The sequence below is a fragment of the Gouania willdenowi genome, unplaced genomic scaffold (genome assembly GCF_900634775.1).
Source record: "Gouania willdenowi unplaced genomic scaffold, fGouWil2.1 scaffold_196_arrow_ctg1, whole genome shotgun sequence".
In the NCBI taxonomy this organism is placed as follows: domain Eukaryota; kingdom Metazoa; phylum Chordata; class Actinopteri; order Blenniiformes; family Gobiesocidae; genus Gouania; species Gouania willdenowi.
In genome coordinates, this window is record NW_021144947.1 from 357,146 (window position 1) to 426,570 (window position 69,425).

At 38.7% G+C, this 69,425-nt stretch overlaps 1 protein-coding gene and 2 long non-coding RNA genes across 3 annotated transcripts; 1 reads left to right on the plus strand and 2 right to left on the minus strand.

Moving 5' to 3' along the window:
• Nucleotides 1-31,524: 31,524 nt before the first annotated feature.
• prdm8b (PR domain containing 8b) lies at nt 31,525-47,050 on the plus strand. The gene is made up of 5 exons (XM_028441222.1): nt 31,525-31,571; nt 42,632-42,913; nt 44,954-45,177; nt 45,354-45,582; nt 45,706-47,050. The coding sequence occupies exons 3-5, from the start codon at nt 44,959-44,961 to the stop codon at nt 46,926-46,928; spliced, it is 1,671 nt and encodes a 556-aa protein (XP_028297023.1). The 5' UTR covers nt 31,525-31,571; nt 42,632-42,913; nt 44,954-44,958; the 3' UTR covers nt 46,929-47,050.
• A 9,519-nt stretch (nt 47,051-56,569) lies between these two features.
• Nucleotides 56,570-59,797, minus strand: LOC114458845 (uncharacterized). Its single transcript, XR_003673166.1, has 6 exons — nt 59,712-59,797; nt 58,791-58,906; nt 58,666-58,708; nt 58,519-58,584; nt 56,692-56,867; nt 56,570-56,610 (listed from the first exon to the last, which is right to left on the minus strand). It is a non-coding gene; the product is annotated as an uncharacterized LOC114458845 (long non-coding RNA).
• A 2,719-nt stretch (nt 59,798-62,516) lies between these two features.
• LOC114458844 (uncharacterized) lies at nt 62,517-64,030 on the minus strand. The gene is made up of 2 exons (XR_003673165.1): nt 63,314-64,030; nt 62,517-63,166 (listed from the first exon to the last, which is right to left on the minus strand). It is a non-coding gene; the product is annotated as an uncharacterized LOC114458844 (long non-coding RNA).
• Between the last annotated feature and the right edge of the window lie 5,395 nt (nt 64,031-69,425).

Genomic DNA, 69,425 nt, shown 5'->3' on the forward strand with positions numbered 1-69,425 from the left:
TTTATTTTATCAGTTTAAAGTTTAGTTTTAAGTTTACATGTTAAAACATTTGATACTGTTATTTGAAGCATGGACTGCGTTCTTTATGACTTCAACTAGCATATTAAACAAATAAAATAGTAAAAACCTGTTTTCACAGAAAATTATTGGTTTGTTTTTGTTTCTGTCATGTGTGTTCCTGGGTTTGCCAACGGTGTATATTCATATATACATAAAGTAGAATATTGTTATATTGAATGGTTTGAGTGTAAACAGTTTTTATACTTAATGTTGAAAAAAGCTGATTAAAGCCACGAGTGAGTCTGAGCCTCAACAGAAACATGTTCTTAGCGGTTGGAGAAGAAAGAGTTACATGGGGTAGAGAGTGTCTACCATACTGTCAATAACGTTATAAACACGACTCAAAACAACTGGTTACCGTCACACTGCACGTTAATTATATCAGGGGAAGATCAAACACTGCTTCTGTGTCATTTCAGATGGGACGGTAACAGAAAAGTAACATAAAGCTCTGTCCATGCGCTCAGTACGTATCAGGAAGTAGACAGTGAACTCTGACCTTACTGTCATGTTCTGTTGGTTAGTTTAGTTATTCTGTGTCTTTTTTTAGTTTGAGTCTAGTCGTGTATTTAACTATTGTCTATGTTTCAGGTGTTCCTGCTTGTGGCTCCACCCCCCAGTGATGTCTGTGTGCTTGGTTGGTGATTGATTAGCTCCCTCGTGTCTCCACCCAGGTGTGGCCCATCCCCAATCAGGCCTCCTCCACTATTTAACTGAGTGCTTGGTCACAGTATGACTGCGGGATCATTGTGTGATGTTGCCAGGTTCGTTGTCTCCTTCCTCGTGTCTCTTCTCACTCCCTGTTCCTACTCCCCTGTTTTGGATTTAACTTTTGACTTTGGATTTTGGAATAAAAACATGGATTGGTTCCAGGAACGATATGCTACGATCCTGCCTCCTTCTCTCTCTGCATTTGGGTCCACACCAACGCCGAATCATAACAGAAAACATTAATATATATTGAGTATTGCCATTCTGGTTCGATTGTATGCATCATCTCAAGGCAAGGGCAAAATATTGAGATATATATCGTATATCGTGATATAGCTTGAAAATATCGAGGTATTAAAAAAGGCCATATCGCCCAGCCTTAGGCTTCATTTATATATTGGTATGTGCCAATGATTCGGTCCCACCAACCGTTGTAATATTTGACTGAGAAATCAACTTTCTTTTTTTTCTCTTTTGGGCGTCGATGTGTACACATCTATAGATTATACCTACCAAATTTCAACCCAATCTGTTCACAAATAACAGAGGATTAGAGATTTTAACTCGCGTACATAACATGAAGAACACAGTGAGTAGCGTTTTCAGTCCAGTAGTCCGGTGTCACGGTCTGAGTTTACCTTGTGCTGAGATTGATTATGAGCATGCGTACTACCGGAAAATTAATTCATGCTACTTACACTTAGCTTTTTTTTACTTCTGCCATACTGAGATTAAAAATTGAATTTCAAAGCTAATGTTATTTGACGAGTGCTGAATGTACGAGGCAGGATAACTATGTTTTATAATGTATTCTATGCAGTTTTTTTATTATTACATGTACTGAGTTTGTATTAAAAAAACATAAATGTTTTATAATTTATTGAATGCAGTTTTTGTTATTATTGCTTGTATTCTGTTTGGATAAATATAAAGCACATGTTAGAAAAAACATGATTATAATAAAACTCCATACGAAAAGAAATAATTTATTTTCCAAAAAAACATTGCAATAAATAGCAGTTAACCTAATGTAACTTTATATTTTTAAATCAGTATAATCCAGCACGGGTACATCTCAGTCACGTACTGAGATTTTAAGAGAATTTCAGCACAGAGGGAAACTCAGACCATGACATGTTCAGTTTGTGGCTGTAAAAGGTTTAAGAAATGCAGATGAAGATGAAGATGAAGATAGCTGAGAGGTTAGTAAGTCAAGTTGACAACACTCAATCTTTCATGTGGAAATGACTTGATCCAATTATGGCTGGATGTCCAAGGTCTCGTTGTGTCAGGCATCCGTCAACTGATGACAGTCAGACTGTCAGCGTTACTGGAGAACTTAAAAAACTACAAGCAGCACAAGAAACACTGGATGTCAGCAGGTTTGTCAGACTGTGCTGACTCGTAACTTTATAGATGTCAGAAGCTTCATGCCTTTGATTCCACATCCAAGCCATGAGTTTATGTAAACGTATAAACGCATAGAATAATTGTAACTTTATTTTCTTAGGTGTTAATGGTTCATCATAGATTAGTTCATACAGTTCCAGGCTTAATGTCACTTTAAATGATGATCCAATAACAGGTCTGTCTTACTTTTGGGAAGAATTTATTAATCCCCAGAAAGAGATTCACAAAATGTAGTTGATGTTGTTGTTCCTCGTTCTCTCGGTTCTATTACATATTACAAAAGACGCCAGGAGGTCAAAGGTGATGAAGGAGAGAGACTAACTAGGGGCCGTCACATGCTGATTATTATATTGATTTACTTATTTTTGTCAACTGTCCACGTTGGTAATTTAACCACTTAATGTTTGTGATATTAATGTGGATCAGACACAGCTGTCAGTGATTACTGTGATTGTTGGAGCTCTTTTAAAAAGATAAATAAAAGAGTTAAGTAAGAAATAAAAGTAGAATTATATACACATTATATCCAGATTATAGATGCTGATATACAGTAGATGCTTATATTGTGGGTTAGGGTTAGGGCTAACCGTAACCCTAACCCTAACCACTGCTATGCTGATGACACCCAGCTCTACCTTTCTACCAAACCATCTTCTTCTCTTCCTCCTTCCTCCCTTACCCTCTGTTTACAAGACATTCATTCTTGGTTCTCTTCCAACTTCCTTAAACTCAATAGTTCCAAAACAGAAGTCCTCCTTGTAGGCACCTCATCCACTCTCTCAAAATCCAACAGTTTCCATATTTCCTTTAACAACTCTTCTCTCCTTCCTTCCCCTCAGGTTAAGAGTCTGGGTGTCATCCTGGACAGTTCACTTTCCTTCCACTCACACATTAACAACATCACCCAGTCCGCCTATTTTCACCTACGGAACATTTCTGGTCTCCGCCCCTCTCTCACCCCCCACACCACCACCATCCTCGTCCACAGCCTCGCCACCTCCCGCATTGATTATTGTAATTCACTTCTCTTCGACCTCCCCAACAAATCCCTCCAGAAACTGCAGCTCCTCCAGAACTCTGCAGCACGAATCATCACACGGACCCCCTCCACTCACCACATCACCCCCGTCCTACAACAACTTCACTGGCTTCCCATAAAACAAAGGATCAACTTCAAAATACTCCTCATCACCTTCAAAGCACTTCATAACCTGGCCCTCCGTACATATCTGACCTCCTCCACATCACCACCCCTGCCCACACACTCCACTCTCCAACTCTCTGTACCTCCGGTCAAACTCATCACCATGGGACACAGAGCATTCAGCTACTGTGGCCCCCAGCTCTGGAACTCTCTCCCCCCTGACCTCCGTACCATAGACTCCTCCCACTCTTCAAATCAAAACTCAAAACTCACCTCTTCAGACAATCCTACTCCATCTAGACACACATTCACACCAACACTGTTTCATTCTGCTGCACTTGTTTTTATTGTTTATTTTAATGACTGCCCTGTACAGTGTCCTTGGGTGTTTTGAAAGGCACTTTAAAATAAAATGTATTATTATTATTATTATTATTATTACTGATCCAATCCAACTTTAACAAGGACATTTTGAACATTTGGTAAAAATAAAATGGAGATGAAGATACATTAGCATTTTCATGTAATGTATAGTTTATTAACTTTCCTGTTTGATCTCAGAGGAGAAGGACTTTATTTTCCCCTCATTTTCCTGGTTTGCTGCTCTTTGTCTTGTTTTAATCTAACAGGAGCTTCTATCAGCATCACAATCCTGAATCTAATCATGGAATTGATTATTTGGTCTTTCTTGGTTTTTGGTCAAATTTCTCTAAAAGAAGGACGGACAATAGGAGAGTTTTCAAGTCCTGAGGACATGGAAGACGTCCACCACCAGATTGGAATTTATAATATCGCGTCTTTTGCTCTGGCATTTAGTAGCTACACTATTGGATTACTGATCAAACTGGCCAGAAACAGTAGGACTGGCAGTCATGTTATGGCTAACCCGTCTCAAAACATCATGAGAATAGAGAAGGTGTGAACAGTGAATGAACAGCCAGTCTGTTTTTCTTCTCTCCAAACTCTTCAAGGATGGAATGTTGATATACGCTCTGACCTCTCTATACCTGGCTCTGCCAACAAACTATTGAGGTCATCTCTATGGCAACTCTAACCCTAAACAGGCTTATCTCAACGAACACTTTAATTCCTCCTACATCACTACATATCCTGTCTTTATCACCGTCTCCTCTGGCTCCACCCCCTCCTCCCTAACCCTAGTGGTCAGCAGTAGGAGGCACACCATAAGGGCAGCGCCACACTGTGGGTGACCTGTGAACTACCTATCTTGAATATCCATCCCCTGTGCAAACATGCTGTTGTATTAAATTTGAATGTTGCGTTTGTTGGTTTTTGTCACAATGTTGCTGAAGAGTTTTTTTTATGATCTCAAACTCCGCCCCTTTCTATAAGGGCCTAGTTTGGTTTTTGCCTTTTTTACCTCTTTATTTCATATTTCTCATCTAAGAAACGGAGCGCTGCTCCTGTACCTGTCCCCCATGTGACATGTTACTGTCTTTTATGTTTCTTGGTCAGGATGGAACTGAAACTGAATTTTGCTCCTCGGCGACAAATAAACTTTTCTGAATCTGAATCTGAACAGTCGGTAATACAACGAGGACTGGTCAGAAGTTAATGTACATGTTTTAACATCTTCCACAGCCTTCACTAGTAGAGAAAAGAATCATTTTTAAATAGTATCGTACTGTAATGTCAATGCACCACTGACGACCACACATGCAAAACAAGGACAAGCTGAAAATCATTGAGATATTACTGCACATTTAGCAGCTGATTAATAGGATGAGGTTCAGTGCTTACAAGCTAATAACTAATCATTCATTCCTAAGGAGTTAATTAGCTTCAATGACACATAGACATTGGCTCTGCTTTAAGGCGTCGACAGGGAAGATATTACGTTTTTAAATGAAAATTTAATAAAACACACTCTCGCTCAAGCTACTGTAGAGACTCTTTTTACCTCTCCTCTTAAAAATAATAATAGTACACAGAATAAATACTTTAACAACACTAAAATCACAATGATTTATTGGTGTGTGTGTGTGTGTGTGTGTGTGTGTGTGTGTGTGTGTGTGTGTGTGTGTGTGTCTTTAGAAACTTGAGACACTTAACTTTCTTAATTAAGTGTCATTAAGAAATGACTCTTAATTTTCCCACAAGAACCACAGAAAACAATGTTTAATGAGTCAGTGGTGGTGAGTGTGATCATCTACTCTGTTGTTTGTTGGAGGAACAGACTGAGAGTCACAGACTCTACAGACTCATAGTCACATGACCCACAAGGTCAGTGATTAAACTGGACTCTCTGAGAGGAGGAGCCTGTTCAAGGTGAAGGACATCTTGGTCAATGAGTCCCACCCACTCCGTGATGTCCTGGTTAGACACAGGAGCACCTTCAGAACCTTCAGCACCTTTAGAACCTTTAGAACCTTCAGCACCTTTAGAACCTTCAGCACCTTTAGAACCTTTAGAACCTTCAGCACCTTTAGAACCTTCAGAACCTTCAGCACCTTTAGAACCTTTAGAACCTTCAGCACCTTTAGAACCTTTAGAACCTTTAGAACCTTCAGCACCTTTAGAACCTTTAGAACCTTCAGCACCAGGCTGATCCAACCACGGTGCTCCATAGAACGTCACAGGAAATCATTCCTGTCTGTGGAGATCAAACTGTATAATTCATCACTGTAACCTCACAGCTTGATTGTTGTAAATATCTGTAGTAACAATAGTATTATATATATTATTATCACTGTTGTATATATCTGTGGTAGTAATCTGTTACCATGGTAACGTGTGCACTAATAATTCAGTCCTTATTATAGGTCTTACTTTATTCTGTACGTTTTGTCTGGTGTCTGTTCTTTATTTGAAGTAATTCTTGATTATTATTACAATTATCTTATTTTACTTTTTACTACGTAATGTGTGCTGTGGTATTTGGTCCTTATTTGGTTAAAAGTTAAAGGTCTTTTACTAAACTATGTATGTTTTCTTTCTTCTTCTCTTATTTCTTCTCATCTGGTGTTTGTTCTTTTATTTGAAGTATTCCTTGAGCGACTGTAACGTAAGTAATTTCTCGCTGGGATAAAGTATTTCTGATTCTGATTATTTTTATTTTTTAATTATCACCGACATACATTTATGCATATGTTACAGGTACTCACATCACCTACACAAACTCAAGAGTGACACTGAGCCAGTAATGAGAAAGTAACCACAAAAACAATTATGTGTAATTAATAACAACATATTATTTAAAGTTAAATGTTTCATTCATTTAGCCTGGTGGCATAAACATTATAACTGTAGAATAATAATAGGCCTTTGCTTTGAGTTGTGCTGAAGGCAGTGCCTCAGGCGTCTGATTCTCCCGTGGTACTGAACAGATGAGCATCGTCCATTTACAACATCAAGTATAAACTTAAAATACTAAACACAGTAAATGCAACAATCAATGTTTATTGTTTTACTTCTAGATTGCTAAAATGTGCGTACTAATATTTAGTTTCACTAGGATTGTGTTTTATATTCAGATGATATAGAGGTTATTATAGACTAGTACAGTGCTCGTCAGAAGTATGTATTCATATAGTGGGAGGAGCTTAAGCAGAGTTGTCAATTATGGCCAAATGAGTATGTGTTTGAGGGTTGTATGTACATAGAGGTGTACATACTGTACTCTGTAGTGTTATAAAGGGTGTATTTGTGGGTGTAAAATAAAATAGTGTGTGTGATTTATCTGGTTTAATTATATGAGACATGAATATGATAAATTGATCAATAAAGTTCACTGGACTTAAGCAGATGGTTAATGGATGCCATATTATGTCCTTAGACCCTCTTTCAGCAAAGGAAAAACAACAAAAAAAACCCAGTGGGAAAATGAACAAACATGTCATGTACATCAAGGTTCACATTAGGTTATAAACACAGCGTTTATAATGGCGTGTTTGCCATTATTATATTTTTCACTGCTCGCTTTGAGCACAGACACTTCACCCACCTCTCCTGTAGCTTGGGAGGAGGATGGAGGCCCAACGAAGACGTTGAAATATAATACCTTTGCTTCATTTCTGAAACAGTCAGATGACGTGTGAAAACCTTAAGTAGATCTGGTTTGGGAAAAGGGGAGGTGGGGTTATGGAGCATCTTTCTGCACAACATCCTGGTGGTATATGAGACAACCTTGATGGCTGGCTTTGGGAGCCACAGATGATAAGAGAATTGTTTTTGTCTCAGAATAGCTCAATTTTAATAGCCTTGAGTCCCGGTCGACCAACAGTGGTCTGATAAGGTGGCATTTTAACTAGCGAGCTGATTGCTTTTGAGATCATTCATCACATGAGTCTGAGTGTTGAGAGCCCTCCTCCATCCTTTAGAAATAACTAGATGCCTTCCCAAAACAGCTGCCAACGTAATACGGACTTTGTGATTGGTCAGAAAGCTGCCAGCTCCAATCAGCAGCAGAATGCCTGCTACCATAATTCCAATCATGTATAGATGTCCTCCACGTCTTTTAGGGAAAGAATCAACAGACACACAACTCGCCACTTGTTCCAAGGGTTGAGCGTTTATCCAGTAGCAAACATAATTCTCGGACAGGCGGGCTCACCACTGCCCGTTCTTTTTGACGAACAAAATTTGGTCGATTGCATTAAGAGACCAACTAATCAATTCCATTTCATAAGACCAGACAAAACAAATGCAGCAGCAAGGACAGATACAGGTGGGAGAGAGGGAGCAGATTAAATGCGACCGCCCTCATCACGAAGCAGAAGACTCCGACGCCGACCATCCGCACGCTTCTGCTGTGACCTCGAACGTGGTGAGAAATGCCTGAAGATCCTCCTGGGGGGCGGGGCTGTACAGGAAGAGCAGCCATGACGACCGTAGCCTGTGGAAGAAGCAGCTGTTGTAATAAGTGGGTCTGCTCCTCCACCCATCCAATATTGAGCGCCATCATTTAACCCATAAACTGCTCCATCGTGTCTCTTTCCATGTTTGTTGAATCTTTAAATCAAAGTTAAAGGAGAAACTCCTCCCACAGCCATTTGTCCATAAACAATAGAAACAATTCTGCCTCTTTAATTCGCCTGGATTCCAAATTTTCTAGTTTGTCCAACATCACTTTTTGCTCATTCAATATTTCCCATAGCTCATAGTTAGCATCATAGCTTCACTCTCTTTGAATTCTGTTAGTTTGTTTGTTATTGTGATTTCATCTTTGAATGATTCTAGAACTGTTTTCAGCTCACGTTTCAAGGCTTCCATTTTTTTTTTTTTTTTTTGCTAATGTCATGCTAACTTCAGGTGCTAGCTTGTTTTTTTGTCCTCGCCATGGATGTCCTGGTCTTTTTAACATTAGCTTTTGTCATACCTCCACTCATCCTTACACTTGTCTCTCTTTAGCGTTTATAAGGTCATTATTATGTGTCGAACCAGAAGTTCCAGAAAATTATTCCTTGTTCCAGGCTACTGTGAATATTTTTCAAAAAGCCTTAGATTTATAAGAGCAGTGAATATATTAGGAAAAGTACGTTTTCATATAAATGTTTCTGTCTCTATAGGAAAACATATTTTTGAGATATATGTGGACAAATGCAATGGATACTTTTTAGCATTTTTAGCATTTTGGGCACTAGCCCACAGAATTAGAAAGTGATAAAAATTCAATAAAGTCACTCAACACACACAGTGTGTGTGTGTGTGTGTGTGTGTGTGTGTGTGTGTGTGTGTGTGTGTGTGTGTGTGTGCTGAAGGAGTTACCCAAACCAAAAAGTTATATTATGAAACTTGTTATTTTTTGGAATCAAAGCTTGATTTGCTGAAATAATTTTCCTATTATCATAATTATTTGAACAATAATTTTTATTTTTTTTTAATTTAGCTGAAGTTTTAAAACAAATCAATAATGTTTATCTTAAGAGAGTCTAACACCAACCTTTAAAAAATAATTTAAGCTCTGAACTCACTACAATATCAGGATATTTATTCTGCAATAGTAATAAAACATAAACTAGATGCAGCAAAGCATGATAAAGATAAAGGGACTGTTTACAAATGTCAACAACAGATTATTCAAACTAAATTGTTTTGTATCTCATACTAACAGTGACGTGCTATGACCACTAGGGTTGGGTAGGCAGGGCGTTGCAAATCGAGACCACCAATGTCAACACTAATGACAATTTCATATGTTTCTGCTGGCAAGTGTTAATTCAATTCAATTCAACTTTATTTGTATAGCACAATTTCCAAAAAGTCAATCCTTCCTTTTGTTCCATTCACTGTAGAAAGTACCAACAATGTTCTGACCTTACCTTTGTTGAAGGTCTGGTAACTCAGGTGTTGGTCTCCATCTTTTAAAAGATGTTGTTTTTCCTCTAAATAAAGTTTCTCTATCATCTCTAGCGCTGTCATCCTGACTGTAGTGTTATCCCGCCCACTAGCTAGAGAACGTAGCAGCAGTGGTCACGTGGCATATATTCACTAATGCACTGTGAACGTACATATAGCATTTAGCATAGCACGGTTACGTCCACAGGCAGCGTAGAGAGCTGACTTTTTGCGTAAATGGTTTTCATCTTGGGGAACTGACTGAGCATGTGCAAACACATAAAAACACGCTATGGGGCCAGAGGCAGAGCAGCAATGTGCTTTTGGGAGAGGGTGTGGCCTCCTCCTGGCTCCTCCTCCTGCCTTACGGCACAGGAGTGAGACTGTGCAGCGTCTCTCCCGTACCAGGAAATAGCGATGTTATTTGGGCTATGAAACACACAACATGCTGACACTTTCAAAGGGTTATTGTTACATAACCCTAACTTATAGCTACTGTATCAGAAGTAGAAAAAAAGAAATTATAATTCTATTATAATTAAAACAAATAATCAAAATATCAATTCACCCAATTCACTGCACGTCACTGTATAATAACAATAGTAATGTTCCACAGCTAAAGTTTAGGGGCAGGTGAGGAGATGCTTTGCCAATAAAGCTTTTCATTGGCAGTCACTAGAGAGCACAAGGCAAACTAATGGGACATGGGGGGGGGGGGGGGGGCATACTTATGAGCAGATGCCAATGCTTCAAGCCTGGTGCACAGCTGTCATCCCAGATGATGCCTCAATTGAAGATTCTGCTACGCTAGCCGAGGACCTGCGTTTCCTTGACGCTGAGCTTTGATGTGGATTAGTGAGCATTGGGCCACAAAAGTACAGCTGAGCATTGGATAAATGATGGTGTATTAAAGTCTGTCTGTGTCTGTGGGTTTAAAACATCGATTAAATCAAAGCAATGGCTCACATTTCTCTCACAACATTGTTAGAAGAGCAAAACAAGGAGAGGAAATGAGCTACAAAATGTCCGTCATGCTCCACTGAGTTAAAGGAGCAAAATGTGGTTAAAGCAAAAGGAGGCAGATGGTCTAAGACAGAAGTTTACATTGTTGCAGGTGGTCTGGGAAACAGGGACATCCAGTGAATGGTGAATTATTTAAAGGAGAAATGTGGAAATAGGAATGGTTGCATCTGTGGAACATCTAGCAGCTGTGTTTCCTCATAGCACCTCATTTATTGATAAGATGCTCTGAGTAGCCAATCACTGACAGAACATGTTTATATTACACTGCTCAACAGAACTATGGTTCATTTTATTTTATTACTATTATTAAATATGGTGCGCTAAGGAAGCCTGTCAGAGATTATTGTTGTTTTTTGTTTTAATTAATAAACAACGTTCAGAATAACTCATCAGACATATAATCAAATCTAAAACTCAAAGTAGGATAATCAGGGTTTGTCATCTTTTCTCTGCATAAAAACTCAAATGTTTTGCTGTTTAATAGAAAATCAAGGTGGATTACCTATGGTACAGTTAATCTCTTTATGGAATAAGTAAAAAGCCTTTCCCTCTGGGATAAATACAGTCTAATCATAATCATGCACCTTTGATTGGATTGTTTTCTGCAATACCTTCAAATCTGTTTAGATTTCGATTGCCTGAGCCAGGGTTTGGGATTAAAGATGACACAACTACACAACATTAAATGAAACTGTAACATGGAAATCATTTGAATTTACACAGTTTTCCCTTTGAAATATCTTGTAGTGTTTATGTGACTATCTGATTAACTTTAACTTTAAGGCAGTTTTTTTCTTGTTTTACTTTTTGAATTTAGATTATGTTTAGGACCTTTAACAATATCTCAAAACAAGGAAAATACACAATGAACTAATGAAAATCATCTGTCATATGCTTTGAAACCTGGAAATGCTAAAATTCAACGTTGTTTTAATCCTGTGGAGGAGATGAATGTTGCCCTCAACCCTGTTTTTATAAGAATAAACTTTGAACACAGTGAGATCTTACACCATGTGGCAGATTCACTTACATTTTGAAGGAGATCTAAATCAACACTGATTCTGGATCAGTTTAAAAAATCAACTAGTCTGGAGTCCTGATCACATGACGGATTTAAGACAACACAGTGGCCAGATGCAGAATTACAGAGTGTCTATTTAAACTACTGTTAAAAGTGAAGACTCAAAACTGTAAACAGTACCATTTTTTTAAATGATCTTGATAGACCAAGTAGATCAATAGTTATGATAGATTAAAGCTTTTAGTTACTGGTTTTTATTTATCCTTTAATGTTGCTGTTCTTATGATGTTTATGAACTCTTGTTTTATTATTCTATTGTGTTGCACTTGTACCACAACTCTGTACAGCACTCTGTGATTTTATCTGCAAAAAGCACTTTATAAATAAAACTTACTTACTTAAAAACGCTGCACTTTTCCTCATTATTTTTGTCGCGTTTGGTGCAGAAACTAACAGTGAGGACGTAACATTCTTCCTTCTCTCACAAAGTGAAAGTGTTTGCAAGCAAATAATACACCTCTCTCTTATTCCAACATCAACCAATCAAAATTCAATCGCAACTCATGAAGCGCTGCTGCGCTTCAGACGAGACAAACAGAGACGATGAGGAACACGTTGAGTGTCACTACGAGTGTGAGGACGACGAAGTCAGTGAATCCTCTTGTTTAGAAAATAATTGTCCTACTCTTACAAACAGCGCTACGCCGTATCTGTTTTAGGGTTTTGGATTTGAAAATAAGGGAAATTTTCTGGTGCCCAATATGAGCTGTAATAACCTGCTCAACCAAGCTCCAGTATCACTTATATTTTAATATAGATGTACAATAAATGTATAATATCCACTTATCAACCACTTATTAAATATAATAATGTGATTATAATCTGGTAGGTCGACCTTTATTAACATTTAAATACTGTGAACATTCCTACTAGGGCTGGTGATATGAACCAAAAATCATATCTCAATATATTTTCTCAAAATGGTGAAATATGATATAAATCTAGATAATTTTTTGACCAGAAAAACAATTCTGGGTTAAATTTGCTGATGCTAAATGCTACACAGACACATTTATTAACAAACAGCTGATCAATATGTGACACTTATTAATCATCTAACTGAGCTTTACATGTTGTTCTGAGAAGTAAAATCAGCGACTCCTAAAACTAGTATTTTGATACATAATAAGCTATAATGTATACACATATAATTATATATTGATATATGAAATATTATATTTTCTATATCACCAAAATAGAAAACTCGATACATCTTGTCGATATATCACCCAGCCCTAATTCCTAAATTATAAAACAGTCTAAATAAAAACATAAATGTGTTTATGAAGCATATGTGTTTATTTAATATACTTATAGTTTATATACAAATCAACATGTTGCATATTTACTGTTAATTTCATGTTGTTTGTCTTTAAGTTAGACATTAATATTTTATTTTATTACATATTTTCTTATAATTTCTCATGCTCACTCATGTGGTTCTCTGGTATTCACTAATGACTTATTAGACACATTTATTACAGACTTTACATTATTTAACACTTTTTGAAAGGAGTGTATTTTTGTGACATTTGCTAATTTTTCACAGTGACTTACGTCATTCCTTCCTCCAGTGGGAGTTATTCTCAGTTATTAATCTAACAGAACGTGTAACTGTGTCACATCCTGATGGTCTTTATGAAGATAAACTCTATGTCACATTTTACAACATATTTACACCAGTTCTTAGTTTTTATCACCAGAACGTCTTCATTCATCATCTCTGTTCTGACTTCCAGGTTTGTTGCCGCTGTCGGCACTAATCTCGCGATAACTGCCACCCAGTCCATTTCAGGTGGAAGTTCTCGAGAGGCTAGTGACGGCGTTCAGTTTAGTAAGGCATCTTTTAATTATTATTACATTAAAATACGGGATATTTACGGGAAAATACTAATACGGGAAGATAGTGGGAAAGAGGGGTGAAATACGGGAGTTTCCTGGCCAAAACGGGATACTTGACAGGAATGCGCTACACAGAGGAGAGGGAACATGTGACAGACATGTGACAGCCTCCTCAGAGGCTCCGCCCCCAGAGGAGGCTGTGACTCTGAGGAAGGAGAACAGCAAGAGTCCAGATGAACACACTGCAAACATGGCCAAGGGGTAAAACCAGGAAACTCAGACGCTTTAGTGATTGACAGCCTACAACATGAAAAACGTGAACGCTATTAGTTATTTTCATAATAAATATTCGATTTTAGTCAGTGTACTGTATTTACATCAGATATTTGTTTGGATCAACAGAGGGCGCTGGTAACCCAGTGGTCGGTTGGCATGAAGCTGTTCTAGCAGTGAAGAAGAGATGCTATGCTAGCAGACAGAGCTAATAGAAAAACGTGACTTTTACAGATATTCACGTAATATTACAGATATTCTTTTGGTGCTAAAGGGGCAATGATTCATTTATGAACATGTTTAAGAGTAAAAGGTGATTCCAATTTTGATGTGCGCAATGCACAGCAGTACCAGTAACATACACGGGGGGTTGCCAGGTTGGGGGAACTAAGCAGCCGCTTAGTCTGCGTATAGGCTGGGCCAGCCATGAAAATAATCTATAGTTGTTTTATCAGGTAGAATAAAAGAGAGCTGAAATCCCTGCAGGAAATTAAAGATAAGATAATAAAGAGTTGAAGAAAACAAATTTGTAATATTTCATTCCCTCACCCAATGAGGATCGATAACAGAATCAGAAAGGATTCGAATCAATAAGTAGTATCGATAACGGAAATGGAATTGGTAAATTCTTATCAATTCCCATCCCTCGTCCTGACACAGTTAGAACAATTTATTTTATTATTTATTTATTCAGTTCATTTCCGACATGGTTGCATTCACAGAAATTCATTTGACATTCAGAGCAAAATCACATCATTGTTTTTTTTTTTTTTTTTTTTTTTTTTTTTTTTTTTTTTCATGCCGGAAAGGGCGACGGAAAAAAGCATTATGCTTATCTAGATCCGTCCCCTAATTTGAACACAGATAATTTTACATCCAACCTCGTTTCTTCCCTTTTTTTTTTTTTTTTTGTTTTTTTTTTTTGTGATGTGTTCTCGTCTGCAGTCATTGTTCCTGTTGTTACTCCTCATCACAGTCTTTTTCCCCGTATTTCCACGAGCTTTCTTTTCCAGTCGTTGTTTACGTTCCTCCAACTCTCCAAACGTGAAGTTCTTCTTCTCTCTGAGAACCTTCATATCCTCTGAGAGTCGCCTCAGCTTACGATCCATCAGAAAGGCACATGCACAGACACATACCCCCATCATCAGCAGGCCAAAGATCATGACTCCTAGCAGATAGATGTCCTCCACATCTTCTACTGTCAGCAGAGAGAGACAGAGCATCTGGCTTCTCCCTCATGCATCCATGACATATCCACTTGGGTATGTGTCCTTTGGACACGGTATTTCGTGCTGAAGCAATTGCCTCGTTGAGAAGATTTTGTCAATGGTGCTCAATGACCAGTTGATGAGTTCCATGTCGTCGCTGTAGAGTTCAATGGAGAGTTGACTTGAGATCTGTATGTGTGTAGAAATGTCCTCCTCGTTTTGTCCTTAAATTGTTTCAGATTATCTGATTGTTGTGTCTCTTTGTCAAGGTTATTCCAGAGGTTCATGGCTCTATACACAGTACTATGTTTGCCAACGTTTGATATGATCCTGTTTGGTCTAAACACATTATTATGTCTGAATTCGTAGGGATTTTGATTGTAAGTGAAACGTTTTTGGATTTGATGTGGTAGTTTTTTAGATGAAGCCCTAAATGCGTGTATTTGTGTGTTATAGTGTATTATTTCTTGCAGTTTTAGGTATTTTGACTTCTCAAATAATTCGTTTGTGTGTGTGTTGTGTGGTACTTTATGTAAAATTCTTATAGCTTTTTTTTGTTGTTTAAATAGTGGTTCAAGATACGTTTTGTAGTTATTTCCCCATATTTCGGAGCAGTAGTTTAAGTGCGATGCTATGAGTGAAGAATAGATTGTTTTAAGTGATTTGGTTTGTAGGATTTGTTGAAGCTTCCATAGGATGTAACTGCTTTTGGCAACTTTGTTTTTAACTATTTGTATATGTTTTTTCCAGGTCAGCTTGTCGTCCATCCACACTCCTAGTACCCTATATTCTTTTACTTCTTCTATTATTTCCATGTTTAGTTTCAGTCTTATATCTCCTGTTTTTTTTCTCTTTCCAAAGTTAATGAATTTTGTTTTACTGACGTTTAGGGCTAGTTTATTTATATCTAACCATGTTTGAATTTTTAATAGTTCTTCATTTGTTGACTCTATTAAAGTGTTAATGTCTTTGCCTGAGCATAGAATGGTTGTGTCATCTGCAAACAATGTTAGTTTTAGGCAATTGGTGACTTTGAAAATGTCGTTTATGTATAGAATGAACAGTTTTGGCCCCAAAATTGAACCCTGTGGAACACCACACTGTATGGTTTGGCATTTTGATGTGTGTTCTTCAAAGTCAACATATTGTCTCCTATTTGTCATATAGCTTTTAATCCATTTTAAGGCGTTACGCTTTATTCCGTAATTTTGAAGTTTTTCTTCTAGAATATCATGATTAATTGTGTCAAAGGCTTTTTTTAGGTCCAGAAAAATTCCAAATACAAATAGTTTTTTTTCTAATGCTTCTCTTATATTCTCCGTGATGTCAATTATAGCCATTGCTGTTGAACGTCGATCCTTTTCTAAACCCATATTGTCCTTCATGTAGTATATTATTGTCTTCTATAAATTTGTCGAGTCTGTTCATGAACAGTTTTTCCAGAATTTTTGACAGTTGTGGTAATATTGATATAGGTCAATAATTAGTGAAATTACATTTTTCTCCACCCTTGTAAATCGGTCTGATTTTTGCAATTTTCATTTTTTCTGGGAATACCCCATTCTTGAATGATAGATTACTTATATGTGTTAATGGCGGGGTTATTTCAGCTGTTATGGTTTTTATTAGACTCATAGTTAGATTATTAATGTCTCTGGATTTTTTTGAAGTACTGGTAGTGATTATTCTGTCCACCTCTGCTTCTGTTACTTCTTCGAGTACAAGATACTTATCAATGTCTTTCTTCTCATTGTCAAAATGGTTCCATTTAAGTGTTGGGTGTTTATTTATCTCTTTCTCTATGTCTTTTCCAGTATTTATGAAAAAACTGTTGAGTTCTTGTGCTATTATGTTTTTATTGTGTTCTTTTACATTGTTTATTATAAAATGATCTGCATTTTTTTCTTTGCTTTTGCGCATGGTTATGTTATTTATTATTTCCCACAATTTTTTGTTTTTGTTTTTATTCTCTTTTAATTGTTTTTCATAATATTCTCTTTTTTTTTCTCTAAGTAAATTATTAACTTTTTTCTGTATTTTTTATAACGTATTTCTGCTTTACTGTTTTTTCTGTTATATATTTTTTATATAGTATGTTTTTCTTTTTGCATACGTTGGCTATTTTCTTATTAATCCATGGTACATTGTTTATTTTACTTTTGGTTGTTATTTGTTTCAAAGGGCAGCATTTATCGTATATTGTCGTTATTGTGTCTGTAAATGTGTCATATGCTACGTTCACGTCTTCTTCCTTGAAGACACTTTCCCACGTCTGTCTTTTTATCTGTTGTTTAAAGTTTTGTAATTGTTTTTTCTCCTTCCAGTCTCCTGTATGTCTGTGTGTTATGATTTACACGGTTCTTCTTCTCTTTTGCGTTTAGTATCATAAATATTGGTAAATGATCAGAGATGTCATTTATTAATATACCACTCTTTACATCTGTGTTTTGTATGTTTGTGAAGATGTTATCTATCAGTGTTGAGCTGTGTTTATTAATTCTGGTTGGTTTCGTTATGAGAGGTTTTAATCCATTTGTGTACATGTAATTAGTAAAGTCTTCAATGTGTGTATTTTTTAAAGGATTTAAAATGTTTATATTGAAGTCTCCACATATCAGTAATCTCTTATTTTTGATTCCTTCTATCATTTTGGTTAGTTTCTCATTAAATATGTCTATTTTACAGTCAGGTGCACGATATAAACAGCAGATTATTATCTTACGTCCCTCTGGACTTGTAATTTTCACTGTTATACATTCCATTACTTCTTCCACAGCTAAACTCAAAGACTCTATTATCTCCATATCTATATTTTCTTTTATGAATAGTGCTACCCCTCCTCCTGGCTTATGTAATCTGTTCTTATAGACAAATTTATATCCTTTTATCATAAAATCCATGCCTTTTTTTTCATTCATCCAAGTTTCTGATAGTGCTATTATGTCAAACCTATACAATGTAGAGATGTAATCCTTAATGTCTTCAAAATTTGCATACATACTGCGACAATTACAGTGAACAAGTGACAGACCTTTTTCCTTCTTATTTTCCACTTTGAAGTCATTCTCTGTGTAGTAATGGCTGTTCGTGTATTGTTTCCAATGTGAAAAGTTGTTTGGGTCCACTTCGTCTACTTGATTAATCTCCCGTTGTTGATGTTGATGATGTTGCGGATGATTTTTAGTGATTCTGTCCATATCCATGACCTTTATCAGTGTTCTTGACGTTTAGGCACCTCATTCGTATTTTTCCAGGTCTTCCATCCTTTGGACTAGAACGGGTTTTCCATTTTCTCCTCCTGGAGGTGTAATGTAAATCCTGCAGCCTCTGGTCCAGTTTTTCACAATTTTTCCTCCTTTCTTTAGTTGGCGTGCTTTCCATGCGATACTTGCGTTTTGCTTCGTCAGGTTCTCGTTCATAAACACCATCGTTCCGGCCAGTTTTCTTCCTTGTTTCATTATTTCAGCTTTATATTTCACGTTGGTGAATGTAATTTTCACATCTCTGGTGTCTTTGCGTTTTGGCAGCAGCTGGCAGTTGTTGATGTTGTCTGGGTTCACTTCAATGCCTTTCGAGTCCAGGTAATCAATCACCTGTTCTTCAATCGATTTTTCGTCTTCGCTGGTCTGATCCTCAGTTTGTCTTGTTGCACTGGCGTAGCTCCTTGGCCTTATCTTTAGGCCCGTGATGATGACATCCTTTTCTCTTTCTTTTCTTCCAGTTCTTCAACCCTCGCATCCAATGTTTTTATCTTTTCTGCATTCTTTACATTTTCTTCTTTCAGTACCTTGACATCATTCTCCAGTATTTTCAATGATTTCTCCAAGGCATTCGTCATGTTCTCCATCTTCATAGATAGTTCCTCTTTCATGTCCTTAATCATTTCTTTAAGCTCTTCTTTGAATAGCTTAAAGTTCTCTTCCATTTTTGGTGGCATGTCTGGGCCCAGTTTTCCAGATGCAGCTGGTCGCTGCTCGCTGGTAGTCAAGGTCGCGTTATCAGACGGGAGTGTAGCTTTCCCGGAGAGAGCTGAAAACACGTCTTTCTCCCTTCCTTGTCTCAGGAAGAAAATGGGTTAGGGTTAGGGTTAGGGTTAGGGTTAGGGTTCAGAGAAACAGATGATGGTCAGACTGAAGTGCAGGCTCCACCTCCAGGTGGTCAACAGGTGATGGGACACACCCTGTGATACGTCCCTCTGTCTCATTTACTGTTTGTGGAAAAAATAATCTGTAGCATCTGATTGTGATGTTTTGTAAACAGTTTTAGATTATTTGTGAAAAACGCCTCAGGCACATCCTGCTGTTTTATGTAAAGTTATTTATTTAATTAATTAATTTATTTATTTATTCAGTTCATTTCCGACATGGTTGCAATCACAGAAATTCACTTTGACATTCAGAGCAAAATCACATCATCGTTTTTTTGTTTTTGTCTTTTTTTCATGTAGGAAAGGACGACGGAAAAAAGCATTTTGCTTTTCTAGATCCGTCCCCTGATTTGAACACAGATAATTTTACATCAAACCTCGTTTCTTCCCTAGTCAAACATTCTTATCTTCTTCATACCATAATTTCATCTTTTCATTAAGGTTTTTTTTTTTGTCCTTTTTTATGTGATGTGTTCTCGTCTGCAGTCATTGTTCCTGTTGTTACTCCTCCTCACTGTCCTTTTTCTCCGTATCTCTTCGACCTTTCTTTTCCAGTCGTTGTTTACGTTCCTCCAACTCTCCAAACGAAAAGTTCTTCTTCTTTCAAAGTACCTTCATATCCTCTGAGAGTCGCCTCAGCTTACGATCCATCAGAAAGGCACATACACATACACATACCCCCATCATTAGCAGGCCAAAGATCATGACTCCTAGCAGATAGATGTCCTCCACATCTTCCACTGTCAGCAGAGAGAGACAGAGCATCTGGCTTCTCCCTCGTGCATCCATGACATATCCACCTGGGTATGTGTCCTTTGGACACGCTGGTTCGTGCTGTAGTAATCGCCTCGTCGTGAAGGAGTCGATGGCGCTCAATGACCAGTTGATGAGTTCCATGTCGTCGCTGTAGAGTTCAATGAAGAGTTGACTTGAGATCTGTATGTGTGTAGAAATATCCTCCGTGTTTTCTCCTTAAATCTTGTCATATTTATGGATTGTTGTGTCTCTGCATCAAGGTTATTCCAGAGGTTCATGGCTCTATACACAGTACTATGTTTACTAACGTTAGATTTAACCCTGTTTGGTCTGAACACATTATTATGTCTGAAGTCGTAGGAATTTTGATTGTATGTGAAACGTTTTTGTATTTGATGTGGTAGTTTTTTAGATGAACTTGTACGTATGTTATTGATAATTACACTTTATACTGTATTTGCATTCCCATTCATCAAATCAGTTCATTAAACATATTTGTGGTTTTCACAGTAAAAAATACCCATTTTTTCTATACAAATTTGGTGTTTTTGTGTGATTTTAAGTCCATTGTGTTTATACAGTATGTCAACATGATCATTAAACTATAAATTCTTATAGCTGAAGTTGTGCTGAAAATAATGATACCAAACAAGGCAAGTTAAACCGTTTTTATGGTGAGATATAAAGGTAAAATCAACAGTAGTCAAAAAAGGCCAGTTATACCCTGAGGGGTATTTCATCAATCCCAGCTCAGGGTTAAGTCCAGATTTAACCTAAGAGTCCGGGTTCTAACTGGAACTACGATTTCATCAACAGGAAAACATCTTAGTTACCATAGTAACACAGTCCATGGCGCAAACCTGCTCCAAACCAGGTTTAGGGTGCTTTCACACATACCTCTTTGCTCCGCACCATGCTTTGCTTCCTCGGATTCTCCTTTTTGCGATTTGTGCAGGGCATTAAATTAACACCCGCCAAATGCAAGTAAAAATTAACTTTGGCGAGTAACATTGTAGCGTTACTAGCCATTTTGGCTGGTGAAGAACGAAATAAATACCGCTGCGTCTGTTTGAATTGGCAGGCTGCAGAAACAAGGCAACACGTTATTGTTGCCAAATTGGGTTGTTTTTCCACCATGAAATTTGAAGGTTTTTGAGTGTTTACATTTTAAAACGTAATGTGTATCTGGCTACTGGGTTGCCTGTAGTCACGTGACTCTGCTTGACCAATGTTACAGCTGGTGCCTTATTGTGTTTACTGTATTGGTGGAGGAGTGAGAGCTCTTCCACAATTTAATATCTATCCCAATGAGCAGGACAGCAGGGAGTGGCCATCACCAAGGATGCTGATTGGTTCTCCCCAGGGTGTGGCCCTACATAAGGACTGTCTACCCCAGAAGCTGGTGGAGAGCAGTAATGGCTGTGTGACTCTCCCTTCCTTGCTGTCCACCAAGAGTGTATCTGGCTGTGTGAAGTGTGTGTGTGTATTCAGTGTTCCTGGTTTAACCAGCGTTTTGAGTTTGAACTGGACCTGGAATTATTGTTTATATTTAGTAAAGAAGCTGTAGGGATGAGCTGCCTTCATTTCCTGTTTTCTAGTGTTTTTGTGTATAGGCTTAATATAGGAGTTTATTTATTATTTTGGCCTTGGTTCACCCTGACGTTTATGTTTCTGTTTTTGTGTTTAATTGTTGGGCAATAAATGACCTTTGCCTTATTCAACTCTCTGTGTTTCTTTTAAATGTGTTTGTTCCTACCCTAGACTAGGGACGCAACAACCAATTAGAAAGTCTATTTCTTGCGCTACCCGAAAGCGGTGGACACATGCAAGATATGCTATGGATGTTGTTGCTACAGGTAGGTTAACTTCAGTTAATGATAAAACCATGAAAGTGATCTAATTAAGCGATAACTCATGACTGCCAAACACTGACCACCGCGATCAAGTCCCTCACTATGTGAAACGGAGCAAAGTGGTGAGTCACTGCCTAGCGTTAGCATCAGCCGGTCCTATAGTGATGACCTTCTCATTTTCCTTTCATTCATGTTGTCAATGGAATTTAATCAATAATTATTATAGTAATCATGTTAAATATGGATCAGAGTTATCATTAAGCTATGTCGCGGTGTGCTTTAATGGTTCCAATGCACTTTAAACATAAGCTGCTTTTTTATATTTATATTGAATATTTGCTAATATTTAAGTATTTAGATGATTACATTATATAGTTAATCATATTGAAAATAATTTAATAAACTTAGAATCATGAAATTAAATAAATTGTACAATATTTGACTAATATATCAGATCTATCCTGTCTCAGAGCGACGCCGAAAAACTAGTCCATGCTTTTGTTACCTCTAGACTGGATTATTGTAATTCTCTTTTAGCAGGCTGCCCGAGCAAGTCGCTTAAGACACTTCAGCTGGTTCAAAATGCTGCAGCACGTGTACTGACTAAAACTAGGAGAAGAGATCACATTACTCCTGTATTAGCCTCTCTGCATTGGCTTCCCATAAAATATAGAATAGAATTCAAGATTCTTCTTCTCACTTATAAAGCCCTAAATGGACAGGCACCAGTCTATCTCAAGGAGCTTGTAGTGCCATACAATCCCCCCAGAACACTACGCTCTCAAAATGCTGGACTACTCGTTGTTCCATTTGTCTCTAGAAGTAGTATAGGAGGAAGAGCTTTCAGTTATCAGGCCCCACTTCTCTGGAACCATCTACCAACCACGGTTCGGGGGCAGACACCCTCTCTACCTTTAAGGTTAGGCTCAAAACATTCCTCTTTGGTAAAGCTTTTAGTTAGGAACCAGCTCATAGCTCATAATTAAGATGCAATAGGCATAGACTGCCGGTGGGGGGGGGTCTGGCATGCTCGGTTGGAGAGAGGTTGGAGAGGGCGTTAAGAGAGAGGGTCATTTAGGTTAGAGAGGGACCGGAGAGGGTCCCATTCCTCTTTCAAACACTCCCTCTATGTCTGCTTCTTCCCTTGTGTGTTTGCTCCTGTTACTCCTTCTGGCTTTTGTCTTGCAGGTCCGTGGGAGCCTCAGTGTGGAGTTACAGAGTCTCAACAACTCTGTCTCCACCCTTTCCTCTGCACACACCCAACACAGCATAACGTGGATGGCTGTTCATCATAGGAATGGGATCCACACAAGGTTCCTGCTGCTTAACAGAAGGTTTTCCTTGCTGCCATGATGAATTCATGTTGGGTGTGGGATACATATGTATGTGTATATACGTATATATGCATATGTGTGTATCCATAAAATGAAGAGTCCGTCCTTAAGACTGCTCTACTGTAAAGTGCCTTGAGATACCATTGGTTATGATTGGCGCTATACAAATAAAGACTGATTGATTGATTGACTCGTCTAAAATTATACTTAAATACTTATTGTTTCACTATTACTTTACTTTGCTTAATAATCTAAGTATCATATGTGTTACATAATCCTACATTTCCCATGAATACCATATCGTGACATGTCGTACAACAATTGGCTTCGTGTTTACGTTAGCGTGATTGTTATGGTTTGTTATTGGAGAAGACAAATGGAACGGCGCACAACAACAAACAATAGGATTTGAAATTAAGTTGTGAAATGAGTTACAAAAACCAAACGTGGAGATATTTATTATGAACTGTAAAAAAGGAAGACTGCTGCTGACTCAGGGGAAAATGTAGATGATAGAGGATCTGAAAAGAAGAAGAAATTGAGGAGTTTTATTACTAAATGGATGTCGGGTCGTGAGTGGCTGGTATTCCACCATTTGTTGATCTTTAAAATATGCACTATACAGTTTGTTTACATTTGAAGAACATGCATGTTAGTAAAACATGTTTTCTCTACAGTACATGTCATTCTTAATAGTGATTACTTCTACTCTTTCTAACTTCAGTGTTCCAGGGATTCAATTTTCATCTGAGTGAAGTTTGTTTATTAAGTTATAAGAATATACTTTATAAAAGGTTCACTTCTCCGACACACCCAAAATTTCATAGTTTATGTTTTACCATTTTAATATATTTCTGCAATCAACTAAAATAAACATTTTTATTTAAAAGAGAAAAAAAACATGAACGCTTAAATCTATTCTGTAGCTCATAATGTTGTTTATTTTTGCTAAAAACATTTGGCTGGTGGAAAATCTGGTTGGCTGGTAACTTTAAGAATCTACTAGTCATACAGTGGGGGGGCGCACGGTGGGTTAGTGGTTGGCACGTCCGCCTCACAGCGAGAAGGTTCTGGGTTCAAGTCCAGGGGTGGACACCTGAGTCCTTTCTGTGTGGAGTTTGCATGTTCTCCCCGTGCTGCATGGGTTTCCTCCGGCTTCCTCCCACAATCCAAAAACATAACTGATTGTTGATTCTCTAAAATTGCCCATAAGAGTGAATGAGAGTGAGTGGTTGTTTGTCTGTGTTGCCCTGCGATGGACTGGCACCCTGTCCAGGGTGTAACCCCGCCCAGCGCCCAATGAGAGCCGGAGATTGGCACCCCCATGACCCCTGCGATACAGTGGGGCAAAAAAAGTATGTATTCAGCCACCAATTGTGCAAGTTCTCCCACTTAAAAAGATGAGAGGCCTGTAATTATCATCATAAGTAAACCTCAACTATGAGAGACAAAATCCAGAAAATCACATTGTAGGATTTTTAATGAATTTATTTGGTAAATAACTCTGTAAAATAATATTTCTAGGTTAGCCTAACAACCTGGCACAACCGTGTCCCTGGACAAAACACCTCATTACAGCCCATTAGAGCTATGTGTGTAGATGGTGGATCATGTTTATAATGTTTGTGTTCTACTATATCATCTTAGTTCTTAGTTCCAATTTTTAGGTTTAGAGCTTTGTTCCTAGTGGTTATGTTAACACTATTATACGTTATACGCTTTAGTAAATACGTAGGTTTTGAGCTTACTTTTAAAGGTGTAGAGAGTAGCAGCCTCCTGTAGTAAGACTGGGAGCTGGTTCTAAAGGGAGGAGCCTGGTAGCTGAACGCTCTGCCTCCTGTTCTACTTCTAGATACTTTAGGAACTTCTAGAAAACCATCAGACTGAGAGCAGAGTGATCTACCTGGACTGATAGAGCACTAACAGGTCTCTATAGACCAGTGGCGGATGCTTTAAGACTACAAGGGAACCTCAGCTTCCCCTAAAATCAGTGGTCAAATATGTAGTGTTGTGTGTACATTTCATTGACTAAATATATGACAGAACACATGTATGTTTAGTTCAGAATCAGCTTCTTATAACAGGAAACTGACAGTGACAGCGTGACGTTCTTCATTCATTACCGCAGCGTCACAGTGTTAATAAACAGTGGTGAAGTTCAGCTTCAATTGACTTCAATGGGAGAGGATTTAGTGGTTGATCCACTGCAGTCAAACTAGACGCTCATTGGATAAATGCTCGGTTATGACGCACTTAGTCCCGCCCATCGGACGCCGGGCTTCACAGGAGGTCTATGGAGCAGTGGGCTGGATCTGTCTGTTCCGGACGCTGGAATAATGGATGATGATTGGATGATCTGTCTCAGGCTAATTCATTTTGATTGACAGCGAAATGAGCCAATCAGAGAGTATGACGTTGTAAGCACACAGGCGGGTTTTTCAAATATTTCAGTCCGTTGCTCTGTGTTGACACGGAGACTTTGCTGATCCTCTCATAGCGAATCAACTTCTGACAAACCTAGTGTCTGTTTTTGGTGTTTGTGGAGACTGTTACTGCTTGTGTTGTGAGACTTTTTGACCAAACACTCACACTCCAGCGCGCAGCAGCTACGCACGTGCTGTGCGTGATAATCTACAAATAGTTGTTGACAACAAAATGTGATTCTACTAGAAGTCAACATTTAAATAAACAGATACATTTTCTGAAGTAGGCAGAAAATGAGCTTCTCCTGCATGAAAGACCAGCAGCCGCCACTGCTATAGATATACAGGAGCTAGATCATGTAGAGCTTTGTATGCTAACAGGAGGATTTTAAACTCTATTCTAGATTTTACAGGAAGTCAATGAAGAGAAGCCAATACTGTAGAAATATGTTCTCTCCTGTTAGTACCTGTTAGTATTCTAGCTGCAGCATTCTGAATTAACTGGAGACTTTTTAGTGAGTTACTAGGACATCCTGACAGTATAGAGTTACAATAATCTAATCTAGATGTAACACATGCATGGATTAGTTTTTCAGCATCACTCTGGGTCAAGATATTCCTGATTTTATAGATATTACAGAGGTAGAAGAAGGCTGTCCTTGTGATTTGTTTAATATGAGAATTAAAGGATAAGTCAGTATCAAAGATAATGTCTATGTTTATTACTGTGGTGCTGGGTGACAGAGTGATGTCATCTAGAGACACTATTTACTCTGATAATTTATCTCTGAGGTGTTTTGGACCAAATAAAATCACTGAGGAGAGATTATTAACAAAGTGGGTTCTGTCTAACTCTAACTCTAACCCTCACCTGTATACGAGCTGACCAATGAGAGGCGGCCAGACGGATCAAAGCCAGGTGACGAAAATCAACCTCTCAAAAAATGCAAACATGAGAGGCAGCTAAGTGGGAGCGCTAAACGGAAACTAAAAAAGGAGAAAGTGATCAGAAATGCTGAAAATTTAAAGCCAGAGTTGGCGTCATGGGGGGGCATTTGCGGGCTGTGCCCTTCAGCTGACCTGCTGTGCCCCCCCCACACACACACTCTTCCCAATACAGGGGGAGCTTTTTATTCACAGATATCTGATTGGCTATTAACTGACTGTGTCCATTCACTGACAGCGGACGGGAGTATGCTCCATAGTTATAATATACTGTGCTATTGAACGTACCCTAGAGCTGTTGTTAGGATCAGCCAATAGAATGTGTATATGTCTATGGCCTGCTCTGTTGATGTCACTCACATTGCTGCATCACAACAAAGCTAGAGCGCTAAATTCTGATGGAGAGCAGGAAACTTGGGAATCTGTCGTCTGAAATCATCAAAATGTCCATGTTTTGTTTACGGATGCTCCAATCGTTCTAACAGAGAAAAGAAAGAGAGATTTTATAAAGAACCGAAGATTTTCGTTCACAAAAGAAGAGAAATATAAAAAGCTCACAGAACAACGCTGTAAAAAGTGTATTTTAAACCTTTGTCTGTGGTCAGGAGGAGCAGAGTCTGCTGATGCCCGTGTGTATAGCGACCACTTGGTCAGAGGTATGTTAGCGAGCTAACTTTGTTTTTGTGGCTGTGTTTATACAGCGTTGTGTGTTTTTGTGCCCCCCGCAGGTTTCTTAATGCTCCCTATTTAATACTGCCTGGTGCAGACTCTGTTTAAAACATATACCAAATATAGGTCATTTTTTTAGCTCCAGTGTATTTTGCCAGATCAGCATTTCTTTGAGAGAAATTGACAGGTTTCCAGATGTTTATGTTGCACTGAAATGTTTAACCTTTGCCTGTCTGGTTGAATTGTGACGTTAGAGGTTGTTTTCTGTTTTAAAACAAGTTCAAATGATCTTACAACCAACATTTTTATTTGAGCAGTTGATACTGCATTTTATTTATTTTTCTCTCCTTGTGACGACTCAATAAAAATAAATTATTTATCGTTGTTGAGAGAAAGCTGGCACATTTCAAAATGTTTACATTGCACCACTTGATTGTCCTGTTGAATTCTGAGGTAACGGTGATTTCTGTTTAAAATGAAATAGCACTTGATCCTATCAGATTATAGATTTTAGTTTTGTTCCTCTGTGATGTTCTATCAATTCATTACATCTGTGTTAACAATAAGTGTTGTTAAATAAATACTGGATGATTGGAAAGTGGTTGCTTATTTATTTTTTCTGAAAATGGGGGCCACGTCCCTCCCTCTCTAATGTAGTGGGTCAGTTTAACCAGATTATACTGATGTGTTTTATTTTCATAGCATCATATGCGTGTGAGTGGCTTTGACAAGAGGACATAGTGTAGCGTTTGTATTTCTATGAGCATTTGCACATCTGTACATCAAAATGCTCTTGATGACAGTGAGATATGGGTGTATTGAGTATATTTATGTATATTACGAGAATGTATTTATTATTTTGCCATATTTTAGTAATCCTGGGGTCGTGATGATAGGGCCCTTAAATATTGTTGCCCAGGGAACAGTGAACTGTTAATCTGGATCTGCTAATAGGAGATCATTGGTTACTGTTACTAAGTCTCTGTGCTGTGATTGGCTCTAAAGCCAGACTGAAAGCTCTCTATAAATTGTTCCTATGAAGGTGATCACATAGTTGACCTGTGATGTCTTTTTCAATAATTTTGGAAATAAAAGGTAGATTAGATATTGATCAATAAATGGATCAAAGGTTGTTTTTAAGGAGAGGTTTGATTACAGAGGTTTTAAAGGCCTGTGGTTCATAACCTGTTACTATAGATGTATTAATGTAGTTCATCATATTAGTGCTGATTAGTGGAAGAACATCTTTAAATAGTGGAGTTGGGATTGGATCTAAAAGACAGGTTGTTGGTTTAGAAGCACTAACTATTGAGGTCAGTTCAGACAGACCAGTTGGAGTGAAACTATGTAAATAAAAGCTGCATGTTGAGGATATTTCAGGAGCTTCTTTGTTTAATAAAGTATTGATCACTCCTGCAGGGAGGACATTAGCTTTGTTTCTAATTGTTAGAATTTTATCAGTAAAGAAGTTGATGAAGTCGTCACTGCTCAGGTTGACAGGAATAGAGGGTTCAACAGAGCTGTGGCTATTGGTGGGCGTGGCTACAGTGTTGAATAGAAACCATGGATTATTTTTGTTTTCCTCTATTAAAGTTGAATAATAGGAGGTTCTAGCTTTGCAAGAGACTTTTTCATTAAAAAACATTTTCTCCAGGCAGTATGAACTTCTACCATGTTTGAGGAGAGACACTTTCTTTCTAAATTTCGCGATGCCTGTTTTAAAAGACGTCTTTTTTTTAAGCATGCACCCTCACTCTATAATCATTAAATCATTGATTGATCTTGTGGGTCTTATAAGGACGAGCACTTAAGCTAAATACTGTCAGCTGATTGGCTGAGCTGGAGAGTTCCAAGTTGAGAAGAGTTTGATGGAATGGGAAACGCCAGCGTGGTCACAGATGGTTTGGCTAAACCAGGTTTAAACCGTAGGCCTGGCTCTACTAAGAACACTTTGATGAAATATCCCACTGTACTTCAGGGGGTTAAGGTGAGAGTGAAATGTGATGTTTATAGTTGTGTACATTGTATTTATTGTGTTCTGTAATCAGTTCAGGCAGTCTGGTGATAAGTGTGTAAATGTAAGGTGGTGACACATCACCCAGCTTAAGTAAAATGGTGGAAGGAGTGAGTGGTAATACCTAAAACTGGTATTTGGGATCAACGTGTCTAAGGTTAAGTAGGAGTTTTTCCCACAGCCCAAGGCCAGTGCATCCATGATCAATGTATGTGACGGAACCACTTCTGAGAACCCAGGCTCCGCCCCTAGCAACATTGGGAGCCAAGGAGCCCCAGGCCACTCCGCCCTAATATTTAGCCCCAAGGGCCCCTGCCAGCATCCACACTCCAACACCGACTGCTCGGGGGGTGGCCCACGGAGTCTCCTGCCCATGACCCCAGCAAATGGGCCGAGGCCCTAACCCAGGGGTTAACCAGCACCAAGCCAGAAAGTGAGCCAGTAGGCGCCCACCAGTGGTCGTGCTTAGAGCCAGTCATGCCCAGACCCCAGGCCACAGGGAACCGGTCCAGAGGCAGCATGTCCAGAAGCCGCCTCAGGACTACGGCCGGCCCTCCGCTAGACCGATATGTCTGGGAGAGACGGTGAGAAACGCTCACTTGTGCCACACCCCAAATCATAGTGCCCACAGCGCATGATTGCACTCCCAACCCCCCAAGCCACACACCCCAGCGTCCCAGGGGGCGACACTGCCTCTGACCTGCCCAGAACAGTCCGCTCTGCCGCCATGAGAAGCAACACCAGGACCAACACAGGCTAGCTCTGCCCCACAACTCAACCCCAACCACCAGCTACAAACCTACAAAGCAAGTGCACCCAAGCACCCCCACCCGGGCGTCGCTACCCCACACCAACGGCCACGTCACCAGTACAACACCCCTGAGGAGGCCGCCGCTGATCACCCATACCCCGACTCGAAACGTCCCCCCAACACCAGCCCACCTTTCCCTGAATAATGTACATCTATGAAAAAGCTCTTTATAAAATCCAATGAATTATTAATATAATTATTAATACATGGAACAACCTCGAATTGACATATGATTATTATTACTTATGATGGACAATATAACACCAAATATATGATAGAACCAGTAAACTCTCTGTTAATGGTGAGTTTTATTGCCTTTGGAGGCTTTTAAACACACACGACACAAAAAAACAACATAAACACAAATATTTCATTTTGAAATAGAAAAATGCAAGATTTAAGAAAATACAACAAATATAATTTAATAGAGTGCAAAGTTAAAGGATTACATGTGACTAAAAATGCAAAGTTGACACAGATTGTGTTGAGATCTGTAATTTGTTGGGTTTTTAGCCCTTGTTCTTTAGTTGAAGTCTTAGTTTAGGGCCATATCTGGGTCTCAGCTTGACAGATTGTACATAATGTCAAAAAATGCTAGTTTTGCTGTATTTAGCAGCAAAATTGTGCCTATTCTGAAGAACAATCTTTCTGAACCAATGTAGATGCAACCCTGGTTTACAAAAGCAGTATTAGATAAAAGCCTGTTAATAAAAACAGTCATAAACAAATATATTACAATGGATAAATAGACAATAAAGAGATCATCAGGATTAAAAAATCATTCAAATTATAAGCAAAGCAATATTTCATAATATACTATTTAATTTGGTTTAAAAGACATGTTAAAAGATTTTAAAAAAAACAACAACAAAAAAACCATGTAAATTAATGTTATTTTTGCTTTATTTAAAATTAGATTAGACTAGAAAGATTAAGTTGTTTAGGCTCTTACTTTGAAGAGTCACTTTGCAGCTAGGGTTAGGGTTAGGGTCATATGACTAGCCACAGCCAATCGGATTGTGTTTTCTCTTCCTGGTTTTCCACAGGGTCTATTGCTCAGACATTCTGCTGCTGTTAAAAATAGAAAAGGAACCAAGTAAAGAGTCTATGCAAACTTATTATTATACTCAGTTAGGATTAGGATTAGGATTAGGATTAGCCAAACCCTAACTCTGCTGGTTGAAGTTGAACACATTGCCGAACAGGACTTGGTGAGTTTAAAAGTTGTATTTTATTTTTACCAAGGAATATTTTGTCATAATGTCTTAGTTATTTTATGGAAATGAAAAGCTAAGGTAGCATATTTATGTTGTTTCATGTAAAATGGTGGACATAAATGATTTATTTTGTGTATTTGAAGCATGGCCTGGATTGAGCTGGAAAAAAAAGACTTTTACTGATATTTGAAGCCACTAGATGTATTATTTAATTTAGTTATGCATATTATTTGGATGTTATGGTTGGGATCAAGAATCCAGAGCTAAATTCCACGTGTGAGATCCAAGATGGCGAGTCACCCAGTGAGCAACACGCCCCCTGCTGGACGTTCTACTGTTTCTTTAAAAAACTGGTAATATTGATCATTTTCATCTGCAAAGCGAAGTGAACGTCTCTAACCCACAGTTAAAGGAACAGAGACATTTAACAGTGATTAAGAGTTTGTTCAGTCTTTTGCTGATTTCATTTGATTTTTATTTTCTTTTTGTCAACCATACATGGTAATGCTGTAATGGTGGCTTTTGAATTGTAAATGTTTTGGTTGGTTCAAACAACAAACAAAAACAAGGTGAACTTAAAGGTGCAGTCTGCAACTCTTATCTCATATTTGCTAAAGCTGTCATTATGTAAGGACAGCTTTACATAAAACTAGTAGTTTACATTATGTTTGATTTGTAATTGTTACACTAGAACTCTGTAGTACATGTGTTGTTCATGTGCGCGCAGCAGCCTCCATGTGGGCTGCTGTAAGTGACACTGTGTTGTTGCTGTTGTTGAGGTGTGTGCACATAGAGAGAGAGAAGAGCTGCAGTAATATGCTTTTAACAGAGCATGTTATATTACTGTGATGTTGCTGTCGGACTAACGTTAGCTTGTTAGCTCCTCTGATGGAGGGACTTTGGAAAGTTTCTAGGCAGGGCAAGAGAGCAGCGAGGAAGGAGAGGGAGGGAGGGAGGGATCTAAGATTTGCGGACTGCACCTTTAAAGGGAAACTGTAACTAAATGTTGAAACTAAAGAACTAGAGTGTATTCAGAAAAATACTTAGTTAACCTAAATAGATTAAATGATAAAACTAGATACTATTACAACAGTAACCTCGGTTGAGAATAATATACTTTTAATTCTAAAAAATAGGTTTAAAAGAAAAAAAGATTTAGAAACCAAATGACCAAAAAAAGGTAAAAATATTTAATTTTCTTGAAGTAGTATTTGGAATTTTATGTTAATTGTCTTGTCAACTGTTTTTTTCTGTCTTCAATGTCAAATAATAAGCCGGAAATTTAAACTTGTTCCATGGACTGTGGTCATTAAACATTCTACACCCATCACTACTGACTGTAGTTATACTGTAATTACTGCAGAGGTGTTACATAGACATTATTGTGTACAGTATGTACATTAAAATTGTAAAAACATAGATTAAAGGACGATTGGTCATTTTAATGTAATGCTTTTGGTAAAGGTGGTAATATTTCGTACACGTGAAGTATCAAAGTCTAAATCCTTCTCCACAAACTAGAAACATATTAAAGTCACAAGTCAAGATTTGGCCACTAGTGAAATATGTATGAACAATGTAGCATTAGCTAAATAACGTGTAGTTCCAGATAGAAATATTTAGCATCTTGTGTGTTTTTGCTTTACTGTACATTGTCTTCCTGTCAGTGATAAGTGTTACTGGACCCCCTTCACTTGTAAATGTCCGTTCTCAGACCACCCACTCCCACCTGGTGTCTTTGCTTTATTCAACCAAACATTTCAATCTGGCTGCTTTGATCCGTCTGTGGTTTTGGCAAAAACACAAAGTTAATAAATATGCAAAGTGATTGTTTAAAGCTACAACCTTCTATGGTTTTATATTTTTCAATTAAAAAAACTTCACAATGTTATTTGGAAAATTAATGACAAAATACAAAGAGCAGCAGAAACACTTTATTAATCTTTGGTGGGTGTGAAATTAAATGTAAAATATTTTAACATTCTCTTAAATTAGAATTATTTCTACTTTTCTAGACTTAGCAGGTAATAAACTTAAAAACAAAATTACAACTTTTAAATAAGTGGTACATAATTGTCATAAAATACACTCGTAACACACACACACACACACACACACACACCACCATCTCTTCAGTTTTCTGAGTTATCTCTCCATAGGTAAATAATTATCTGTCATTACATCGATACCCAACATAGAGGAGAAGCTAATGTTAGCATGCTAACTGTGATCAGCCTGTGTGCTAACAATCAGCTGCTGTCTAATGAGCTTCTGCCCAGTTTAAATTTAGCCTGAAACTTATCTATAGATCCGTCATCTCATAGAAACCATCAACAAACGCATTCTTACCGGTTCCCGTTCCACGTCTTTCTCCCGCTGCTCGTTTTAAAACATCATTAGATTGAGTGACTGATGGTTTCTTTTGCTACTTACACTTGGGTTTCTGGGAAATGCATCGCATTGAGAGGGAAAAGTGTTTAAACTGTTGATATTATCAACATCAACAGATATGAGGGAACATGTTCACTCTCTCATACCTGGGACCATCAAGTCAGCCACGCCCAAAAATAGCTCATAAGGACACATCAAAGTCATCAGCAGATGCCTCTGAAGATGACTGACAGTTGGCAGTCAAAACATGTTAGGAGATCAAAGTTAATTTCCTGAAAAAAGTTGTCTGATTAAATGAAAAAGACAAAATGAATTTATTGGAATTATTCAAACTAAGAGATTACAGTTACTTATTATGTGTAAGATGATTACATAATGCTGTTATGTTTAATCTGTACAAATTACAAAGTGTATCAGCATAGAATGGCCTTAACTTACATGGTGGGGTACCTCTGTTGGCCACACCCACATTAACCATATATCAAAGATAAGGATCATCACTGTTACAATGTTGGATTCCTTTATAATGGTTCTCCTCTGGTCCATGGTCGCGTCCCGACCTCTAGTCACAGTATCATCTGCTATAAAAGCTCATCCTGGGATGATGATGAATAAATAAACAACTGCAGTTACACTAACGACCACTAGGTCTGATTTATTGATCCTTTAAAGGGGACATAATTCCACTTTTTTAGCCCTTAAATGCATTTTGTTGTATATTTATAGTGCTTAGAAGTACAGAAAAGTTCAAATTAGTCTCTTCAGGTGCTCTGTAGATATCTTTATTTTCTGTTTTGCTCATATTTTTCAATCTGTTTATATTTTTCTATTCTCTATTATGTTTTTTGAACAATAACATCACAGTATTTGCAGCAGAACTGCCATATTAGTTCATCAACTCCAGGTCCAACACTTCGAGCAATCCACCATTTTTATTTCTGGCTTTTATTTTGTAGTCCAAGCTCCAGGATGCAGAAGTTACGAGAGGATAAGTCAAAATGTTGTGTTGTTGGATGTAGTAACCCACACGCTTCATTACACCGTCTCCCAGCATCAGAACCTTTTCAAAGTGTCTGGTTGAGTTTTATTTTTTATAGAAATGTACCACATCTGTGGATAAGGTCATTTTTGTGTGTGTGAAGCACTTCAATGATGACTGCTTCATCAACCTCCACCAGTATAAAGAAGGATTTACAGAAAGACTTTGTCTGATTGAGGGTTCAATTCCTTCTATCTTTGGAGACGATGAACAGAGCACTTCGGTAAGCTGTAAATAACGCTAAAAAGTGATGATAAGACGTCCCTGTCATTGTTTTGTTAGCATTAGCAGTTGCACCGTTTTCATATGTTAGCGCTGTGTGCTCGTTTTAGATCCTTGATGATATGGCCTACGTGATTTAATTTAAGTCTAAAGTTTTCATTAGTCATTTCATTTTGACGTTTTTGTCTTTGAAAAGACTGTATTAAAATGCATTTTGTGACGTTAGCTTGGCGCTAGCGTTAGCTCGGTGCTTGTGTTAGCTCACTTGTTAGGGTTCTGCAGGTTCATCATCATCATTTTCATCTCACTCCACTGGGTCAGACTCTGGCTGGAACATGTAAGGCTGGATGGACAAGTCTAACGTTGTTGACATTTTGTAAATAACCTCTGAATAAAAAGTTTATGCTCCGCTACATAGCCGTATCTCTTCTATCAAACTACAAAAATGGCCGAACAGGGTGGAGTTGAAACGAGTGTCACCTGAAGAGGGGGCGGGGTATGGAGTGTCTCATTTACATTTAAAGAGACAGCACCAAAACGAGTCTTTTTCCCGAATGTTGAATCTTTCTTGTTGAAAAAGCCTGTTTTTTTTGTTGTGCTTTTTAACAGGCTAACAATAATTTGCATAAACATGGTTAAATTTGCTGCTTAAAATGAATCTTGCACAAAGACATTTTGAGAATGTTTAATAGTATTTTTGCACCTATAGATATTTTGCCACAGGTATTGTTAGATGTTTTAGTTACAAAACTGGTTCCTAAAAACATTTAGGATAAACTTTGCTCTTAGGTTTGGGTTTAGATGGTTGTAAAAAGGTGTTTTATGAGATGTCCTTAATTTGTCCCACATTATGACCACAGTAAAAAAAGAGAAGAAAAAATAAGTGTCTTTATTTTTACTCTTATATGACTAAATGCATTTGTTGCATATATTTCATTTTTTTTTCATTTTATTATTTATTTCATTCATTTAAATAAAAATGCAACAACAGCATTTACACAAATGAAAAGGAGCAGAAAGAAGTAAAAACTTATAATAAATTATTTACAGTTCCTTTGAGCGATGTCATGCAGTCGTCGATCTGCTACTCTGCAGTGTCATATTTCTGTAACATTGATAATTTAACATACTTTTTAAACACATAAATGGACTTAGGGTTAGAGTTACAATCAAGACTGTTCCACAGGGTTAGGGTTAGATGATTCAGATACATCTTTACAGTCGATTGAAACCTGGGTTTTAGTTCATATCTACTTTTTCTTTTGGTGAATCTGTTTTGCAAATTGTTTGGTAAACTTTCCAGATGAGCTTTATACATGGTTTTTAGAAGATAATACTCTACTAGTTCATTACATTTCAGTGTTTTTAGTGAATAAGGGATTAGTGTGGTCTCTGTATCCACTTCCACTGGAGACTCTTTTCTGTAAAAGAAAAATTGGATCGATGTATGTTTTGTAGGCACTTCCTCAAACTTCAATGTAATAGGTCAGATGTGGAACAATCAATGAGTTATACAACAGAAACAATGCATTATTATTTAGAGAATCTTTGATGGAAAATAATCAGCTGATTTTTATCTGATATTTTTAACTATTTATATAAGCTGTTTGCTTCACTTTCTGTAACGTTGGAGATAAAAACCTTTATTAGTAGTTTTACTGTTTGCTTCAGTGATGTTTCTAAATGGACTGTAGGAGCGAGTGTGAATCCATGCACAAGCTAGTTTTCCTCAGTGCGTTAGCCGTGTGACTGACTGGAGACCTGATGTGGATGATGATGTTCACTAGTGCAGAAATGGATCACTTGTCCTCATTTATACACGCAATGAAGTCATAAAAGTTTGACTGTAACTCATTAAAACTATTTCTAATTACTCACGTGAATATACTCACAACAGCATCAGAATCAAGCACAAAATAATCTAATGGTACTTTATTGCACTAAGAAATAGTTTTTTTTCCAGCTATGTAGAGCCAAACATGTTTAAATATCAACCAAAATCAATTCAAAAATGGTAAGAATTCTAAATTTGTGAAAGCTCCCAAACATTTTTCTGTTTTTTGTTGATCTGCTGATACAGACTTGACTACAATAAACTAACTGTTCATCACAAAGATGTTGAAATAGGCTTTTTTTCTTACCTCGTCACTTTTAAGGTGCGTTCATGCCGAACGCAACTGAAGTGACTGAAGTGACGAGATACATTGAAAATCAATGTAAATGATGTGACTTCAAGCGACTTAGTCGCTCAAAGTTGAAAATTTTCAACATTTCAAGTGACTTCAAGTGACAACTCCCTCCCACTGTCTATAGAGCCGAGGCTACAGAAAATAGACAGATAATAGTCTACCTGCCTTTCAAGAGTGTGTTCTACTTGGTATAAAATCTAAAGAAATGTAATTTCGAATCGGTGAACATTTGCTGAGAGGGAAAGCTTTCCTTGGACATACACTGCACCGTGCACCGCTACCAGCCCTCTGTGAGGTAAAAACACAGACGTTTAAAACCAATTTATGCAGGTGAAAACTATACTATATGTGTCTACAATCTGCACCAGAAACCGTCTGTGCTGCAAAACACATTCTTCCATGGGAACAAAGTCCGTTTTCTAATCTTTTCACCAGATTTTTAGGGACAAATCAACAACAGCGTAGGAAGCAAAAAGCTTCTCTGAGAAATCAGACGCCGTGAACAAAAAACAGGCAAAGCTGCTCTTTATATCACTTAGACTCAGCTATAGTAAGTAATATCATTGGGCTTGATTAGTTACTGGTCATGGTTAGGGTGCCGTACAATATACCACAATATCCAAAGAATTATGTTTAACTATTTATTATCAAAAGTTAAATTGTACACACATCAATAACTACCAAAGCATTATATGCACTAACTAATGCTAACTAACTAATGCTAACTAACTCCATGCGTTTGCCCGTTTGTAATAAAAGGAAATAACATCATAAAGTTGCCAAATCACCACTTTGTGTTTGTTCAGGGGAGATCACGTCCAGATTCTATATATGTGATGTCACCAGAAGTGATAGTTTACGGTAAGAACAGACGGAGGGATGGAGGTGTGTACCATAAAAAACTGTAAATGAACTGATATGCAGACATTGAGCAGTGAGGAGGAGGAGACTCAGAACGGGGGTGTGGCCGCTTTGGGTCGTCTTATCAGCTACATATAAGTGTAATCGATAAGGAAAAGAGTCCGTTTGCCACATCCCAAGTGCAAACACATAAAAACACGTAAGAACACGTAAAAACATTTAAAAATATGTAAATACACCAAAGAACATGTAAGGACACATAAAAAGAAGTAAAAACACATAAAAACATGTAAAAACACAGAAGCCCAAAGCGTCACAATCTTGTGGGTTTATTTTAAGCTGGGAAATGAGCACAGGAAATACGTAAGTAAATGTACTGATTTAAAAGAAAATGCTTAAAGTACACAAAAAATCTACTTAGGTAAAGTAACACAAATAAATGTAATTTGTTTCTTTCCACCTCTGTAAATGACATTTCTATGCTTCAATTAGCAGTATTTAAAAATAAACTGTCTATTACTCCCACAATTTTTTATCACACACAAAAAAGTGATCCATAAAAGATAGAGAAGGTGAACACAAAACTAGAACTGTACATTTTATATATATATATATATATATATATATATATATATAACCCGAAACACTAACCTGAACAGTGCTTGGAGCTATACAACATCAACAGGACTCTAAGAGCCTTCATTGCAAACTCGATGAGGTTGTGGAAAACCACCCTTGAGGCCAATGGCAAGCCACTTACACAAGTCTCCATCAAATGTGGCATATACCAAGGAGACACCCTGTCCCCACTGCTGTTCTGCATAGGCCTGAACCCCCTCAGCCAAATAATCAACAAGACTGACTATAGATACTGACTCAGGAACAGGGCCACCATCAGTCACTTCCTCTACATGGATGACATCAAGCTGTACGCTAAGAATGAGCGAGACATAGACTCACTGATCTATACCACCTGGATCTACAGCGCAGACATTGGGATGTCATTCAGACTAGAAAAATGTGGTTGGATGGTGACTAAGAGAGGGTTAGGGTTACCACACAGAAGGGGTCTCACTCCCAGAAGGAACAATAGCAGACATTGAGGACAGTTACAAGTACCTCGGAATCCCACAAGCAAATGTCAACCTCGAAGAGGTGACAAGGAAAGCGGCTACGGCCAAATACCTCCAACGAGTAAGACAGGTCCTAAGAAGCCAGCTCAATAACAAGAACAAGTCCCGGGCAATAAACAGCTACGCCCTGCCAGTAATCAGATACCCTGCAGGAATAATAAGCTGGCCAAAGGATGAGATACAGACCACAGATGTTAAGACACCAAAGCTCCTAACCATGCACGGAGGGTTCCACCCCAAATCCAGCACCCTGAGACTCTACGCTAGCTGGATGGAAGGAGGCCGAGGTCTAGTGAGTGTGAGAGCCACTATCTAGGATGAAACATCAAGATCCATAAGTACATCAAGGACAAGGCTCCAACAGATGACGTGCTCAGTGAATGTCTCAGACAATGGGGAACAGAAGATGAGGTGCTGGAGGTTCCATCATGGGAGGACAAACCCCTACATGGGATGTACCACCCAAACATAACTGAAGTGGTGGATATCAGGAAATGGTACCAATGTCTAGACAGAGCTGGACTAAAGGACAGCACAGAGACACTCATCATGGCTGCACAGGAGCAGGCCTTGAGCACCAGAGCAATAGAGGCCCAGATCTACCACACCAGACAAGACCCCAGGTGTAGACTGTGCAAAGAGGCCAATGAGACAATCCAGCACATAACTGCAGGGTGTAAGATGCTGGCAGGGAAAGCTTACATGGAGCTCCATAACCAAGTGACTGGTATAGTGTACAGGAACATCTGTGCAGAGTATGGGCTGGAAACCCCAAGGTCAAAGTGGGAAACACCTCCAAAGGTGGTAGAGAATGACCGAGCCAAGATCCTGTGGGACTTCCAGATACAGAAGGACAGAATGGTAATGGAGAACCAACCAGACATTGTGGTGGTGGACAAAGAGCAGAGGAAAGCCGTTGTGGTTGTCATAGCAACACCGAGCGACTGCAACATCAGGAAAAAGGAACACGAGAAACTAGAGAAATACCAGGGGCTCAGAGAAGAGTTGGAGAAGGTCTGGAGGGTGAAGGCATTAGTGGTGCCCGTGGTCATTGGGGCACTCGGGGCAGTGACCCCCAAACTGGAGGAGTGGCTCCAGCAGATCCCAGGAAATACATCAGACATCTCAGTCCAGAAAAGTGCAGTGTTAGGAACAGCAAAGATACTGAAGAACCCTCAAGATCTCAGGCCTCTGGTAGAGGACCTGAGCTTGGAGGACAAAGAGAGAGAGACCGCCCACAGTGGGTGAGGAAGAGATTTCTTTATATATATATATATATATATATATATATATATATATATATATATATATATATATATATATATATATATATATATATATATATACTGTATACAGTGTCATATGAAGTTAAGGAGACAGCACTGACTTTTCTGTCTTCACTTTCTCTGTTACAACCTCCAGAATGCTTCACTAACAAGCTTCTCCAGAGCCTGTTATACACGTCACTAAACCACGTCATTTTTATTCACATCAATTCTTTTTAAGAGCAGCAATGCTCCACTTTTATCTTTGTATCTAGTGTTAACTTTTCATTTGATTATAGGACACATTGAAGGACATGAGTTGAGGTAAAGTGTGTTTGCTCTCAATAAGTGAAGGTAATAACTTGTCTTTATTCAGCCTCTAATTGGGAAAAATGTTTCTATTGAAATGTTGACTAGATGTGACAGTGAAATCAAAGACAGCACTTTGATTCTTTACTAATTCACTTCACAGATGCTTTTATCCAAAGTGGCGTTAGGGTTCAGGGACTGGGAGAGAACCAGTGAAATAGCTTCATCTTTAACCGTTAAACCGCCACAGCAGGAAGTTGCCACCGATCACAGCAATATCTAGCATTGTGTTCAGTGCCTGAGCCGCGGGTCATGTTAGCGTAACGCTAACGATACTTAAGTGATAGGGAACTGTGTCTTTTAAAAGATTAGAACAAAGCTGTCAAAACATCTCAGTAGGTCAAATACTCATAAACTTGGTTGTCTTGAAATGGGCGGGGCTTCTTCTTCTTTTAGTTTACTGGCGGATTGCAAACAAGGTGCATACCGCCACCCACTGGATAAAACCAGGATAAAAGAGCACCATCTAACTTGCAAAAAGTAAATAATAAAATAAATGAAGTTGATATTTATTATATCTACTTTATTAGACCTTCAGCACAGACATGCAGTGAATCTCCAGGGGTCCAACCAGACTCTACATCTTCTCTGCACTAGCTTTGCTGTCATTCTCCAACATGTTTTTAACTTCGTCCCATGACAGCTCCTTCATTTTTAATCATTTTTCTGCCTCTGACTTTAATCCTCTCTGTTTTCTGGTTAACTTGATCTGTGCAGTTCATCACATAAGTAATAAATAGGATTAACTTAATGTTATGATTGATCACCATTGTTGGTGTTTTCTCTCTTTCTGTCTCTGTTTGTTTTGTTTGTTAGATCTTTTCCATAACATCTCTACTCTTTTCACTGCCTCATCATAACTGATATTAAACATTTTTACTTTTTCCATTTCCTCTGCTTTTTTCCTTATTTCACATTTTCTGTCCATGACTCTGTGTTTTCCTCCACAGTTGCTACATTTAGCTTCACATCTTTACTGCATTCCTCCAGCATGTGTTCCTCACTACAAATAGAAGATGCCTCTACACCACTGCCACGTATCCAAACCTCTGGTTCCTGTAACACCTGAGGGGAGGGGCTACATGAGCCCTCACTGAGTAGATCATTATTATCTGAGGGAGAACCATCAACCATTATAGAGATGCTTTCTACCCTCCTTCCTTCTTCAGTTCTGAATAACATTTTCACACTTTTAATCTCTTTTTCTTCCTCTGTTTTACAAACATCTAGTAAATTACCATCCAGCACAATCCCTCCTACTTTACTGAACAGCGCTTTAGAAAACGCAACCGGACTCGCTCCAAAATTATGCAAATCCCTCGACTCTTATTTCATAATTATCTTGTTCAGTTTTTCTTCATACATCTCTCTCTCTCTCTCTCTCTCTCTCTCTCTCCCCCCCCCACTGTTTTCCTCTGAATCCCATTTATTCTTAATTCCTGCTGTAGCGTCATTAATTTCTCAATTCTTATTTCCTCCTTTTCTTTACTTGAGACCATTCTGATTCTGTCTCCGCTACACAACGCCGTCCACCATGTGCCTCAAACTAAAGTCGTCACTCAGTTTTCTGTCACAACCGATACCATGAGTAAAGATATGATCTTAACCCTCAGTTAAAGAAAACGCAACTTAAAACGGCTTATTTAAAATTCAAAACCAGTGGGCGGGGCTTTAACTAGTATGTTACTTTAAGCATGCAATCGATATGGGTTGATCAGAAATAGTTGTATTTATTGCTGATTAGAATGATAATGAACAAACTACAGAACAATGAATACAACACATGCTGTTGCAATTATGAAGTAAAATATAATGAACAAGAGTTTTTATACATAACTTTTTTATGATCACTGTGATTTTATTTATTTTTTGTTCTTTTTTATAATATATTTTATTTCCACTGTGTGTGTGTGTGTGTGTGTGTGTGTGTCTGTGTGTGTAAAGGCTTAAAGGGAGGAGTCATGGATAATGGCTTCTCATTGGCTGGATGATGATGTAGCAAACCAAAGTGTGTTAGTGTGTGTCAGTCACACACAGCATCGGCTCCATCTGCAGCTCTCTGTGTCTCAGCTCTAGCAGAGGATGATGGTGATGATGATGATGATGATGAAGATGATGATGATGAAGATGTGGTGCTAGTGATCAAACTCTGACAAACCCTTTGGTTCGGATTTTTAACGCACTTCAGTTTGTCTTTGTGGATTATTGAGCTTTATCAACACAAAGGTAAGTGTGTGTGTGTGTGTGTGTGTGTGTGTGTGTGTGTGTGTGTGTGTGTGTGTGTGTGTGTGTGTGTGTGTGTGTGTGTGTGTGTGTGTGTGTGTGTGTGTGTGTGTGTGTGTGTGTGTGTGTGTGTGTGTGTGTGTGTGTGTGTGTGTGTGTGTGTGTGTGTGTGTGAGAGAGAGTGTGAAAGTGTTGGAGTCCGTAGTGCGCAATCCGGTCGCAAAACTGTTAGTGATAATTAGCCTTAATAATTATTGTTGTCTCTAAATTCTGCAATTCTCTATTTAAATAAACTATATGTATAAACATATATATATACATATATATAACATATATATATATACATATATATGTTTATCTATTATTCTTCTACTAAAGGCATCGCTGAAAATTAAGCCATATTAATTTTCTTCAACATTACGTGCAACGCTTTTGAGAACATGAAATACATGAATGATACGAATCGCAAAACCTTTAAATGCACAAAGGCTGTTGTTCTATACGGTTAAATAACGGTTAAATAATGAGTTAAATAAAGGTTAAATAAAGGTTAAATAATGAGTTAAATAAAGGTTAAATAATGTGTTAAATAAAGGTTAAATAATGTGTTAAATAATGTGTTAAATAACGGTTAAATAAAGGTTAAATAATGAGTTAAATAACGGTTAAATAATGTGTTAAATAATGAGTTAAATAAAGGTTAAATAAAGGTTAAATAATGTGTTAAATAACGGTTAAATAATGTGTTAAATAATGGTTAAATAAAGGTTAAATAATGAGTTAAATAAAGGTTAAATAATGTGTTAAATAATGGGTTAAAGGTTAAATAATGGGTTTGATCCTGAGACTTTACTTATTTCTCCATTTATTAAAGGGTCAGAACAACGAGTAAATATTATTGTGTGTCACAGTTGAAAATTTCCATCATTTATACATCTTTACTTTTTATTATTAATGCTAAAAAACAATCAATTTTGCTTTATTCGTTGGATTAAATCCATACAGACTCAACTGAGTTTGAAATTAAAGCTGTGATATGTTTATTTATTAAAGTATAATTATAATATGAATATGAATAATAATAATTATTATTATTATTATATAGACTGACGGGTAAAGAGATAAAATAATGAATAATGTTTTGCTGCTTTCATTACGTCTCAGAAGAAAAATCTGTTTTATGATAATATATCATAGAAAACACGATTAAATCTCACGTCTGTTGACAATAATAAAACGCTTTAGAGATTATATTTATGGGATTGTTAAAATTGCACATTAAAAACACTAATAAACTAAGTCGTAATAGGTTTAATAAACTACTGTAGCTTCACCAACACTAAGTGTTCATTTTGTAGACAAAAGTTTTCATCTTTCATTGACTAAATTATTTTTAAATTACAATAACTAGACTATGACTAATTAAATAAATACATGTTAATGAAAACTACATCTGTATTGTATTTATATTTTTGTCGATTAATAAAAACAAAACTATAATTTCATCACATGGGACGTAATCCAATGAGTTCTGAAATCAGGTTCATAAATGAGATTTAATTCTTTACAAAATGTGTAAAATGCATTTTAGTCGACTATATATGTATCAGATTTGGTCATGTAAAATATTCTTATTTAGTTGAAACTGAAATAGTTCTGACAACTAAATTTTGAATAAAACTAAATGAAAATGAAACTGAATGATGGTGCGTGTTGGTTTATGTGTATCAAATAATACAGTGAATTACAACCATTTCACACAAGCATTTAACAACAAAATTAAAATTGACATTTCAGAAATATGTAATATAAAATAATATAATTAATATTATAAAATAATATATTAATATTATGTAATATATATATTAATATAGTACTGTATTTTACATTATTTTCTGACACCTGGGACACAATGAAGGTTATTTTTGTTTAAGAGAATAAGCAGTAATGCATCAAAAAAAAAAACATTAAAATGAAAATTATGGATTTATTTAAAAGTTTTTTTCTTGTATTGTAATCGTTCTTTTCCTCTGTTTTTTCCAGGTGCGATGGATCCGTCCAGCTCTCGTAGGTTAATGTGGGACGACGACGCCAAAGCCGTTCAACAGTGTCTCACTGATATTTTTACAAGCGTCTACACAACATGTGACATCCCAGAAAATGCAATATTTGGGCCTTGTGTGTTAAGTCATACATCGCTTTATGACAGTATTGCATTCATAGCTTTAAAATCCACCGATAAACGCACAGCACCTTATATATTCAGAGTAAGTCATTGTTCATTTTAATTTATTACATCTTCAGTTTGAACCTTTTTTTATGTCAAAAATGAAATGTTGAAGTGTTTATGTAGAATGAAATAAAATAAAAACTAGTGTCAGTGTTTTGAAAATGCAGTTATTTTGTTAAAGACATGTAATTGTTGCATGTGTTCCATGTGCAGGTAGACACATCAGCAGCTAATAGCACCTCAGAAGGCCTGATGTGGCTACGATTGGTTCAGTCAGCTCGAGACAAAGAGGAGCAGAACTTAGAGGCGTACGTAAAGAACAGTCAGCTGTTCTACCGTTCACTGCGTCGCATTGAGAAGGACGAGGAGCTGCTGGTTTGGTACGGAAAAGACCTCATCCAGCTTCTGCTGCTCAGCTCCACAGAAGCTTCTAGAAGCAAAGGTGAATAACATCAAACAATATTACTATGCTATGCTTTTAGTAACAATATGCACAATAAGATCTGATTACTTTTAAAAGCCAATAATAGGTTGGGTTTTCTTAACTTATTTCTACTTTTCTTAGATTCAAGTCACGACTCATGTCCAGAATGTAATCAGCGGTTTCAATTTGAATTTCCATTTTTGGCCCATCTCCGATTTCGGTGCCCGAAAAGACTGCAAAACATCAGTGGGGGTGACGAGGAACCAAGTGAAGGTAATGGCACTGAGCAGAACAAAGCTCCAAGCCGACCTTCTACAAACCAAGGGCGTTCAGAAGGTCTTCAGGACGGCAACAAACCATCCACAGACTTTCATAATTTGGCGAGGGACCTTGAGAACAACAGAACCAGTCCAACTGTTGACAAGGAGGCGGAGATCTGCAGTGAGAGCTCTGGAAAGAGAAAGTTTCCAGAAAATGAGGACTGTGAAAGCCACGGAAACAACCTTCCACAGCCAAAGTCTAAAAATGAGCCTCTCACTTCTGTTCAAAATTACAGAGAAATATATGGTTTGGAGGAGAACCCCAGGGCCTTCTCTCCACAAAGTTCTAAAGAACCCACTGAATCAAAGCGTAGCGCCTTTATTGAGGTAAAGAAATTTTCTCCAAAGCAACACGCTGGAAATAAAAACCATTTGAGCCCCAACTCCGAAAACAAAGATGGAGGTCGTCACGGCAACAGTCCTCCAGCAAAGACCCTCAACATTAGGCAGGTCCTCTCAGAGACCCAACCCCCCCACATTTCACCAGTGGGCAGCGCATTCACCTCCGTCAGCCAACAGGGAAGTGGTAGAGGCGAGAGAAAGAGTGCCTTCAGCCAGCCATCTCGTACCTTCTCCCACATCTCTCCCCTGGTGATGGCTCCTAAGATGCTGGACTGCCACCCAGTGGTGGGGGACACTATCTCCTCTAATAGACTCTACCAGGGAGATCATCTGGCTGCAAAGCTGCAGAGTGCAGAGCTGGTTCCTGGTGGCGTAGCTAAACAAAACCCCTTTGTCTATGGCACCACCTTCTGGCCCAAAAACTCTGGACCAATCCAACTTCAAATGCCTTCAGCTCTGACTCTTCTGCCTCCTTCTTTCACCTCTCTTTGTTTGCCTGCTCAGAACTGGTGCGCTAAATGCAACGCCTCCTTCCGCATGACCTCAGATTTGGTTTACCACATGCGCTCTCACCACAAAAAAGAATTTTCCATGGAGCCTTTAATCAAGCGCCGCCGAGAAGAGAAACTCAAATGCCCCATATGCAACGAGTCATTTCGGGAGAGGCATCACCTATCACGTCACATGACCTCTCATAATTGACTTTTGTGAATATGAGAGATTTACGTGATTGAAATAAGCTGCACCTATTTTTATTTGGACAAATTTAAAATGTTGGTCTGTTTCTTTTCACGTTTCTGTATAAATTGTCATATTTGGTTCTATGGAAGTGCATTCTTACTTAAAAAATGAATATATTCATCAAAACTCATTTTCTTTAAAAGATAATAGCAAATTCAAAATGAGTACATGTTCAGCAAATTGTATTTTATATAATTAAATTGCAGATATAATGAAGGAATGAAGACAGGTTTTGACAGAGTAACTGTTTTCATGTCATTGTTTATTATTGACAGATTTTGGAGATACGTTGTCAACCTATATGACAAAAAACATGGTTTTAATAACCAATTAAAATGCAGTAAATACAATCTATTGTGAATAGTTTTTCATTTGCATTGAGAATCAAATAACTATCAAATAATTGTGTCCGTGGGGAATTATTTCTCTTTTGCAGTCATTTAGAAATTGACAGGTTATTAAATGAAAAGCATTGACAATAAAATAGCTTTATTTTACTAATTATTTTTTTTTCCTTCTTACTTTCCAGGGAATAGTTATTTTTTATAACACCACTGATCATTGAGGTTATCAAGTGCCTTCTTCTTCAGAACTTATGAGAGGTAAAATGTTACATTTTATACTCCTATTCCATTTATTAACGCTACAATTTTTATTACCAACCCGCAGGTAAACCAATAAATTCAATAAGGATCCTTTAAGATTAACAAGATAGTTACGGTATTTTTCCAATTATTTATTTATTATCTATGATAAAATCATATGCATGTATGTTTTATACATAGATTTATATGTATAAAATCATGTGTACGTCGATTTTAAAGAAATTTTATTTTTTTTGTGACGTAACTAAATCCTAATAATGATCCATTGGCTCCATCTAGTGGCCATCAGCGGAAACACATGGGATGATGTTAATTGTCCAGCTGTAACATATATTGGCATATTTTGATTTTAATTATTGTGCAATCATTCATTGATTACTGAATAACATACTGTTACTTTCACTTTTACCTGCTATTCAATTCACATTTCCTTGCAAAAAAGACGTAACTTGAATTTATTGTCGTTCCAATTATTAAAACCTGGTTTACAGCCATGCAAAGGATAAACAGGCTCATTAAACAATTAATTATTGCATATGGGCACAAAACCACATTACACTTTCACAGCAAATGTCTAAAATGAGTAAAAAACAATGAAAATTACCTAAGATTAAGGCATGTACGTACAGTAATAGTGCTAATTAAATAATTAAATGAAATAGAGATAACATGTGCAAATTTAGCACTTTTATTGCACTTAAAATAAACATTTACAGATCATCTCTCGGAATATACTACATTCAAAATCATGCTAGCTTTTATTTTAAATTACCAACCCTGCTTTTGACCAGAAATCATCAAAATCTTTAACATACATACATTCATTAAAAAAGTCATGGATGAACAGATGTTATGAGGACACATTATTAAAGATTTTTTCAACATTTAGAACATTATTCAGACCCTCCAGGATTTCACGGCCAAAAATGCCTGATTTTGTGGCTTCACAAAAAGAGTAACTAAACCCCAAACCCACTTTTTCCTGCTGAAGACATGTGTATTAAGTAGTGCTGTTTATTGATCATTGTGCTACTGTTAACATTTCAGCAAAATATTTAGTTGTAAAATGGCAGTTACTGCCCTCTAAGGGTTGAATGCTGATATTACAACTTCTATAAAGATCACATTCTGCTCTTATCAGAGTTTATCAAGCTGTGTGTGTAATTACAGACATCTTGTGTGTATTCCCGTCTGTCTCTGTGTGCACGAACGTTCTTGTCGCGTCTCTTCCCGTGTGTGTGTGTGTGTGTGTGTGTGTGTGTGTGTGTGTGTGTGTGTGTGTGTGTGTGTGTGTGTGTGTGTGTGTGTGTGTGTGTGTGTGTGTGTGTGTGTGTGTGTGTGTGCGTGCGTGTGTGCGTGCGTGTGTGTGTGTGTGTGTGTGTGTGTGTGTGTGTGTGTGTGTGCGCGCGCGCGCGCGCGTGTGTGCGTGCTGAGCCATGAACAGAGGCTGGAACGCCAGTAATGGTGTGTTTAGTGTTGCATGTGCGTCTGTGCAGCTTCACGTGGGGATTGTGTGTGTGATCGTAGTATTTGATCACAGACGTTACTGTGCGCTGTGAGTGGGCGTGTCTTAGGCTGCTCAGCAGAAAAGGTTTAGTTTCTCTTTTTTTAAAATTGTGGCAAAAATTGCGATAATTTTAGACTTCTTTATCTAACACTACGTGATCCAGGACATTTGAAAATGATCTAGAACAGTTATTTGTTAGTTTTTAGCCTTATAAGAACTGTAGGATGCAATAATTTAAACAAATGTAGCAATTAGAATTAACAATAGGTGTCCAGAATTAACTGAAAAGGGCTGGAGGTAGGTTGTAGTACATTTATTAACACTGGCACATCAAACAATATAAGCCCAGTAATCACAATAAGTATACTATCACTTTGAACTCAGGGCACACAGCAAACCAACAAAACCACAGCAACTTCAAATACGGCCGCAGTGATAGATAAATATAATGATTACCAGCAATACATGATTACCAATTAAGGCGACATGATTACATTAAAACATATACAAATGGTTAAAAGGTTGGTGGGATAAAAACAGTGACAGGTAAAAAGGATTCACTCACAGTCCTAGAGAGAATACAAGTTATTAGACAATCAATCAAACAGAATTAAACAAATCTATTACAAGTGGAATTCATACCTTTGTCAAAACGGGTCCTTTTACAGCCCTTTACACATCCAGATAGTTATGGTAATTTAACCCATAAATATTCAACTGGAGCTTCACTGTCTCGTTCTGGCCGGAGATTCAATCCCGTTCTGCTTTGATCATGTCTAATTATACAAACGTACATTTGTTTAGGTTAAAAGGACGGCATGTAAAGTGACTAGTGCAATGAGCTTTAAAAGGCTAAAGAAACTTACAAGCTTTATCTCGGGATTCCGTGCACAGCAGCCGTGTTGTGCTTTCAGTGAGGAGCAGAGAGGGAGACGGACTGATTGTGCGGTTAAATAGGTCCGTCAATACCACGGACGTCCTCCGTGGTTCCCACCCACTGACTTCCGTTCACCCGTTACACTGGCCCCAGTTTTGAAAAGTCACCGTCCCGGTGACCACTTATAACCATGGCCTAAACGCATATCTTTGTCCCTGGCACATAGCTTGGGGGGCACTCTGTAAGGATGCCACAGTTGACTGGTTAACTGCCCTAGGGAGATGATACATGTTTGTATGATGTCCTGCAGTTGTTCTATGGGTACGTCTCAGCATCACATTTGTGTTTAAAGAAGTATCGTTGCCCAGGGTCTGCCTCAGATTCTGAGTTGCCAGAGGCGGGACGGTTATGGGCGCTAAACTCTGAGGCCCGCTCTCTGCACTTTGTGCCTGCCTGGGGGAGGAGGGAGCCCTGACTCTTGGTGGATTTTGGTCCATTACGATAACAATGTCCTCTTCTTCACTGTCATTATCGGACAACTCCGGTGGAATGTCTGGTGGGGCATTGCATAGTAAGCCTGGATCAGGCAGAGATGTATTTTTTTCACTGCAGTCTTGCACCGTTGTCAAAACTTTGATTTCAGCTCTATTTACATTTTTGTGTGAGCCCATAGCATCTCTTGGACGGATTTGATAAACTCTCCCCTCTTGGTCCATACTTTTAACCACAACATACACTGTTGGGTCCCAAGCATCATGGATTTTGTGGCGGCCTAGAGCATGGCTCTTTTTATACACCAATGTGCCAGGGGGTAGGACAGAGGTCACATTTGGCTTATAATGACAGTTTCTTCTCGCTGCTGCTTGCTGCAACCTTTCTTTTGCTTGGGCATACACTACAGTGAGATGGTTTCGATGCTCATCCACCCAATCTTGAGGTGATCTTGTGGCCGGGCTCTCTTGCGACGTGCCTAACAAAAAATCCACAGGGAGTTGAGGCTTTTGGCCAAACATAAGCTCAAATGGTGAAAAACCGGTTGATTGGTGCTCTGTGGTATTGTAGGCATAAAGAACTTCGGGCAGATGCTGTGGCCATTTTCTTTTACTCTCTGGGGGGAGCGTCCTCAGTAAATCAAACAAGGTTCTATTAAATCTTTCACACTGCCCATTGCCTTCCGGATGGTATGAGGTGGTTCTGCTTTTTTCAATACCATATAGGCTACATAGGCGTTTTAACAGATCTCCTTCAAAACATCTTCCTTGGTCACTATGAATCCGTTTAGGGACTCCATAGGTGTAAAACCATTTATCTGTAAGGACTTTGGCAACTGTGCTTGCTTTTTGATCACGAGTAGCATAGGCCTGGGAAAATTTAGAGAAGACATCAGTTATGACCAGCACATTTTCTCTCCCATCTGTGGCTTTCTCTAGCAAGGCAAAGTCCACTGCCACTATTTCTAAGGGCTTTGAGGCCATTAGGCTTCCTCTCGAGGTCCGCACCTTAGGCTGGGCTGCTTTTGCTAGGGTGCAACGATGGCATTGTTGGCAGTATTTTTCAATATCTCACCCCATGAAGGGCCAATAGCACCTACTTCTTAGAAGACTGGTGGTGCGTTGGATCCCTTGGTGCCCGTGGTTGTCATGGAGATGTTTTAAAACTTCAGTTTTCAGACATTGTGGTAAAAGAAGCTGCCACAGAAGTCGCTCCCCTGGAGGCTGGATCTGGCGATACAAAACTCCATCTTTAACTTTTATTCTTGACCACTGCTGTACCAGTTTCTTTACGTCTTTGCTTGCAGCATTTAGAGCTTGTTTGTTCGGGGGGACCCCACTGCTCCAGTACTTCAGGAACTCACTAATACTAGGGTCAGCTGCTTGTAGTGTGGTGAGGTCAGCACTTGGGCGAAAGGGGTGGGCTGATATTGCATTGCACTGTGCTCTGGTCATTGAACTGGATGGCTGAGTCGACTGATGGACCTCTCCTGGGACCATAAAGCCCGGGGCAACTAATGAGATGTCTTGTGGTTGTGTTTGACGTGATAAGGCATCGGCATTTCGATTGGCCGGACCAGGGCGGTACTTTATTTCAAAGTTAAATACTGCTAGCTCCGCAGCCCAGCGTTGTTCAACTGCACTCAAATTTGCTGTCTGAAGGTAACTTAATGGGTTGTTATCAGTAAAAACGCAAAACGTGCTACCCAACAGATATTCACGAAACTTTTGGGTGACAGCCCATTTGAGGGCCAAAAACTCAAGCTTTCGAGAACTGTAGTTAGACATGTTTCTCTCTGTGGGTCTAAGTCCGCGACTAGCGAAAGCAATTGGCCTGCGTCTACCATCTTGGTCTTGTGATAACACTGCCCCTAGCCCTGCATGGCTTGCATCCACTTCAAGGATGAAAGGTTTTGTAAAATCAGCATAGCCGAGTACTGGAGTGGTCGCTAGCATCTTTTTGAGTGTCTGGAATGCACTTTCACAATCCTCTGCCCAGAGCTCTGCAATAGCATTTTTTCCTCTAGACTTTCCCTGTTTTATGCCCCCCAACGTTGCTACGAGCTTGTGAAGGGGCACTGCATGTTTGGAGAACCCTTCCACGAACCGGCGATAATAGGAGGCAAATCCTAAGAAAGACTGCAGCTCTTTACATGTAGTAGGTCTTGGCCACTCAGTGACTGCACTTATTTTAGCTGGATCTGTCACTACTCCGGCAGCTGATATAACGTGACCCAAGTATTTGACTTCAGATTGGAAAAAGTTACATTTTTTTCGCTTCAGCTTAAGGTTATTTTGTTTTAGCCGGGACAGAACCAGATCGAGTCGATGAAGGTGCTGATCAAAGTTGGGGGAAAAAATAATGATGTCGTCAAGATACAACAACAACGTTTGGAAGCTTTGATCTCCAAATATGCGCTCCATTAGTCTTTGAAATGTACTTGGTGCATTGCACAGCCCGAACGGCATTCGATTAAACTCAAAAAGCCCAAATGGTGTGCAAAAGGCGGTTTTATTCTTATCCTTTTCTGCCACCGGCACCTGATTATAACCACTTGCAAGATCTAGTGTTGAAAACCACTGGGCACCAGTAAGAGAGTCTAAAGTCTCCTCTATTCGCGGCAATGGATACGCGTCTTTCTTGGTTTTGGCATTCAACATTCTGTAATCTACGCATAGTCTCATTTCCCCCGTTTTCTTAAAAACAGGCACAATCGGTGATGAAAATGGACTTGAACTTGGTCGCGCCACCCCTTTGTCTAACAGCTCCTGGATGTGAGTCTTTACCTCTTCATACTGGGATGGGGGGAGGCGTCGATAGCGCTGCCGCACTGGAGCGTCATCCTGCAAGTGAATCTCATGTTCCACTAATTCAGTGCACCCCAGGTCCCCACCCCCGACTGAACACTGAATTATGCTTCTCCAACAGTTTAGCCGCCTGCTGACTCTGCTCAGGGGAAAGGTTTGACCAGGAGAAATTTGGGGGGTCAAGAGGCAACTCATCCGCTTCCACCTGTCGGATAACTGCCACAGCGTCTTGGTCTTCCACCTCTTCAAACACAACAGCCTTTCTAGATTGTTTTAAGTCTACTACATGGAGCGCACCTAGTTGAGAGAGAGGCCGCAGCCAAACATCCTCGGAGCCCACATTAACAACAGGGATCTCCACATTTCCTTGATGAATGGCGAGGAGGGCTGATGAGACCAGGAGACCTGCTGGCAGGGTAACTGTTGCTGCTGGTGGCTCGAATAACACAGATGGAAGTGTTAATTGGGAGGCAGAAGTGCATACACTGTGGATCCACGTCAGGGAGCCGGCTGGGACACACACGGCTTGGCCTGGGGCTCTGGCTTTTCCCAGATACCCTTTTGAGGTCAGAGCTTCTATGCTTTGGCATTTCACTAGTGCTTCCCCCCAACTTCTGTCAGCAGCTTGAATGACAGGCGCTTGAAGAAGACCAGGGCCAAACTGTTCAAACAAACGATTATAACAGCAACGAATGATATTCATTCCGAGGAGCCCAGGCACCGCAAGTTGTGGTTCTGTGGACTCATTGGGGGGATCTTCAACCACCAGAACTCCCATATTAGGCAGAGTTCTTCCTAGGACATCAACTTCAAGCTCCATATAGCCCTTATAGGGGATTTTTAACCCATTAGCAGCCTTAAGTTGTAACCAATGGCATTTTTTTAGCAATCCCACCCCCTCAGGCTTGAAGAATTTTTCAAAAAAACTTTCTCGAATTGTGGTGACCATGGATCCAGTATCCAGTAGGCAGGGGACCATGACATCCCCCATTTTGACCTGTACCACTGGACATCTGCCCACCAGGCGGGAGTAAAGCCTGGTTTGTTCTTTGGGTGAGCCCACAGATCCCATTTCTGATGCTTGGCTCTCTGCACCAGAGGGGCTTAGTTTCCCGACAGCTGAGAGTCAGGACCCCCCCCAACCACTTGACTACATGCGACAGCTTCTGAAGTAGAAAATGCACGACGGTTAATGTTTAAATTTACCCTACAGAACCTTGCAATATGTCCTACTTTATTGCAACGATGGCAGATAAGCTTACCATCGCCCTGTACACGGGGCCGTTTTACAAAGCTCTGAGGTTCATCATCAACCTTAGGCTGAGGAAGCTGTGCCGTGAGATGCTGCATTATGGTGTCTAATTGAGACTGCTGTTTACGGAGTGATTCTTTTATCTCTGCTATTTCATCACTCGGTTTAATAGCCACTAGATTAGCACTAGCTTCAACCATTTCCGCACACTGGGAGTCACAGGAAAATGCTCGAGATCGACTTTTGTTAGAGGTTCTACTGGCTTCTGTCCATTTTATGGCCACCGCACGAAGTTCAATAAAGGAAAGGTTAGGTTCTTTGGAGACACACTGCTTCAGTTCCCTACGTAAGGTATCATCCGAGATGTGTTCCACGAACTGGTCACGCAGAATCAAATCATTATTTGGAATACCGCCGGGCGTTTTACGGATGGCTATATCCATTAATGACTTTAACACATGTGAATAATCACGAAGCGTTTCGCCTTCCCGCTGTCTACGTTGGAATAATTGTAATTGTGCGGCTATGTAAGACTGTGTGCAACTGTAATTCTCAGTTAAAATGGTGAAAATTTTGTCTGGAGTATCTCGGTTAACACTCGGGTAGAGATCAACTTCAGCCTTGGCACTACCATCCAAGTGGTCTCTAACAAATAACATTTGTTCAGCCCTAGGCATGTATTTAACCTCCAAACACCTACGTACCTCTTCAAGCCATTGGTCAACAGTAAGCAAATCAACACTCATGTTACCAGTAAACTTCGGACACTTGCGTTCTTTAGGCACATATACATAGCGTATCTCAGTTTCATTGTGTAAAATACCAGTGCTAGAGGAAGCCATGTTCAGGGTGGAAGGCCCAGGCCTGGAGTCAGATGCCTGGCTATCTCGAGTCTGTTGGAGCTGTTCCTTCAGTTGTTCATTGGATGCTTTGAGTTGTTGTAGTTGCTCCAGAAGTTCATGCAGATTTTCCATGTTGCCCAGTCACCCCGAGGAGGATGGTGCAGCTTCAGCCGTTCCTTCCGCAGTCCCCCGACACCGCCGACCTATCACTGTTTTATCCCACCACACCAAAACTAATCAAAACCCAAAACCCAAAACCAGCCACCCTGCTCGCAGCGCCAAATTGCTTTTACTTTTGTAGCAATTAGAATTAACAATAGGTGTCCAGAATTAACTGAAAAGGGCTGGAGGTAGGTTGTAGTACATTTATTAACACTGGCACATCAAACAATATAAGCCCAGTAATCACAATAAGTATACTATCACTTTGAACTCAGGGCACACAGCAAAACAGCAAAACCACAGCAACTTCAAATACGGCCGCAGTGATAGATAAATATAATGATTACCAGCACTAAATAATTACCAATTAAGGCGACATGATTACATTAAAACATATACAAATGGTTAAAAGGTTGGTGGGATAAAAACAGTGACAGGTAAAAAGGATTCACTCACAGTCCTAGAGAAAATACAAGTTATTAGACAATCAATCAAACAGAATTAAACAAATCTATTACAAGTGGAATTCATACCTTTGTCAAAACGGGTCCTTTTACAGCCCTTTACACATCCAGATAGTTATGGTAATTTAATCCATAAATATTCAACTGGAGCTTCACTGTCTCGTTCTGGCCGGAGATTCAATCCCGTTCTGCTTTGATCATGTCTAATTATACAAACGTACATTTGTTTAGGTTAAAAGGACGGCATGTAAAGTGACTAGTGCAATGAGCTTTAAAAGGCTAAAGAAACTTACAAGCTTTATCTCGGGATTCCGTGCACAGCAGCCGTGTTGTGCTTTCAGTGAGGAGCAGAGAGGGAGACGGACTGATTGTGCGTCGGTTAAATAGGTCCGTCAATACCACGGACGTCCTCCGTGGTTCCCACCCACTGACTTCCGTTCACCCGTTACACTTTATTTGAAAAAAAGTGTTTATTAAAAAAGAGAAATAAATTATTTAAGCAGACATTGAACCATAATGTTTTTCTTCTTCCTTTGAAAATAAATGATATTTTAAAAGTTATTAACTCTGATTTTAGTGAAAATATTTGGAACAGTTTTGCTTTGTTCAAGTCCCACTTGTTGTCCTGCAAACACCTGCAACACTCAGACAGTGTTTACCAGTGAGCTGTGACATTCATCCTAGTCTGGTAGACGTCATTAGGAGAGGACACCTACTTCAGGGACCATTCCAGGTTCATGTCTGACTTCAGGGAGAAGATGCTGAGCATCTCCTGCTGTGGGGCAGTGAGGGTGGGCACTGGGCTGGAGGAAGGGGGCGGGGCACAAAAGCTCTGCTGATCTGCTCCGTTGTAGCCATTCTGATGAAGAGCTGGTCGTTGATGATGCACAAACTGTTCAAGTATGAACGAGGACCACAGGGTTCAAAGGTTAGAGACTTTCTATGGTGTTAATATTACAGTAATGTAGGCCACACCAAGGCTGTGTCCCTATAGTCCCTCCTATCTCCTTTCCTATCCACTGTCCTTTAACACCTGGAAGTGTTTAAGTGGTGGTTGTGATAAAAGAGCGTTTTCTGAGGAAAGGAGGCGTGGCCGTAGGATTATTACATCACCTAGTGGAAGTGCGTCTGATAGTCAAAACAAACGTGATCACCTTTTCCTAACTGCTCTCCTAACACCTTTCCTTAACTCCATGACATCTTCCACAGGGTTAAGGAAAAGTGGATAGGAAAGGAGATAGGAGGGACTATTCAGACACAGCCTAAGCCTTAGTTCATCTTTAGTTTGACTGTGAGCAGGGTTTGGGGTCAATTACATTATTCAGTTACAATTACATCTTCAATTACTCATGTTCAATCATGATGACAGTTACATTTTATACAATTACAATGTTTTTTTTTGTCCTCTGAAAGTCAGTTACAATTACATTCCCAATTACAACTAAACACAATTACTGATCCTGAAATAAATAACCTAATAAAAGTTAACACTAATACACTAAATATCTATCATCTCATTTATTTCCTATATATTACAAAGAAGCTTCCTAATCAATGAAAATATAGGTTTTAATATTTTTTAAATGATAAAATGTGTGAAAGCTTGATATGAAACATATTGTTAACTACATATGTATAGAGCTGTACATATAGAACTGTAACATGGTTTACCAGTTTAGCCTTAAATTATAATTGACAATTTTTATAGAATTTTCATGGCAATTACAATTAAATAGTCAATTATCTGAACTCAATTACAATCTAATTACAATTATGACAGCAACAGATTTTTTAAAATTACAATTATAATTATGCTATAATTGTAATTAATTATCAATTAAGCAATTATAATTATATTGTTGCTACAATACAAACAGATGTTGGTTTGATATATTTATTAAAGTTGTTTGTTATTATTATAATTATTATTATTATTGATATGAGAAATAAATATGGTAATAACGGGAATATTTTGAGATTATATTATTTAATATTTACTACCACACAAAAGTAATAAAAAGTGGTATCGTTGAGTACCGATACTGATTTACGAGTAATGAGTATGGGTTTAAATGTGAAAGGTGCCCATCCCCAGTAATCTCTACAAGGGGAGTGGTGGCCTAGTGGTGAAGGACGCTGGGCTTGTAATCGGAGTGGTTGGCGGTTCAAGCCTCAGCTGGGCCATCACTGTGGGATGTTGAGCAAGTCCCTTAACCCCGAACTGCTCCCCAGGCGCCGCAAAAATGGCTGCCCACTGGATGGGTTAAATGCAGAGGACAAATTCCATGTATTTAACAACATTACATGGCCAATTAAAGGAGAAAACCCTGATTTAATAATTCAATAACAATGGTTGTTGTGTAAAAGTGTTAATGTTTATCATTTTCTTTTATGGACAAATAAATATACATTAGGTAAATATAGGAATACACAGAAAACACATGTGGTGAACTGTTTGTTCATTCCAGTCATACTAGTGGAGGCAAGCATTATCTGAAGCTACAGCTGATAATGAGCACTTTGGTTTTACGTGTGTAACTTACCCAGAATCCACTGCTGGAACTGTGATGAAAACCTTGTAGATTCTTTAGATTTATCATCTACAACAACTGAAAAAGCCAGGAAAGCGTTAGTGAGAATAGATGAGTTGCAGTGGATCTTCTTAAAACCATGACGACTATGATACTGACCTTCTTTGAAGACTCCGCCCACTGTGAATGACAGCAGCGTATTCTGTGAAAACAAAGCAGTTTGGCTGAGAGTGAACAACATAAATGATGTAACTCAGTGTGTGGCAGATCAGACGTGAACTCACTGTGTAGGCGTTTACGTCCACGGTGAAAGAGATGATGTCATGCTGAGTTTATGGCAGCTCGTTGAGGAACGTCACCACATTCAGTCGTGTGTGCTTCAGCAGATGGAAACGCATCACTAGGGCAGTTAAAAAACAAGACAAACATCAGGTGTGCTCCATCATTACTAGGGTTGGGTATCGGTTACTACTCGCTACTTTTTCAACACTTCTGGTGCTTAATCATTATTTTAAACTAACTTCAAAATCTCAAAATGCCCTTTTATTTCCAGAGCCAAATTGAACACACTTAACTCAAAATAACAAATAAACTATTATTAGATAAACTTAACATCAGCGTTTCACACACATTCATTTATTTATGGAGGATAATGTCACGCACCTTCTTTTAGGCCGTGTTTTGTGCATGTGCTACGGTTAGAAATGAGGTCATTGATCAATGATCTGAGCAGCGACAACAACGTCATGTGTATCAAGTAATGTGTGGCACCGACATCTTTGTTCTTATTGGGCCCGCTTAGTAGCGTTTCCATGGGAACTGGTCCCATTCTCGTTCCAGGTTTCGGCACCAAACCCTAATCATTACAAGTCATACGTTGTAATGAAACAACACAATTCTGAAGATCTTAAATATTTAAACCACATTTTAAGTAATAATAATAATACATTATGAAACCAACTGTAATCAATGAATAATAATTCTAACCACAAAAATGTAAACTGTATATAAAAGTATCACCTGGTGCTTCCAGCCTGTTAACCCAGTAACACAAACTATTTAGATTGTGTTTTAAAAAGCAGTGATTGATAAATACTTCCACTATATAAAACAACACATTCACAATCCAAGGTGTTTCCTTTGAAATGTCAAAGGAAGTGGTCAACATTGTGAATAATCTAATGCAAAAGATGTGGTGTGGTTACCTGTGTCTGTGTGAATACTGATCAGATCCAAAGCTTGTTGTGATCCATCAAAACGTTTAGACATGCATTGCTAGAAAAGAGAAAAAAACATCTTTAAAACAGTTTAAAAACATTCTTTTAAATCAGGGATGATCATGGTTAACTATTTAACCGTTAACAGACAACAACTTTGACCAATTAATGCTAACATATTACTTTCTGCAAGTCCTAAAAAATAAGATGTACTATTGTATGTATTATTTTACAAGGATATTAACATTTGGCTATGGTATTATTATTTAAAATAACTCAAAATGTCCAGTAAATTCCTAAACATCATTCTAATAATAAACGTTAAAGAAAGAAAGAAAGAAAGAAAGAAGTCTGAAGTCTTTGGTCACGAGTCCAAGTCAAGTCTCTACAAAATAAAAGTCTTCTGTCTCTTCTGGTTGTAATGAACCTTCTGTCATCTGCTGCTATCTGGTTGCTGAAGAATACTGCACAGTAATATCTAAGAAATTCATTTTATAGAATAAATGCGTTTAATGGTGATTTAAGAGTGAATAAAGTAGTTACAGACTGAAGGATTTGGTCTGTGGGTGATTTAATAGATTTCAGAGGAAATTTGTTGATTTATTTATGATTAAATTCTGTTTGGTTTGTTCTCAGAAACAATAGATATTGTAGATTAATATTGTACAAGCATTGACAGTAAAATCACTGTAGATCACATTAAATCTACAGTTGCTTTTACCTTATTTTTTAAAAGAATATGTTTTATTACTTATTTTTTAAGGAAAGTAAATTATTTAAACAAGCATTGAACCATAATCCTTTTCTTCTTCCTTTGAAAATAAATTATATTTTAAAAGTTATTCCCTCTGATTTCAGTAAAAATATTCTAATGATATATTTGTGTTTGCTGAAGACTCAAGAAACTCTTTAAATAATATCTACACATGTAGTGATTTCGTACATTAAATGTTTAACATTGAGTAACTGTTGGTTTTGTGATATTTATATTTATAGTAAGACAATTGAGTTTTTTTGTACATATAAATACACAAATATGTTATGGATTTATGAAGTTTTTTTTTTTAGTAAAACACAAATGTAGATATTTTAAAATGAAGCTGTTTTTACATTTTCTAAATGAGTTGAAAATGTTTATAAACTATGTAAAATGTGTCTGTTCTAAACCTTTTGTTAAATTAATTATTTTAGTTTTAAGTTTAGTTTTTTCTGTTTCTATCATGATTGTCAATGTTGTGTATTGTCTTTTGATCAGTCTGTACAGTCTACATTCATATACAAACATCACACCAATCTACTTATCCAAGCAGCAATAATAATAATGATAATAATAATAATAATAATAACAGGGGTACATTACAACTTTCTCTTCTGTTTTGTAATGTTTTCAATGACTTCAATACTTTTTTAAGATCAATTTTAAACGCTTTAACATTTGGGATAATTTTAAAAAACTACATTTATGTATCAAATGTTTTCCAAATATCATCAAATTGCTACATATAAATTCCACATCCTTGTCCTTCAAAATAAAAGCAAATGTAACCAAACGCTAATCAAAGCCAGGTATCACAGTGTGTGTGAGCAGCCAATCATCAACTCTTTCCTAAAACCTCTTCACCACAGAACAGGAAAAAAAGACGTGTTGTTGACTTTCATTATTAGTTTGACTAAACATGGAGCTGTAATCATCTATATTAAACCTAATCATTAAAAATATATTTACATGGATAAACATCATTCATTGTTTTAAAATTAATCTATTTCATTTTAGGAAATAAAGGAAATGATAAATATTTGTCCTAATTTTGATAATATCTGTTTTCTAATAGTTTGAAGATATTATTTGTCTCTTTACTTGAAGATGAAAACATTGTTTAATAAATAACAGTGTCTAAAAACAATAACTTCCAATGAACAGTTTATTGATCTTTGTGGATACTGATGAATACTGTAATATTCCTTTAATGAAATGAATCAAGGCAATAGGAATAGCCCTGACTACTAATGAATGTTGTTTCTGAGAACATTTATCTTTAAAATCACAATGATTGTAAATATTACCATTGTCATCCATTAAATGTATTATTGTCCCTTTTCAATCCAATCTTTAAAGAATAAAGTTTTCCTCTTGTATAAAATACAGCTGTTATTCCAGATTGTAGCTTTATGTGGACTGAAGTGGTGCTTCTAAAGCATTTTATAATATAATAACACCTGCATATGATCATGGGTTAGGGTTAGGGTTAGGGTTAGGGTTAGAGGGTTAGGTAGGGTAATGTGTTTTCTCGATGAGACCCCCCGGGGGAGTTCGAGGACTCCCCCAGTTAGATAGGGAATCAAAGGCAGGCACGGGCCGACGCATGTTATTCGTGTTCCTCTCGTCATTGTGTCACACATCAAAAGGTTTTGTGAATTTGTATCAGTGGGTGAGGTGTCCGTGCAGTGTTGTGACTGTATGACAGGCGTCAGAGTGAGAGGAGGATGGATGCATCCTGCCCACTTTGTGTCTGATTGGACAAACCCGTTGTAAATTGGAACTATGTGTGTGTAATGGAATGAGGGATCATAGAACTGTAGCTGAGGGACAGAAGCAGGAGCCTGTCTGGGCTTCACCACAACCGGGTCTGTGTGGACCTCGTCTCAGTTTCCAGTCTCCACCCCATTGCCTGTGGTGAGGAATGGGATGGAGATGGAAGTGGTTGGTGTGTTCTTGTTTGTTTTATTCTGGGTTTTATTCTAGGTTTAGGTGTTAACCTTATCTTTAGAATTGTTGTATTTTGAGAGGAGGGGGGGGGGGGGGGGGGCGCCATTTTGTTTTTGGGGGCCATTTTGTTTTCGGAAGTTATTTTGTTGTTATTAGGGTTAGAGTTTGGGTTTTTAGGTTTAGGGTTAGGTCTAAATATAGAACCTTGAATTTGCCTAAGGAGTGGAGGCGGTAGCGGTTAGGTTTAGTGTTAGGGATCATGTCCAGTTGTAGAATGATATTTAAAGAGGTTTGGGGTTAGGTTTAGGGTTAGGTTTAGGATTGGGTTTTAGGTTTAGGATTTTAGGGTTAGATATAGAACCTCAAATTTGGCCAGCGAATGGAGGCGGTAGCGGTTAGGTTTAGTGTAAAGGATCATGTCCAGTTGTAGGATAATATTTAAAGAGGTTTGGGGTTAGTTAAGGGCTTAATTGTGTTTTTCTTAAGTTTTGGAGGTAAGTTTCCAGAGGAGAGTGCAGGATTGGATGGACGGACTTAATCCTCCTCAACCCTGTGCCTGTGTGGGCAGCGTCTCCATCCTTTCACCTACCTTTTAGTTTTTAGTTTGGTTAAGGGCTTAAATGTGTTTTTAAGTTTTGGAGGTAAGTTTCCAGAGGAGAGTGCAGGATTGGGTGGACGGACTTAATCCTCCTCAACCCTGTGCCTGTGTGGGCAGCGTCTCCATCCTTTCACCTACCTTTTAGTTTTTAGTTTGGTTAAGGACTTAATTGTGTTTTTAAGTTTTGGAGGTAAGTTTCCAGAGGAGAGTGCAGGGTTGGGTGGACGGACTTAATCCTCCTCAACCCTGTGCCGGTGTGGGCAGCGTCTCCATCCTTTCACCTACCTTTAGGCTTGGGTTTTAGGTTTAGGATTAGATATAGAACCTTGAATTTGGCTAAGGAGTGGAGGCGGTAGCGGTTAGGTTTAGTGTTAAGGATCATGTCCAGTTGTAGAATAACCTTTTGAAAGATTTTTAGGGTTAGGTTTAGGTATAAGATTGGGTTTTAGGTTTAGGAATTTAGGGTTAGATATAGGACCTCGAATTTGGCCCGTGAGTGGAGGCGGTAGCGGTTAGGTTTAGTGTTAAGGATCATGTCCAGTTGTAGGAAAAAAAATTTTTTTTGGTTATTTTTAATTTGTAGGATTAGGGTTAGGTATATAACTTCAAATATGGCCAGGGAATGGAGGCGGTAGCTGTTAGGGTTAGTGTTAAGGATCATGTCCAGGTATACAGAATGGGAGGTAAGTTCTGTAAAGGCCCAAATTTTGTTTTTTGGTAGCCATTTTGTTTTTTGGGGGCCATTTTGTTTTCAGTAGCCATTTTTGTGTGTGGTTGGTTAAAGTCCCATTTCTTGATTTGTCACGCACTAAGAGATCGTGTTTCACATCAATCCTCCCAGAGGTTTTCGGAGAAGGCCCAGGATTGTAGGGAGGACGATTAATCTCGTCTTTGTTTGTGGAGGACGGAGATTTGCTCTTCGACTTTCCAGCTGCAGTGGTGTCCCCGTAGGGGTGGGGTGGCACCTCTGATGGTGATATGTGAAAATCAAGTAATAGGGCTGTAGATTTCAAATGTCGTAGGGAAGTTGTATTTTAAGTTCTAGGGTTGTATGTAGAAATTTGTTGAGATCCCATGTCTTCATTTGTCACGCACTGAGAGACCATGTTTCACATCTAAACCTCCAGGGGGAGGAGGGTTAATTAGTGAATGGGTCAACTCTTGTCTTTATTTGTGGAGGACGGAGATTTTTCTCTTCGACAACTCCAGCCGCAGTGGTGTCCCAAAAGGGTGGGGCACCTCTGATGGTGATATGTGAAAATTAAGTAATGGGGCTGTAGTTTTTCCAATTTAGTTGAGGAGTTGTAGGTTGAGTTTTGGCTTTGTGTGGAGAGTAATTTGTTGCGACTCCATTCCTTCATTTGTCACGTATAAGAGATCGTGTTTCACATCAATCCTTCCAGAGGTTTTCGGAGAAGGTCCAGGATTTCAGGTTCAGCAGCCATTTTGTTTTTGGAAGCCATTTTGTTTTTGGAAGCCATTTTGTTTTTCTTGTTTTTGGATGGTCTTTTGTTTTAGGATTGTCTTTTAAGTTGTTTAGGGTTCAGTCTGGTGTACGATAATTTTGTTTTTTGGGATTATTTTAGCCTCATTACTCTATCTTTTGGTGAAGACACATCGTCAGTAGTGGACCTTTGGATCGACGGACGTTTCGGCCTTTGTTCACTATACGCCCTCCCCAAAGGCGGCCCTGCCAGCGGTGATCAACCGCTGGAGTGTGTCTTCTTTTGAATCTAAGCCCGGTATTAATGTTACTGTTTCTGGCTCGTCAGCCCAAGATTTATTTTAGTTTTTTAGTGGTAAAACAGGAAAAAAGCGTTTTTTATGGAAGGTAGCTGTAAATAAGGAGACAGCAAGTTGCTGGTTTTCCCTGAGGCTGGGATGTTTTAAGTGGAAGGTCCACCTAGTCTGTTGTTATTTTATTTTTTGAAAAAGGTGTCCAGGGTCTGGTTTTTGGTTCAGTCCCGGGAGGGGCTGACTTCTTCCTGTGATCAGTTGGGTTCCGGGTTTGCTTCTTTGTTGATGTAGGGGAAAAGGTGAAGGTAGGTCTAGGTCCCGGTGCACCCACGGTCTAACCCCTAAGGTGGGTTAGAGGGTGGAGTTGGTTTTGGAGGGAGGATGAGAATTTGAAGGAGATCAATTGTTTTTTAGGGGAGTTTTTCAAATTTGGTCCGTTTGTGGTGCAAGATGGGTGAGGCTACTCCTCATAGAAAATTGAGCTTCGATTAAGGCCTTATAGCTCGAGACCACCACACCCTGAGTGCTGTCCTAGAGTCGGACCAGGGGGGCCGTATACTCACAACCTGATTGACTAAGGCCTTAGTTGTCACCGTTAGGTATCCAGCCTCAGTCAAGTCAATCAGCCTGCAGAGTTGGTTGATCCTCTCCGGTTTCTGCCCCCTGGTGGAGGGGAGGTATTCTTGCTGCCTCCTGGGGGTCTTCTTGCTGTCCCCTGGTGGAGGGGAGGTCTTCCTGCTGCCTCCTGGGGGTCTTGTTGCTGCCTCCTGGGGGTCTTCTTGCTGGTCCGGGTTTCTAAAAGTAGGCTCTTTAGAAATGGTTTTTATAAAAACCTTTGGGGTAAAAGTTTATTTGGCTATCTAAGTTGGGTTTTGAAAAAAACCGTTTAAGGATGCTCTAGTAGATCTAGAAGGCTGCTGCTGCTGCTGCTGGAGGATCTTCCTGGCTGGAGTGGGAGTCTTGTCGATCTTCCTCTGGGTGATTTTGTGTTGGATTTGGTTGGGCAAGTCCCTTCTGGGATGATCTTGGTCACCCGGGGTGTTTTTGGAATTTTGGTATTTTTCTTGTTTTTTTCAAAATTTATTTATTAGGGAAAAGTTATTTAGGGTTGGTATATTGAGTCTAATCTGTTTAGACATTATATATGCCTAAAAGAGGAGGTGGGGGAGATTTAATTTGTTTTTTTGGGGGCAGCCGTTGTTGGCATTGATTTTCCTGCAATCTGATTGGCTGTGCTCCGGTTGGGATGGTTCTTCTCACTGATGGTGTGTTGAGATTTTGGTTTTTGTTGGACTATTTCTTTATGACTGATGGTGTGTTGATTTTGGGTTTTGTGACTATTTCTTTTAGTAGAATAGTTTTTATGGTTGGGTAATTGAACCTAATACATTTCCACATTCCACAAAGGAGGAAGGAAGGAGGTTTGATTGATGTTTTTTAGGACCCTTTGTTGAGGTTTTTGTTTTTCCTGCCATTTGATTGGCTGTGCTTCCAGTTGGGATGGTCAGTCCTCACCCTCGTGACTTTTGTTGAGATTTTTGTTTTGTTATGGTTGTTGGCTCCATTTTGGAAGGACGCTTTCACTCCTGGTGTGTTGTTTTGGTTGCTTTGTCTTGTCCTGTTGGCTTCGTTTTTTTTCTTGGATGATACTTTTCACTCCTGGTGTGATGGGGTTTTGGGGGGGGGGTTGTTCATAAATTTCTAGTGGCCTTTAAACAGAGGGGGGTATTTTTCTTGCTGTTGTGACTATACTCAGTTTGTTTAGTCATATAAAGTTTCAGTCGACCAAGTGGTCAATGGTGATCTTTGTGTTTGTCTTTGTTTTTCAATACTTTTGGGGCGGTTTGCCTTTAGTTATGTTTGTTATTTTTCATTATTTTCAAAGGGGTTTATTCTGTTGGTTTTCAATATTTTTAAAGGCAGTTGGTTTTCAGTTCAGTTTTTGTTGTTTTACATTGAATTATCCTTGAAAATATTGAAAAAAACAAAGTAATACAAAAAGGTAATAAAAAGTATAAAGCCCTTAAGAGTAAGGCCTTAGCTGAAGGGGCAACAGGGAACGAATCCTTCGTGGCAGCCGAGCCGACCACGGCCAACCTTCCCAGTTCCCCCATGGTGTAACCGGAGTGGCACGGCAAACACCGGCCTTCGCACCAGCTCACTCATAGAGGCCCTGGTGCAGTAGAGAACGAATTCTTCGCGGCAGCAGAGCTGACCACGTTTGTGTAGGCCTTAACTTAAGGGCATTTTAAGGGATACATAGGTCTACAAAAAGAATGAGATTAGTTTTAGTTAAGTTTTTGTTGTCTTTCAAAATTTTCAAAGCAGTTGGCTTTTAGATTTATTTTTGTTCTTTTTCAACATTTTCAAGGTTGGTGTCTTTTGGTTCAATTTTTGTTTTTCTTTATATTTCCAAGGCAGTTGGCTTTTAGTTGTGTTTTTCTTGTTTTTTTCCATTGTTTTTCAGAAGGTTAGACTTTTAGTTGTCTTTTTTTGCTGTTTTACATCTGTTTTTCAATATTTTGCTAAATATTATTCTGTAAAAGCCAGAGTTTTTTGTGGATTTGTATCAGTGGGTGAGGTGTCCGTGCAGTGTTGTGACTGTATGACAGGCGTCAAGGTGGGAGGAGGATGGATGCATCCTGCCCACTTTGTGTCTGATTGGACAAACCCGTTGTAAATTGGAACTATGTGTGTGTAAAGGAATGAGGGATCATAGAACTGTAGCTGAGGAACAGAAGCAGGAGCCTGTCTGGGCTTCACCACAACTGGGTCTGTGTGGACCTCGTCTCAGTTTCCAGCCTCCACCCCATTACCTGTGGTGAGGAATGGGGTGGAGATGGAAGTGGTTGGTGTGTTCTTGTTGGTTTTTTTTCCCTTTTTTGGGTTTTGTTCTAGGTTTTAGTGTTAACCTTATCTTTAGAATTGTTGTATTTTAAGAGAAAAGGGGGGGGTTTGGTTTTAGGATTTAGGTTCTGTAAAGACCCTAATTTTGTTTTTTGCTTTTGGTTCAATTTTTGTTTTTCCTTTATATTTCCAAGGCCGTTGGCTTTTAGTTGTGTTTTTCTTGTTTTTTCATTATTTTTCAAAAGACTAGACTTTGTTGTCTTTTTTGTTGTTCTACATCTGTTTTTCAATATTTTGCTAAATATTGTTCTGTAAAAGCCAGAGCTTTTAAGGCAAGGTAGAGGAGATGTGTGGACACTTTGGACTTTGAGAAGGAACCGTTTTTCCGATGGCACAGGCAGGTTAGGTAGGGTAATGTGTTTTCTCGATGAGACCCCCCGGGGGAGTTCGAGGACTCCCCCAGTTAGATAGGGAATCAAAGGCAGGCACGGGCCGACGCATGTTATTCGTGTTCCTCTCGTCATTGTGTCACACATCAAAAGGTTTTGTGAATTTGTATCAGTGGGTGAGGTGTCCGTGCAGTGTTGTGACTGTATGACAGGCGTCAGAGTGAGAGGAGGATGGATGCATCCTGCCCACTTTGTGTCTGATTGGACAACCCGTTGTAAATTGGAACTATGTGTGTGTAATGGAATGAGGGATCATAGAACTGTAGCTGAGGGACAGAAGCAGGAGCCTGTCTGGGCTTCACCACAACCGGGTCTGTGTGGACCTCATCTCAGTTTCCAGTCTCCACCCCATTGCCTGTGGTGAGGAATGGGATGGAGATGGAAGTGGTTGGTGTGTTCTTGTTTGTTTTATTCTGGGTTTTTATTCTAGGTTTAGGTGTTAACCTTTATCTTTTAGAATTGTTGTATTTTGAGAGGAAGGGGGGGGGGGGGGGGGGGGGGGGGGGCGCCATTTTGTTTTCGGGGGCCATTTTTGTTTTCGGAAGTTATTTGTTGTTATTAGGGTTAGAGTTTGGGTTTTAGGTTTAGGGTTAGGTCTAAATATAGAACCTTGAAGTTGCCTAAGGAGTGGAGGCGGTAGCGGTTAGGTTTGGTGTTAGGGATCATGTCCAGTTGTAGAATGATATTTAAAGAGGTTTAGGGTTAGGTTTAGGATTGGGTTTTAGGTTTAGGATTTTAGGGTTAGATATAGAACCTCGAATTTGGCCAGCGAATGGAGGCGGTAGCGGTTAGGTTTAGATGTAAAGGATCATGTCCAGTGTAGGATAATATTTAAAGAGGTTTGGGGTTAGTTAAGGGCTTATTGTGTTTTTCTCTTAAATTTGGAGGTAAGTTCCAGAGGAGGAGTGCAGGATTTGGATGGACGGACTTAATCCTCCTCAACCCTGTGCCTGTGTGGGCAGCGTCTCCATCCTTTCACCACCTTTTAGTTTTTTAGTTTGGTTAAGGGCTAAATGTGTTTAGTTTTGGAGGTAAGTTTCCAGAGGAAAGTGCAGGATTGGGTGGGAACGGACTTAATCTCTCCTAACCCTGTGCCTGTGTGGGCAGCGTCTCCATCCTTTCACCTACCTTTTAGTTTTTAGTTTGGTTAAGGGTTTAATTGTGTTTTTAAGTTTTGGAGGTAAGTTTCCAGAGGAGAGTGCAGGGTTGGGTGGACGGACTTAATCCTCCTCAACCCTGTGCCGGTGTGGGCAGCGTCTCCATCCTTTCACCTACCTTTAGGCTTGGGTTTTAGGTTTAGGATTAGATATAGAACCTTGAATTTGGCTAAGGAGTGGAGGCGGTAGCGGTTAGGTTTAGTGTTA

Coding starts and splice junctions, on each gene's coding strand:
- prdm8b (XM_028441222.1), top strand. CDS start 44,959: ATGGATCCGTCCAGCTCTCGTAGGTTAATGTGGGACGACGACGCCAAA. Junction 45,178..45,353: donor CAGCACCTTATATATTCAGA/GTAAGTCATTGT, acceptor TTCCATGTGCAG/GTAGACACATCAGCAGCTAA. Junction 45,583..45,705: donor AGAAGCTTCTAGAAGCAAAG/GTGAATAACATC, acceptor TACTTTTCTTAG/ATTCAAGTCACGACTCATGT.